This window comes from Eutrigla gurnardus (assembly GCF_963514095.1).
Source record: "Eutrigla gurnardus genome assembly, chromosome: 21".
Taxonomy (NCBI): domain Eukaryota; kingdom Metazoa; phylum Chordata; class Actinopteri; order Perciformes; family Triglidae; genus Eutrigla; species Eutrigla gurnardus.
In genome coordinates, this window is record NC_139932.1 from 9,373,899 (window position 1) to 9,434,846 (window position 60,948).

At 42.4% G+C, this 60,948-nt stretch overlaps 2 protein-coding genes across 2 annotated transcripts; both read right to left on the bottom strand.

Annotated features, from left to right (window-relative positions):
* Nucleotides 1-10,877: 10,877 nt before the first annotated feature.
* On the bottom strand, nt 10,878-49,421 carry apaf1 (apoptotic peptidase activating factor 1). The gene is given in 28 exon segments (XM_084039288.1): nt 10,878-12,535; nt 30,584-30,671; nt 30,673-30,728; nt 32,682-32,807; nt 34,463-34,588; nt 34,691-34,822; nt 36,421-36,546; nt 40,166-40,291; nt 40,445-40,564; nt 41,185-41,310; nt 41,549-41,677; nt 42,599-42,745; nt 42,835-42,960; nt 43,320-43,460; nt 43,573-43,698; nt 43,902-44,028; nt 44,268-44,452; nt 44,726-44,839; nt 44,974-45,105; nt 45,195-45,362; nt 45,466-45,704; nt 45,946-46,077; nt 46,225-46,337; nt 46,811-47,000; nt 47,194-47,391; nt 47,593-47,782; nt 48,547-48,739; nt 49,278-49,421. Coding segments are annotated over 27 exon segments (3,774 nt in total). The 5' UTR covers nt 48,691-48,739; nt 49,278-49,421; the 3' UTR covers nt 10,878-12,388.
* A 1,679-nt stretch (nt 49,422-51,100) lies between these two features.
* Nucleotides 51,101-59,564, bottom strand: tcp11l2 (t-complex 11, testis-specific-like 2). Its single transcript, XM_084039289.1, has 10 exons — nt 59,414-59,564; nt 57,265-57,445; nt 56,829-56,961; nt 55,871-55,991; nt 55,409-55,632; nt 55,184-55,320; nt 54,866-55,050; nt 53,370-53,551; nt 52,756-52,928; nt 51,101-52,632 (listed from the first exon to the last, which is right to left on the bottom strand). The coding sequence occupies exons 2-10, from the start codon at nt 57,431-57,433 to the stop codon at nt 52,370-52,372; spliced, it is 1,587 nt and encodes a 528-aa protein (XP_083895415.1). The 5' UTR covers nt 57,434-57,445; nt 59,414-59,564; the 3' UTR covers nt 51,101-52,369.
* Nucleotides 59,565-60,948: the final 1,384 nt, after the last annotated feature.

The following is a 60,948-nucleotide window of genomic DNA, read 5'->3' on the forward strand; positions in this document are numbered from 1 at the left end:
AGTGCTGCGTTTGTTAAACGACTTGCAGAACACAAATCACTTCTTTTTTTTTTTGCACCTGGCAGAAGTGGTGCAGCAGCACTCAGATTATCATAACGTACTGAAATTGTCCGACGTGGAACTGACTCACTGGAAAGTGGGTGATAGAGTAATAAACTGCCTCTGCAAAAGATTTGAACACAGTGATAAACAGCCTGCTGGGCTTGGCTGGCGATGATGAGCCACCTGATAAAGCTGGACACAGTGAGGAGAGTTGGCCAAATAATAAAACTATCTCTCTTATACGCCACAGCACGTAGACATTCACAGTAGACTCTGGCAGACTTTATCTCTGTGGGGTACAAAGAAAACACTCCGGGCCAAACAATCCTGCACCGCTCTCCAAAAGTTACACTCGCAAACCCACCGGATCAGTCCGGAAATCACTGTGCATCATGTCGGTTCCTGTTTTGGAAACAATAACATTTTCTGTCACTCATACTGAAAAACAAAAAAATGCTACACTGCATTTTTAATGACTTTTTTCAACATCCTGTACTGTGAATATTTTGTTACGTTATACTATTGCTGTTTTGAATATACTATGACTTTTTTGATATGATGATTTTTTGTCTGTTTTTGTAATATAATATGATAGCTTTGACTTTTTTTTGACATACATTACTATGATTTTTATTACTATGACATACTGTGACTTTGTCCTTCTGTTATACAAACCTTTTTACACACACTATATTATGACTTTATATTATTTATTGCCTATTAAGGCAGTTTTTTCTCGCCACTGTTGCTGTAACGCTTGCCCCTGGGTTTTGTTGGGACTTTGAAATTGTGTTGATTCTTGACATTTTGAGTGTATTCTAGTGTCCTTAGATGACTTCTGTTGTGATTTGACACTATAAATAAAATTGAATTGAATGACTTTGACATACTATGACTTTAAAAAAAAATACTTTTTATGACATACAATACTATGATTTTTATGACTGGAAAAAAATACTATACAGTGACTTTTTTCAACATACAACAATAATATTTCAACATGCTATAGTATGAATTTTTATTTATTGCCTGGCCTCTTTTTTTGACGCACCATGAACTTCTGACTATTTTCAACAAACTACTGTGACTTTCTTTATTACTTTTTATGACATATTACACTACTACTTTTTTCACATTATACTATGGCTGTTTTTGCCCACTGCACTATGATTTTTTTTGACTTTCTACAAAATTAATACTATTTATTTTCAGGTCTATATAATACAGTGACCACTGAGTTTACATTGACAGACTGATAGGAAACGATCATTTCATAACTGAAATGAACTTGAATGTGAATCTGTGAATTGTTGCCGTCCCTCTCTCCCATGGCTCCAACTGTGGGTGCAGCTACATGACTCTGGGGTTTACATCAACAACCACCACTCTCGGCCTGCATTCAAAGATGGAACAAAGGATGTTGGAGATTTAAGATAACCTCAGATGTGCATCAAAGAATTTGCAAAATTGTAAAGAAAGTCAGCATCAAACATGATGTAAATCTGTGTTGTTTGCTTGGAGGATAAGCATGAAGGTTAAATGCTACGGCAACATTAGATTTGACAGCACAGCAAAAGTCTCAGAGGAAATATTTAACATAACGGCAATGTGCTTCATTTTGTGCAGCTGATGCAGAGCGAAAACGTTTAAGGTAAGGTGACATTAAAGCGTGTGGTAGAGCTGCACGATGATCAACCATGAAGAACACGAAAACCACAACTGGCAGGACTGCGATAAGAGCCGACGCGCTCTCACAAACATCCTGGTCGGCAAATCTGGGCTGAGTTTGACGTCCGCGCCCGAAACACCTAAAGCTGAGACGACGTTGCGGGCTCATAGCAAGTCTTCTCCCAGCAGTCAAACCAACGTGACGGCGTCGAAGCCAAGCCGTCACTTAAAGCTGATTATGTCACCTTTCCAGCATACATGACTCAGCAAAGCAGAGATCCCAAACTCATCTTTCATTCAAAGAATTAAGAAAAACATGAGGCGTTAATACCACGGGAGGAGGATCAAACTGCACTAATAAATATGGTGATATAAACCACTATTTTTATCTTTAATTCCAATGTGGAGCTGCAAGGGAGAAGAGTATCCATTTCATTTTTACCGATCTATTACTTTGTTGTGTACAGGGTGGAGAGAGAGTGGTATTGATCATCATCTAACATGGAAATAAGTTTATTTCCCAAAAATGCTGGACCATTCCTTTAAGACATCGTGAAATCAAGACAGGATATAAAATCATGGAAAAGAACATTGCCAGTACAATCCATCCAAAGGTCAGACAGGCCACACATTAAGCTCCAGTATCCATAGCAGTCCCAGTTCCAGTGTCTAGTCAAACTCATTGACACAGTATGACGCTCTATTTAATAAGCAGGCTTCTTGATCAAATTTTCTTGAATAGGTGGAGAGGAGGTCGTCTGAATGTAGTCATTAGGCCAAATCAAGACATCCGTCGTGATGATTGGTTCAATCTCATGACTAGAGGGAAAACCCATCTGACTTCCATCCCATCCTAATCGTCAAGTCAAAACCAGCATGAAGACTAGCTTCTCCGTGCATGTTGCTGTTTTTAGCAACGCCGCAAATGAGTGAACAAATGTTTTCCAAAGAAGCGCATGAAAGATAAGCAGATAATCTGCTCGAACACACAGAAGCTTCCTGAGGCTAACCAGACTACAGCCCTGCTCCAGTGACTCCACTCCAGATCTGCCTGCCTTCATTTCGGCTCAGCGGCAGCAGCACTAATTGTTTGGGACAACCCATGTTTAATGCTAAATGGTGCGAGAGAGCCGGCACAAGTGAATACAATAAACTGCTTACAAAACCATGTTTGTTCCTCGGTCACAGTGAAAGGGAGCAGAAACAATCTTAAGGACCAGTGAAATTATGTTTATGACAAACGATATACAATCTGATGTTTCTCATTACATGTCTTATCATTTTCTGACTGATGGTCTTTATTTCTCTAATTATGTAACTTTAAATTTGCTTCTTTTGAATTTTGTTTATCCTACATGATGTAAACGGGGCTTAAACCACAATACTTTTTGGTAGCCTAGCAACCAAAATGATTTTTTATTAAAAAAAGGTCCAGTATATAAAAACTGACATTTCTGGTCTGCAACTAAGGATTATTTCCATTAATGTTTGGTCTATAAAACATCAGAAAACAGAGAAAACAATATCTCTGTACTATTTTTAACCAAATCAAATGCTTCCATTAAATATAAGTGGGTTTTGCAGGAAAATAAATGCATATATTCTTCTGAATAGAGCTCTAAAACTCGGGTATCATATCAGAATTACTACCAGCCTTTGATGCGAGCGATTATACACCAATGTTTGATTCCAAAATAACTCACTGATGTATCTCATATGTAACAATAAACCCTATAAAAGGTCACTCGATAAATATAGCCGACTAGACACTAGAAGCAGCACCAACACTGTTGTTACCATAAATATAAAATGGTATTGTGAGGTGCAGACAGACTCTTTAGCCCTGCAATATGTGATCAAATTGAAACGAGAGCACAAATCTGCCCCGCAACCAAACAACCTCAAGCAGCAGCATCTCTAAAGCCGTAGATCAAATAAAAAAAGACTCTGGTCTACAACGCCACCAAGAGACAAAACAAGCTCTGATGAACATTTGGGAGGGTTTACTTTAATGGATGCAGCGTTTCACCTTGAACATCCAAGTTTACAGCGTATTTGAGTTCAAACCAGAACGTGTTTCTCCATCCATAAGAAATGATCATGAAAGCTGCCAGTGTGCCCACAGTCAGTGGAGTCACTCCAAGAGGAGTCCCTTGAGGCGCCGTGAACAGAAGCTTGGCTCTATTGATTCAGTCTTCCTAAATAATTAGAATTAAATGTCCCATGACAATAAAAGCAAGGTTTCATTCCAAAAGGGAAAAGTCCATCGTTTGTACAGGACAGGCCAAGTCCTTGCCTACATGAGAGATCTGGTCTTCAGAGCCAGGACCATGTTACATCCCGTACAATCTGTACATTTTATTGAGATCAACCCACAAGTCCCTTTTATTCCTCAAACTATTTGTTTTTGCAAATTCTGTCTTGTCAAACTGAATGAATTCTTTGTTTTTCAAGTATATATCATATTGTGCCATCTATAAATTAATGCTGAGAAAAAGAATAAAGAGCTTTGTTCATGCAGCCTCAGTAATATGATGAAGCACAGATGCCGAACAGCGTTTGTCAATATGTAAGAGGATTATATTTTGCTGCCAAACGATCAATCACATCATTTTGAAGCAAACCTGGAGCTCAGAAAATCATAAGACAGTGATTGATACTTTTTACAGCACTGACTAATTTATGCAAAGTGCCAGTCAGTTAAAGTAACACAGAACTAGATGTTTATCAACATAAGGAATAAAATACACAAGAATACACTGAAAGACAAGAATGATTTTATAGAGCCAAAGTCAAACAATTAGTCAATAAATGTTTTTTTTACTATTGTTGAATCTTTGAGTCCTTTTTTTTTCTAGCAAAAATACAAAACTTTCCTCTTTTCTGCATCACAATTGTGAGGATTTCTTCATCTTCTATTCTAATAAACTGAATACATTTTGCGTTTTGGACTGTTGATTGGACGAAACAACATCCCTGAAGACTTCATCGTAGGATTAGTAAAATATGATGGATGTTTTTGTCATTTTACAAACCAAATTATTAAATGAGAATAAATGATTGTGCAAGTAACAATAACTTGCAGCCCTAAATCTCGGAAATAACATTTTTGGCACTTAAAATACCTTATGTATAGGGGAATATTATATAATATTATAAAACTAAGTATGCAAGCTATGTTATTTTAATGACTTTAAAACCTGAAGTATGCAGGAATACAGTATGTGGCAAAACACGTGTCCTTTTAAGACGTAGAATTAGCATGAATAACATTTTGGAATGACACTGCTAATATCTGCTGTGTGTTTGAGGTGACCTTTATATGACCTTCATGTCACTTCTTCATCCTTTGAGATTCTTCCAATAATACCTCCAGCATTTGCAGACTGCTTTAGATGTCTTCATCCATCCCACCAAAGCTCTTTATGTGATAACTATAAGATCGGGTTGATTTTATATTTAAGTGCAGTTTTGTTCAGCTCTCCTTAAGAAGACACATGCTGTAAAACATTAGTTGCATCATGGGACTTTTATCACTGCACAATATGCATATCCCATAGCCATAATGCTGGTAAGATAAAACTCCACATCCCTCCACTCAGCCTTAAGAGGCTTTTAAAACAGCTGCTGAACTTTATATGGCCTTCGCTTTAACTCCCGTCACAAACCTTGTCCACGGGTACAAAACCAGATGAAAGCTTAAAGCTCTGCCTGGTGTCGTCTGTGTGTGCGTGTGCATGTATTTGGGGTTTATCTGTGGAGAGCAGCACCTTGCATCATACTAAAAAACTGCTGCTGTGAAGGTTTGGCTGAATCTAGCCTCATAATTCTTGTATACATCTGAGCTGAAGTACGTGGATGAGTGACAGAGACCATGTGATTGAAGAGGCAGCGGCGATACAACGGGGACAAATGAGTTGTCAAGCAAGACAGTTTGATTGTCTGCCTCAAAAGGCATGTTGTATAATGTGTGACTGCAGGCTGGCCAAGACGTTCCCAGAAACTGCTTCGTCAGCAGAAGCGCTCCCTGCAAACAGCCGGTAGCAAAAACATCATCAACGTGCTGGAGGGAGTGCTCTTGGGCAAGACAACAGACCTTATTTTGGAAAAAGGTCTACTTACGGGTCTACTACTACTCACCCAACACTCACAGCAAACTACTGGCTTTAATGGGTCTGAAAATAAAAGACGTAATAAAATAAGATACACATTAGAAGAAATAGATTGAAAACTACAACTATTTTCATTATTGATGAATTGTTTAGCCTATAAAATGTAAAAAATTGTCAAATAAATGTCCAAGGCGACATCTTTTAATTGCTTGTTTTGTCCAACCAACACTCCAAAGCCTAAAGCTAATACGTTTACTATTAATTCAGAGTAAGAAAAGCACCAAATAAGCTGTGGTGTGTCAGTGAGGGTGCTACTGGACCGGCTGGGCGAGCTACTGGACGAGGTGAGACACAGGTGACCACAGCATCTGCTCTTCCTGGGCCTCATTCCATTTCAATTTCCACTTTAATTTGCTCTCTCGCATTCTGGCTAGCAATAACTCACATTTATGCGGCTCTGTGCGACGTAGACATGGCTGCTCAAAACCATCTGGGCAGGTGGGCGAGGAAAAGGTGAAGCAGCTAAGGAGAAATGGGAAGTGGCCCGACGTGGAATGACTTTTGGCTCTCAGCCCTCTGGCTCCACGAGGGAAAGCAATAAAGGTGGTCTGCAGCTGAGCCAACAGCTGACAGGAACAGGAACCAATGTTTGGCCAAGGTCAGGGGAACACACACACACACAAACACACACACGCGTATCCACATGGGGTGAGAATGCAACAGCAAAACAGGGTCAAAAGACACAGGGGAATGATAATGCGGCGACCCAATACTCGAGGGTGTCAGAGAGCAGACGGACAACACTTGTTCATGTGTGAGTGTGTGTTGCGTTGTGTTACAGTGCTGGCAAATGAGAGAGCCCTGTAATCAGTGTAGCTGCTATTGTTGGCAGCCGTCACCGGGCCTGGTGGCAGGTAGACATCATAGTCAGCACTACACACAAACACACACACACACACGCACACACACACACGGTAGATAAGGCCTGTGCCTGGTTCATTCATCCTGCTACACCGTGTGCCTTATCCTTTGTAGGCCAATGTATGAATAATTATCACCTCAAAATCACAATATGCACATTCTTATACAAATTATTGTGGAAACAATAAGTTCCATCCATCCATCGTAGAGCCTAAATTATAAATCTGCCAGGGAAATAAATTGGCTGGTATTAGCTTAGTGCAGATATATCTGCATGGGACGAGAACTAAAAAGAAAGTGCAGTACAGAAATACCAAAGACACTTATGCAGTAATTTAGACAGATTATCTCCAACACACTACATTGTTTTTCCACCAGACAGAATGACGACGTTCCCACTACCAGGCCAAACTTCTTCTATAACCAAACATTTTTTAAATTATGTCCAAAAGTGAATAACGTCCAATATATCATTATTAGTGATTAGTCAATTAATTGGTAGAATCAAGAGAAAAAAAGTGCAAAACTGACAAAAAAGAATCCATATGTGTGTGGAGTTTTTTTATAAGCTGGCTACCTGAAAATCTGCATGCCCAATCGCACGTCGCAGAGCCATGAGTTTGAGAAATAGCATGCAGTAAAAAATTAATGAGAGGAAAGAGGGGGAGCAGAGAAAATAAAAACAAAGTAAGTCGGAAGGCAGACGGAAAGCCGGAGGGGAGCTTAGTTCTTTTGAAACAGACGCTTTTTTAAAATCTCCTGGGAGTCCACGTGCGACTGCAGACCTCTGGGAAACTACGAAGGTTTAAAATCGCATTAGCCTACACACCTAAACCGCTAAATCAGGCTAATTAGGGAAGTAGGCCTCTGAACTTTACATTTGGAACGGATTTTTAAAGCAGACACTGTTATCCAACGTGCGATCTACAATCTGATTATCCAAAACAATTTCCTGATAAATTAAATCAACACAGTCTCAACGTCCCTGATTTGCCTTCACTCTAAGGCACAACATTCATTCAGAAATCAAACAATATCGTGGAACACTTTTTTTTTTTTTTTGCAGATATTAAACATTTTACTGCCACTCATGAAATGCAGCTGCAGAATATTTCTTTCATAGGGCAGACAAGATTCAGGACTTCAGAGGACAAAACCTGATGAATTATTGCTTACCGTATGACCGACATCAGAAAGTGTGGAAGGGAAATCCCGGCCCAGCTGCAACGAGAGGGGAAGGTGGTGTCAGTAATGTGTAGACACACAGACATCCAGATAGCTGTAATTACTTCAGCAGCAGACAAAGATTAATTAAGCAGTAGAGAGCAGAATTAATGAGGAGAGCACACACCTCAGCCAGACTTTAAAAAGTTCACACCGTTCCCCTGGAGACTGCAGAGAGTGTAAAGTGCATGTGTCGACGGAGATGCAGGAAAAAAAGGAAGCAACTTTCTTCGTTTTTTCCAGTTAAACACAGAGTAGATGTTACACAAATACACAGGAAGAGGAAGGGTTTTTTTAAACTTACATAGCCAGATGAATACGCTGTTTCAAACCAGATACCTGATATGCAATGTTTCATTTACACTCAAAGGTGAAGGGAATGCAGCTAATTGTCTGAAGCAGTGCACACAGGTGTAACTGAGAAAATTCATGCTCATTCTTTCCTCACATAGGCCCGTTGCTAACTGCGTGCTACAATCAGGCAGCTAAGCTTCCGTCCCTCTAACGCAAATGGGAATAATCGTTGCAGCTGGAACATGACTAAAACCTCCTCTAAATCATCTGTGTTTCATGCAGCGTTCATCCAATCCACCGCCGATGCAAAAAAAGAAGCCTAAATGTGGCACAATGTGTCCTTTCTTCTGTTAAAGCCACTTTCAAATATCCAGCTCAGACATCACTAAGAATATACTACCCGATATATGGGCTTGTGCAGCATCGAAAACAGGCCGCCTTTACATCACCCTCTAAATGAGAGGATATAAATAGAAAGCACTGAAGTCTAACTGACAGCTGGCAGCATTGCATTAGCATGTCATATGGCCGCTCTAAGTCTTGCACCATGATTGGAACGGTTCCCAAATCTGACTGGCAGCCATGACGCTCTGCAGCGCCCAGAATGTCTAAAGACCCCAAGACAAATGGTTTCAAGTTTACTGTCAGAGGATAAGTAGGTAATGCTGTCCTGTTTTGGCCAGATAACAAGGCCTCTTGTTGTGTGCCGGAGCTTGTCGTTATTCTAAATCTATATAAAGGACAGATTTACCACAAGAATTCAGAGCTGGTCCTTAAGATGAAAAACAGGTGGTGAGATCATGACGGCCAGATTTTTCCCAGGGCTGTTGAACGAAGGCTGGGACCGTCTTGAGCTATGAGGAGGGTTACGGAAGAAGGTGTGATATACAGGGACACTTTCCACCATCCTCATGTTCTACAACGTGTGCCAGGGGGAGAGATTTTACAGCGCATGTGTAGAAAAATATCTTGGTAGTTGAGTTTTGGAGTAACCTGAATCTTCATAAACGCTCCCGTAGCAAGCACCGATACTCCACGACACCAGTCCCTCTAGAATGTGGTAAGCGACGGTCATGCTCACCTTCCACGTCAGCCCTCCACACACACACACATAAATCTAATTAATTAGGCACTGATTCAGGCATGAGGTTTATCAATCACCACGGTAACGCATAACTCAGCTGAGAATTGGATCCCAGCCCTCACCCAGGGATACAAGTTTACTCAAGTCAGGTGATGGATGAGATGACAGGCAGACGTTCACAACATGCATCAGCTACATTGCCTGAGTAAATGTGAACACCCAATGTCATCACTGGACTGCAGTCCGTCTAGCAGCCTGTCTGTAAATATGTGTGTGTGTGTGTGTGTGTGTGTGTGTGTGTGTGTGTGTGTGTGTGTGAGAGGAATAAAAGCTGCACCTGCTGTGTCTAATTTCAAGAGGGAAGTTATATATTCAGCAGCAGTTTAAACCAGCAGTGGCAGCTCCAGGATATTTTGACTGTGGTGGCTTAGTTATTTGAAGAAGGCAAAATAAATGTGTGTAGCACAATAACAGCTATTTATTAAATCCCAGAGATCAAGTAAATACAGATATGTAACAGGGCAAACTGGAGAAAGGAGCGACTTGCCTGCATCAACTGCTTAAATCAAGCAAAAAGTACTGGTAACTCATAGTTTTTCAGAAAATACACTAATACTAATTGGATTGACACCAATACTACTTTTAAGAGCTACCTAGCTTATTTGTTTTTCTCCAACTACCAAAAAAAGTTGCTAAGTAAGTAACAGAGCAGAGCTGCCTTACCTTAAAATCAGGTGCCGTTTCTGGTCTTCCTCTGGGAAGAAGCTCCAACACATCATGTCGCAAACATCCAGGGTACCGTTCATAGTGGGTTATGGTAGGTCATTCATTCGGCCACGGTTTGGAGAAGCAGCGCTCTCAGGTTTGGGGCAAAGCAGCAACCGTCGTTAACAGGGTTAGCTTAGCTAGCATCAACGCGAGCATCATAATAGCAGTAATTAAAAGAGCTGTCTCGCTGTTTTCTTTCCCCGAGTTGTCAGATTTCACAATTTTCTCGACATTAGCTGTAGATAATGTTTTAATCACTTGCTTCTTGTATTTCTTCCAAGAAATTAACGAGATTAGTTTGAGCTAGCCCGCCATTCAAATTCAACCGGAACAAACGCTTTGTTCATTACGCAGTGTTTGTGTCACAGCGCCCCCGTGTGGCGGGGGGCGATACTACATCATAGCGCAATAACATAAAGTGCTTCTTTTGAGAAAAAAGGCTGATGCAGACAGTTTAACTGGAAAGTTTAATGTTCAGCATAAAACTTTGGGACAGAAAAAAAATCAATCTCTATTGATATACAGTATTTTGATATTTAATAGTGTAAAACATGAAGACATTATTTATCCTTCAGGTTATTAAATAGACTTCCCCTCAGTCTGGAGTTTTAAGACCAACGTCACGTCAGGAACTAAAACACTGGAGGAGACAGGAAATGCAGGACTGGATTATACAGTCAGATATAATCATCATCAAAACTAAATGAATATACTGTAAATTTGACAGGTAACAAAATCGACACACACACACACACACACACAGCTGAATCATCATTATAGCCTTTTTATTTCATTTGAATCATTTATAAATAACCCTCACAATTGCAACACAACATATGACAGTATCAATACATCCTGAGCAGACATCAATATTTAAGCAATTTTGATAGACAGAGACCTCCTCAGTGGAAGGAAATCTGTTGATTGAATGTATGTCGATCAGGGCGAGCACAATGTGAAAACAGCATTGTTCAGAAATATAAAAAAGGCATCCGTATCCATTTATTGTCCTTATGTGCTCATTACTCTTACTCTACCAGGAACCTGTATCATCACTGCAGTGAAGTGGTTTGGTATATTAGAGCATGTGAAAGGACACTAGCGAGAGAGAATAAACGCTCATCTGTATAGTCAAATGGAAGTAAGGATCCTCGTTTTATGTCTGAACAAACATTTTCCAAGAGTTGGAAAATAATTGGTATAAAATTAAAATGCACGCAGATAATAAAGCACAAAAAGTGCCTTTTAACAGTAGCAAGTAGAAATTTGATTATAAATTATAAATCAAACGCTGCATCTTCCTGATTTAAGGTCAAAAGTACAAATAGTTTGGATGCTTTCAAAAGATTTTGGATTTCAAATGCTTTAAAAACTCATTTACCTATCAATTTTTAATGCCTTAAAAAAGTGCACCAGAAGTTCCATCTATGCTGGTGGATGAAGCAGGTAAAAACCCCATGTACACAAAACACACATACCCTTGAGTACCCACAGTATTCACATTCAGACTAAGGCTGCAGTGTAAATTAAAGACCCCACACTGTTCATAGTATCGACCGCGTTCAGACCCGACGCACAGGAATAACCCTCATATGTAAAATCAACGTTTCAAAACATCACAGCATAGACGAGTCAAAAGCACCAAATGACTTCTAACGGATCAGCGGGCATGCTCGATAGCTCATATCACATGCGATTTAATTCAGCACTAACGCAACATGAATTAACATTTATTATTCACATTTTATGCAAGGATCACATTTCTTTCGCCTGATATTATTAACCTCTATTAGGCATTAATGGTTCAAAAGATCTGCTTGAGGAGAACTGATCGTCACAAACGCTGGACTTTGCCTTTTAATGCACCTGTCCTTGTTTTTCCAGGATATCCTGCTCCGTTTATCTACAACAAAATGATGTGTGTTGACTGTCCTCCTGTGTAAAAAGGGACTAGGCCAGAAATCTTAATACTCTTTGAGTGGTCATGGACCATCTATAATCCCAACAGCTGATCATCGATGACGTAGTTTTTCCTTTTCAAGCTAGTGTAAACTGGTAAAGTCAAGTCAGCGTAGAAACTGAATCTCTGTATTGCTCTATTGTAATGCTTAAGAAATGTAAATGTTGTATCTGAGTAGTGTGTAGGTTCTGGGATGCCAAAACGCTTTACAAGTAGGTTGTGCAAGAAAAATATAGCGCTTGGTTAGATTGTGGCGTTTTTTTTCCCCTCTCTCTTGTTTTTGATCTTTTTTTTTGGAGGAGTGTCGGCAACATCTCACACCACCCTCTGCAGGATGTAGAGGATGCCGATGCTGTCAATGGTGACGAAGGTGGAGAAGTCGGGGGAGACGTGGATCCGCTTCAACGCCGTTCCCCTCGGAAAGAAGGTCTGCAGGGCCTCGCCTTTCTCCACATCCCACCACTGGACAACAGACGGAGAAAGAAAGACAGAGAGACTATTGGAATGCTTCCAGCTCTTACAGAGTATCTGGGGTGGAAAAATAACCCAAGATAGGAGAAGAAAGTGCAAATTTGTATGCGGTGCTCAGCTAAAAATAAAGACTGGAAACATGCGAGGAACAGCCAGCTTAACTCAGTCCAAAAGGTAACAAAATCCAACTAGAATTAACACATTATAACTTGTTTGGTTAATTCAGAAAAAAAGCATAAAAACAAATAGTGGTGGTTTTATGTGGAGTCGTGCGCTGGACTAGTTTTTGGCACGGTGACGAAAACATGCATCATATAACATGTCAATTAGTGAACATTAGAGGAGCTGGTAGCTGGATTTTGTTCCTAAAATACTAGACTAACACGCTACTGGCTGTAGTTTCATATTCACTGCACAGATATGACAAGGGGATCAAAGTGAGTACGTTTCCCAAAATACAGAGCTATTCTTTTTATCACATTTATCCATTTGGGCACACAATATCTCAAAACCTGAATTTTTAACCTGTTTTTGGAGCTTGATAAATGTAAGAAATAGTTTTTTTCTATACAAATGACGCTTCAGGAAGCTTCTCACACTGTAAGCCTTTTTGTCCCAAGCAGCTGCCATGTTGACTTGAAGGAGCACAAACGACAGAACTGGGGTGCAGTCGAATAGTCTTTTTTGCTTAGGAAGGTTCCTAACTGAAGAAGTGACCCGGAAGTAAACAAGTGGCCGCCATGATAAGAGCTGTTCGAATTCTCTAAATGCATAGGAAAGGAGCTCCAATGCTTCCTTTCAGAGCTCCTTTAGCATAGGATGCAACGGACCTTCCTATGCCATAGGAAAGGAGATTACGCCGACCCACAATTCTTTGCGAGAGCAACATTTAAAGTGCCGCACACCTCGGCCGTTCATGAAAACAAACGATAGGTGCATTTACATATTTAACAATGACTTTCATGCAGACAGAGTAATTGGAATAGTGATGATAAATGTGTGGACAGTGATAATAATTTAATGTTTTTTTTTTATTTATTTCAATCATGTTACAAATGTTTGACAAAAACGAAACTAAAACCACAAATGAAAAGTAAATAAAACAACGGTCAAACAGAAAGGTGGAGCTGCTGGACCTGAAGCCGGTCAGTGAACCAGCTGTTTATAAAACCAACATGTGGAGAAGTGGAAGATGCGCTTTTTGTAGTCCATTATTGTAGTTTCTCCAGCGCAGACGCACGTCAATCGCCGGTGCCGATCATCAGCTGTCAATCATCAGCGGCCGCGATATAATGACGTAGCTTAGTGAAAGTCCGGTCGGATTCTCTGAACACCGCGGTCGACTATTCCTAAGTCCTTTTGAGTTCTCCTATCGCCTTTCCTTAACCCCGTGACGTTTTCCCCAGAGGTCAAGGAATAGGAGATAGGAATAGGAGTTAGGACCTTATTTTTTGACTATTCGACTGCACCCCTGCTCTCAGACGAATTGCATTAAAACAAGCAAGAAATCCGAACTTTGATTTCTTATCGCACCGGATACTGCTTATCCCCGGTCTCTGATTTGTCTCCAAGATGCATCAACCAGATGCATGCCTTGTTTTTTTTTGTTGGCTACAATAAATAAAACATACTATCACAATGTGTGATCTAGTTGAGGGCGTTAAAACGCTCTCTGGGACAAGTAAATTAGATTTTGATTTATTGCCCGTTGCAGAGGTACAGGACAGTAGAGGTACATTGGAAATCTTGTGCGCATCTCTCGGAATCAGCCAAGTAATAAAGAAGCGTAGAAAAGGTATACACTATTCACAAAGCACATGCCATATGCAAATAAACACACACTATGAATGTAAATAATGGCAAAAGTTCTGCAGTCTGCACACAACTTTATCCAAATCACAACTCGAGACAAAGTCAGAAAGAGAGACACTGACTACGAGTTTTGTTGCTGCCAAGGAGACCATGATGAATTTAATAGTATTATATTACCAGACTCAAACACATACACACACACACACACACACACACACACACACACACACACACACACACACACACACACACACACACACACACACACACACACACACACACACACACACACACACACACACTCACACACACACTCTCTCTGAGGCTCCCTCAAACACACATACATACACACACATAACCCCCACCAGCTTTCCTGAGTGATTCCGTTTAATCTCGGTTTAAAGCTGACATTTTCCATTGAAGCTCCATCTCTGGGATGAATCATCAAAGGCACATCAAGTCAATCATTTTGAGCCTGTGTGTGTGTGTGTGTGTGTGTGTACATTCAACTTTGACAATAAACATGATGACTCAAAATTGTCCCTCTTCAATCTAAATAAGAGACGACACAAATTCAATCAATCGGCTGAAGTTTCAGTGTTGTGGTCGTCTGTTTTTGTTCGGAAGCTTCAGTGGCTCTGCGAGAGTGTGTGTGTGTGTGTGTGTTTGTGTGTTTGTGTGTGTGTGTGTGCGATAGAGTGAGGGGGGGGGAAGAAAGCAGGCCAACTTCTCAGTCTCCTGACAGACAGGCGGACCGACAGAAAAGATGACGGCAACAGATGTCTAGCTTACAGAACAATCCCAACACACACACACACACACACACACACACACACGGAGGCCATTAATCACGCAAAAAACTTCCACCTCATTAAAAAGTAGCTCATTTGCATATTTCAGATATGGCATCGAAACACGGTGAATGCCTCAGGTTTTCTTCGTTCCTCTCCCCAGATTGCCAGTCCATAGGTCTGCTGCAGTGTGTGTGTGTGTGTGTGTGTGTGTGTGTGTGTGTGTGTGTACACTGAAAAATAGCCAAGCATATTTCTGCTGCTGCAGGGGGTTGGCCAGACTCTCTCACACACACACACACACACACACACACACACACACACACACACACACACACACACACACACACACACACACACACACACACACACACACACACACACACACACACACACACACACACACACACACACACACACACACACACACACACACACACACACACACACACACACACACACACACACAGGCATCATTGATCATTCAACTAATCGCTATTGAGAACTTGTTAAAAAAGAAAGTAGACAGAGAAATTTTCCCTAACATTAAATGGAAGGAAATAAAACGCTGACCTGGAATAAATGGTAATGTATTCGTACATGAACAAGACTGTTATTTCCTACAGACTTCCTGCCGTTTCGGCGTGTTACTTATGCAGTCTCTAACATCTGTTTCTTTGCTTTACTCTTTCTAAAAATAACTGGTCCAGGCTCACTAGGGTAAAGATGGTTTTTGCTGGTGTTGGACCAGCTTTACATGGAACAGAGCACGGGTCAAGTCTGAGCTGTAAATGTAAGTGCAGGCCAGGAGCTGGGTCATAGTTAAGTGATTCCTGGTTCGACATCTTTACACAGGTCAGAGCCAACCATGAACCCGAATGGATGTTTTGTTTAAAAAAAGGCCTGAGATGACCGAGGCCTGCCGACCCACACGTATTAATAATTCACCGTGCAAACAGGAATCCTGCTTTCTCTCCTCATACATGTGTCCTTCTCTGGCCCTTCACTAGAATCACCCAGGAATCAGGCAGGAAAACAGCAAGGGATGAAAATCACTATAAATATAAGTGCGATTAGAGGCTGCTTCACTGAATTTTATATAAATCGTATCGGTTTACATTAATGCATACAGCACCGTAATGCGGCTTAAAAGCGAACATTTAGTCAAACTAATTAATGTCGTGTTTCTACATGGTTCATAGATATAAACAGACACTGAATCACGGGGCTAAACATAATTAATCATTGTTTTGTGAGCTATTTCGACAACACCCTCTGAAGATTACTGGACTCACTGCATGAGGTCTTTGATACACAGAGGGAGAAACAGATGGAAAACAACTGCATAGTGATGATATGCAGCAGCAACGGCTGCAGCATCTCGGATTTTGACGTAGACTTTTTCCACATTGTAAAGATTCAAAACGTCTTTTTGTTTCACATTCCTCCATTAATGTGGATGATTTTACTTCATGCAATGTAAGCTGGTGTTTGCAGATTTCTTGCTGTATTTTCAGGCTAGGAGGGGCGTCTCAAATGTATTTTTACACAGATATGTGTTCCAGGTATGTTCGATAAGAGGCAATTGCTAACAATATGAAAAAGACAAAAATCTCATCTCATTCGGCGCAAAGAACCTTTCAAGGTCACACAGATTCCTACAGCGTTGTTTCAAACTCTATTTTAATCTTAACTCATGTATGTTTTTGTTGACCTAAAAAAAGGCTGGTTTGAAGGTTGTTAACACGGAACATCAAAGGCAGCAACATATACACTTTTTCTGGTGAAGTCATTAAATATAGATTGAATGTGGATTGTTGTGTCGAGATGAAGAGAGAGGGGGAGACGCGTGGCCGGCTGAAGAAAGCAAGACGAGATAAAAAGGTGAGATCGATAGAGAGGTGGAGGGTAGAACGAGGATAGAACCAGAGCAGGTATCAGAGGAGGGAGGGAGAGAGAGAGACGTTTGCTTTAAAGTGTAACGGCGTCTTAATGGAAGGAAAAATGGCTGCCGGCTGGCGAGAGGGCTGACAGCCAAGACAAAGAAATACCAGTCGGATGCCTGCATGTATAAATACAGAAATAAACAGCCAAACAGACAGACTGAGACGAGGGAGAGAACGAGTAGAGGAACAACAACACTGAATACCAGGACAAACAAAAGCAACAGACGAATGATGAAACCCAGTGACAAAACAGAAAATAAAAAAAGTGGGGGGAGGGAAAAAACGAGCTACGACTCCAACCGGGTCTAGAAAAAGGATTAACAGAGCGATGCATGGAGGGAAAAGAATAAATGTTTAAAACCCATCAGTTGTCTCGGCGGTGGGATGGAGGGAAATGTGTGGACAGGAAGTGTGAAAAAGGATGTTAGCTGCAGAGCGACTATGAGGGGGGGAGAAAGGCCGTAAAATCACCATGTTGAATCATTTACACCAAAGGACGGTGACGAGACGAGTATTTCTGTATGAGAGGGAGACGCAGGGATAAAGAAACTGTGAGATTTCTTTGGTTCAAGATGAAGAAAAAGCAGAGATGAGTGAAAACGAACGTGCGCGTGGGAGAGATACGATAGAAGGCGTGCGAACGCAGAAAGGTGCAAACTCAGATTAAAGATGTAAAAATGCTGGAAACGGAAAAAGACATTCATCACGACTAACGGCGACACATAGTATGAGTCTCTCTCGGCACGTTTTGTTCTCTCTGGCTCTTATCCTCGGAGCAGATAGCCGATGTGCTGATAGCGACACCATCGCTGTGGGACCAGTGATTTATGGGGGAGCTTTAAATGTTAAATGACTAGACGGTACGTGTGCGTTTCTGTTGTGGTGTTGAGAGGACGATGTGTGTGTTTGTGCGATTGTCTTGGGTTTTGCTTCATGGTTGAAGGGAAATATCTCTCAAACATCAAGAAGAGAAGTGAATGCATTAGCATTTTCATTTAAATTACAATCTAATTTCCGTCACGCAAATATTATCATGGAGATTATTCCGTATATAACAGCCTGCATTGTTGAATTCCTTTATTGAATTCACACCAGTCCCAGATGAAAACATGGTGAACAGGGTTGAGACATAATTAAACTATGCAGTGGAATTATTATTACTGTTTTATTAAAAATAAACGATCATTTGATCACTTTTTTGTTCTACATTAACGAAGAGTTTGGTGCAATAACAACAACATAAAGGGCACTATACAACCGACAGCAAAGAGAAAAGAAAACAATTAACAGGGGATCTCTAAATATAATACACAAGCAGACGTGTAAAAAAAGATAAAAGAGACAAAACAAAAACACTAAAATAGCAGCCTAAATCCCCACGGTAACATGACAGAGATGTATCATGTGACAAGGCGTCTATTTGTGAGAGGAGAAGCTGTGGTTGTATTGTATGTTTCGGATATTCAGTATTCAAAAAATATTAGCAGTATAATGAATACTGATGTTGGGAAAGAGTAAGAAGAGACCAGCAGTAGGGGACGGAGAGTAAACGTAATGACAGAACCCTCTGGTCACTGAACCCTTATCTGTAAAGCCACACCATTCAGCGTGCTCAGATAAGCTGCCTCTCACATACACGCGGGTTCAAACCTCACATCTGGGGAAGCCGGGAACGCGAGTAACCCCCCGCTTCATTTCAGCTCAACAGCGGCAGGAGCACTAAATCTGCTCCGACAGGCCCTCGCCACCGCTCTGGCGGCGCTAAATAGGTCTGCTTATTCAGGTTATCGGAGGGAGAGTCGGCCCCGCTTACAGAATGGAAATACCTGTCCATGTGTGTTCCTGCGAGGGCCGGACAGACGCCATAGGTGTGAGTAGCGTTTATTCAGAAGGGGAGGAGGGAAGTAATTCATCTTCCGCTTACATAAATAGCCCCGATACAGAGTGCAGCGGGAATAGGTACAGTTTCTACACTTTATCAAGAAAAATCACTCAGGCACACAATGCAGGGAGACAGGAGGGGATACCAGCTGGAGTAGATCTGGGCGATTTTCTGAGGCCACCTCTATTTCAGAAAGAAAAAGTGGGGATTTAGTGTTTGTGTGTGTGTGACCAGGCCAAGAGTCTTGCAGAGAGGGAAACAGTGCGACACTGAGGTTGAATTATTCATCCAAGGTTCTATCCACTGAAATATTGATGCTCGGATAATCCCCTACACATCGCTCCTTCTTTCTTTATTTCCACCGGCAAACACTTAATCATCACAGAAGTGACAAGATTTATATATATATATATATATATATATATATATATATATATATATATAGGGAAAAGGAAAACTGAAATTGAAGAGAAACAGAGATTGTGCGTCCTTGGATTAGAGAGCTCGTTATTAAATCTCTTTATTTTTCCTCCTCTCGCACACCTTACGGCACTCAGAGGAAGAGATCCATAAAAAGAAAGTAATAGAGAGAGAACAAGATACATCAAAAGAGAACGGGAAACGAGAAAAAGTGAGCTGGTGGGGAAACGAGGAGCTTGCGAAAAAAAAAAGATGAGAATGTAAAAAAAGATAATGCGAGGAAGAAACACAAGAAATGATACAGGGAAAGGAGACAAACAGTGATGAGCTCTTTCTCACTGGATCAGTACTGACGACTGAATTATTTTGTCCTATTTTAATGGAATAGCGGCACACATTTATACTTTTATACTATGCAGGTCCCGCTCCCTTCAAGTTTTCCATTAATGCAACTTTTGCCACCAACACCCAAGGATTAGTTTGACATTTTAGGTAAACGGGTTATTGGCTTTCTTGCCGAGAATTACATGAGAATAGGCAACACAATCCACCTAGCACCTCGAACACACTAATTAACACATTATCTCTCGCTCGTTCTATCGGCACAAAACACAAGGTTTCCGACTTTTTCCAGGCAATCAAATCAACGACTCTGGTGAGAAAACAGCAGAATAAGTGTGCAAAAAGAATAAGAGAATTAAAGGCAAAGGAGTTTGTGACTAAGAGTGTAAAAGCAAGTCGGGGAAAGAGAGAGCTGGAGGGACGAGAACGTCAGCCTGAGTGTGTGCATCCACACATTTTTACAAAGCATACATCCCCACCAGCTCCTCCATCACCCATCTCCACGCTGCCTCATTGTGTCTCGGTGTGATGTGTGCACACAAAGGGCCCTTCTTTTCCAGCCAGAGAGACAATTAACCCTGGCTTAATGAGCAACGCAGGGGAAACAACTGCCTTCTAGAGACAGATAAATATTTCACCAGCCTGTGTTTATACCCCGAGCCTGACAACAAGAGCACAGAAACCAGGGCATATTTGTTCCAAACTTAACTCTTTCAAAGTTCTTCACTCCCGATTTGTCTCACGCGGAAGTTGACGACTACAAAGTCAAGGACCTCACATCCAATCTGTGTGCATTTTGACCACACGAGGGAAGGAACGTGTGTTCAAGAGACGTCTCGGAAACGAGCGGAAGACAAAACGACGGGAGGAAATTGGAACAATAAGATTCTGAGGGAGAAGATAAATGCACTTTCAGGAGCTGTTCTGCATCTTGCGAGTGTGTGTAGGTATTTTTAGAGGCAGGTCTTGCCGCTAAGCTGGAGCAGCACTGCGGGGTGCTTACTTCTAAAACAGCGTGACAAGGAGAAAAAAAGCGCCGAATGAAATCAAAAGTGCGAACGCTGCCTGAACCGACGCGGTGGCCCGTTTGCACCGCCTCATTTACATGCGCGTCCCCTCAGAAGCGGCAGTCATCAAAATGTGTTGTTTCCATCTGTGGAGCAATTCTGAAGGAGGTGGGGGAGTGCAGATATCAAGGAGAAGGAGGTGGGTGTGCAAATATCAGCTAACTAGCCCGTTAACCAACATATAGCAGCGATAACACCCATGAGGGGGATCTTTATGTTGCTGCGCAAAAGTTTAAAAGAACTGCCGGGGGATCAGATGAAAGGTTAATGAACCCTATTTGGGAATTCAGTCATTGCCGTTGCAAGTAATGTGTTCGGAAAGTTTTCTTCAAAGCGATGCTGAAACATTAAAAGAACAACAAGAAGAGAAGACAAGAAAGTCAGCCAACTCCCTGATCGCCACAAGAACTGACGCAACTATTAATAAAGTAAATCAATGGACTATTTATGAACCGCCCTGTGTTCGGGGTTCTCTATTTGACATTCAGAGACGTTGATAAGGCAGGAAACAACTATTTGCGGTGTAAAGATAAAGTGGGGTAAACTGCTGCTGCTGTTAGCTCTGTTAGCTGCTAGCTTTGCCACGGCCATGTTGATAGGTATGCGTACAAATTCGCAGTTAGCACCTTTAAGGCCAGTTCTGTACAATGAATGGAGAACTGTAGTCTGTGGGTCCTGGTCAAGTTTACAGTATAGCCGGCTGCCATGACTTTCCTCAAACCACTTGGATGTGAATGTATGCGTTGTTACAAGCTTGTGCCGGTGGCTTTGACATATAGTTTGAGCAGTAGAAGTGAAATGTTGAGGTAAATCTGGAGTGTAAAAGTGACATTTCTTACTTCATAAAATTGTACATGGGTGTAGTTGAATATGGTCTGTGTAAGCAGGAGTTTTACTCCAAGGGGGGAAAGGGGTCCTTCTCTCTGAATATATTTGAACACTGTAGCTGTTTAGCTGTTTAACTGCAGTGAGGTAGTACTGCCAAACTAAATTCATACACTTTTTTGTTGCCCTTACACGTCGTACTGTGGATTTAAAAGATTATTCTATTTTGACAGAAGTTGCTGTTCCTCTTCCTAATATTTCATCCACTCTTTTTTTTTACCTGTTAGAGGGTTTTGGGGGGAGTTTTTCACTATTTATATCGAAGGGGTGGAGTAACTATTGGGTCGAGGTAACCTTGTTTAAAAAAAACAAACAAAAAAACAGATGGCAAAGTGTCTTATTTGTCTGGTTTAAAACATGAACTACAGCGACTGATGTCTGTTCAATCTTCATTGTTCTGATGCTACATCACAAAACAAACAGCCCGCTTTGTTGCCAGTTCCAACCAAAAAAATCTTGCATATGCATAAAGTTATATTGCTGACTTGTGGAACAGGATGGAGGCAACATAACTCCAGCGTGAGAAAGACAAATGAATACTTGGACTGACTGATGTTGAGCCTCGAGAGAAAGCAGCGGGGTCTTTGCCAGCGCGGGAGAGCGGAGACACATTTACTTATGGCTTCGTCAATCTCATTATACAAGAATCTTGACTGCTCGATACCCCATTCATCCCTCAGAGAGGCGATCGCTGTCCCGTTCTCTCAGTCCCTGTACTGCTCGCTGCTGTGCAACTGTTTCTTAATCTTTGACAGATTCTCCGTCCATCAAACGTCTCTTCGGGGAAGGTCAGCCAACCCTTCGCTCCTGCATCTCATCACGTCTCGCTGCCCTTCCCCGCTTTGCTCTACTCTGGCTTAGAGTGACGACTGGCTGCAACAGTTCATCACCCGCTGGGCCGTCGTCAGGCTCAGAGAGAGACAGGCTGAGACCTGATGGGTGATGTCACGGCTCTAAAGTCGCGACAGAGAGACGCAGGCTGAAGGCAAATAATAGGTCATCTATTTAAATAAAGATGGGGTTAGGACGCTCAAGGTAAAATGTGATTATCGTTGAATCAGTGGTGTAGGTCTGTTTGCAGGAGTGCTGATTGTGGTGCGAGGAAAAGATGTTGCATGGGAGATTTAAAGTCGATCGAGTTGCCTCCAACTAGGGCAATCAAGCTGCACCTTCTGTGCGGGGATCGCAAAAATTCCTCTGACGAAGCGGAAGCAAGAAACTCATCAACACTCTCCGTATCGCCAAAAAAGCCAACAAAATCTGCACAGACTATGACCAAACATGAGCAAACATACCATCTCAGCTACCTCTACCTTTACTTCAATAAAGAATTGGTTAGTGAACTCAAAAACATCAGAAATCAGTGGTGTAGGTGTGTGTTTGCTTGGGTGCCGAGTGTGTGGATGAACCCAATGATAGTGGGGCGATCAACACCTCCAGGTACCTGCTACATTAAAGGGACAAACACACACGTAAACCAACTGGGGGGGGGGGGGGCGTCACAGCGACAGAAATCTCCGACGTACTGTACAAAGTAAGCATCGTTTTAAAAACAGCATCACAGGAAGAACCGCAGCGCACATGTGTGGAAAATCTGAATAGCTTGGGAGCGTTAGTTTCCGGCGAGGGAGGGTGGCTTCAACCAAGAGTGGACAGGCAAAGAAAAATGACAGCAACACGAGAAAAAAAAAACACAAGAAAAAAACAAATGTAGGTGTGAAACGGAGAGATAAAGTTAGAGGAGAACACAGAGGGATGATGTCTGGTGGGAACTCGGAGACAGAAGGAAGGTGAGATAAGGTGACATCGCGTCCCTTCTCCTCCCGTCGCAGGCTCGGCTGATAAGTGATGTCTGACAACACTGGTGGCAGGAGAGAACTGTCATCTAAAACACTCCCATCCATCTGGGGAGAAGCGCTTTGGAGATGTGTGCGTGTGCTACGGATGTCAGTGTGGGAACATGAAAGCGAATAAGAAAAAGCAACCGTGCGACGCCTCTGTTCCAGTTAAGAGTCGACATGTTCTTTTATGTTGTTGAACACCATCTATGAACCTGCAGCTCAGGTTCTTTTTTTAATCTTGTGATTTACTAGCGTGCACATCACGTGTGCGCTACAAGCACGCTGCTGTCACAGCACATTGCTGCCAACTGTAAAAAGGGAAGAAAAAGAAGTGTATGGTGCATAGAAACTCTATGATGTCCTTCAGATTCATACTGTAAGATTTTATTCCCACCCAGCTGAAAACAGCAGGCTCTTTTCTGAAAATGCTCGGTGCTTCGGAGACAAATCGCGTTTTTAGCTGGTTGCTATGATACGGAATATGTGCGGAAGTAAAAAGGACTAAGCAGAATTACGCTATTTGCTCTTTCCCCTTGCTCTGGAGGAAGCACGTAGGAAGGGAGGCTGACAGATGGGCCAAGAAACATCTCGGCGAGTAAGTTCAATTTAATCTCATTTAATCAAATAATTGATTTTGCCATTCATTTTGGGGTGCTATTGGGCCGTTGATGGCAGTTACTCCCCAATAAACACAGCAAAAGTATCATCCTAGAACATCGTTTGAGAGTCTCCACAGGCAACACGTAGAAGACACCAGGATGCAGTTACAGGCCTATGACTGCTGAGAGGTCGATCAGCTCGTCATAGGTCGCACCAGCTGACACCGCCGGAAGAACACATTTGACACCGCATTAATGCTTTGAAACGAGGTGTGAGCTCCCCCTGGGGGTCACATCTCAGCACGCGGTGCTGGTATGAAAGGCATATTATTATATTTCCATAGCGACAGTCCTTGGAGGACGGCAGGTACAGCGAGTTCACACATTTCCCCTGACTAATATGTTTCTTTCTCTCATCACTGACGGAGGTGACACATTCAACAGCCAAGGAGTTGCTGTAACATCAGCAGTTTATTACCAAACCAGGTAGACTGGGGACTTTTACAGTGCTAGCACCTTAAAAACTAAATGTAGTTCTCACCATCACCATGCTCCCACACATATACACAGTTACAGAAATCTCACACCCTGAGAGCTGCCCGGTATAGATAGATTTTGCTCTCCCAACATTGTAGACTTAAAAAAAAAAAAAAAGAATCAAGGCATGACTGTTGCATCGGTGAGTCCAATCAAAGTGAAACAGGGGGATTCGCTGAACAAATTAGGATGCTGATGAGACGGCGCCTCAGCCTGGCTTTTGACAACTAGTGCCCAGAGATATCGATCCAGGCAGAATAAGGACAAGCCTTCTGTTCGCTCAGGAGAGACACTTTTGAATCTGAGAGACTGTTCATAATGTATAAGTAGGCACGGTTAGAAAGATCGATGTCCATATCTACAGTATATATATCTGATTGCAACGTGGCGACCTGGTGTGAATAACTCTAGTCCTCCAGGTGTGTTTGGAGTCGGGATGAGCTTTTTCACACCAGCCGCCTCGCTCCTGGATGATGGCACTGTGACAGATTGTCTCATCGCTGTTGGGAGAGTGTGTTTGGGCTGTCTGTGTGTGCGCTTCAAGGCCAGGTGTGAGACAGGTACAGGGTTTTCCTGGCAAGACCCGGAGCAGAAGGAGGGAAGAGGGGTCGGATAGGAGTCAGTGCAGGATGTAAGAGCCTTTGTCAGAGGGCTGGACCACACCGCTTCATCACACACACACACACACACACACACACACACACACACTTATCTTACAACCAAATGCACCACTACAAAGCTGCGTTTGTATTATTTAAAGTGTAAAATCTGTGATAAGATAAAGAGACGTTTAATTAAACACTCTACACAGGTACCTACACGCAACAGGGGATTGGACAAGCACATATACCCCCCACACAATATCCTGCTGCTTTTAATTACATCACACCATTCGCCCGACCAAACAGAGAGGGAGGGAGTGATAAAACAGTGAGAACAAGAGAGGCGGGGATGAACATTTTGTTTTTTTTAAAAAAGGGGCTAGAGAGATGATTAAGGCAGGACTACTGACAGAGACGAGTAAAAAAAAAAAAAAAAGCCACAGGGACAAACAAGAAGACATCACATCCACACGGGGAGCCAAAGAGACAAATAGAACGAGGCAAACAATAAGGACTCCTCACGCTACCAACATCGCGTTGCATCACACTGACCAATCAAGTAAGGGAGAACCATGGGAGACATCACCCGCTGTCACTTCCCCTGCTCTTATGCAACCAATAACAACATCATCCTGTTGGGCGGCGGCAGCAGCAGCAACACACTGAGTCATCACGCAGAAGGGCTTCTGATGTTTAGAGCTGTGATCAGAGAAGATCGGAGAAGTGAAAATCTCCACTGAATAACACGGAGAGAAGAGAAAGACGCCTTCGTTGCCCTGTTCTGCTCATTCTATCGATTTTTCCTGCAGTTCTCTTTAAGAATAACGTCACAGCAAAGAGCACTGGTGCATACTTCACATATGCTATAGTTAGTATTTGTCTTGCAGAAGACATAATGCCTCTTCTCTGTGGTGTGCATTTCAGGAAAAGGAGACTATTTCAGTGGATCTAGATTACAATCAATGAAATACTCATTGTAGGAATTACACAAGGGATGGTTAAATGGCTGTTTTTACGTGAACACATAATCTAAATTAACCTTATCTTGCTGGTATTTACAAACAGCCCCAAAACAGATTTGCCACAGTCTATAAACTCTAGTTTGTTTTTTTCTTCAAAAACAATTCACTGGAGCTCAGAGCTATAGGTTATTGTTCATTTGTGCCGTCTAATAAAGGTAGGACTGAATCCTCCGTCTCCCGTTAGTAGAAAATCTTAACTCTCAAATACACAATGAAACCTTTAGAACATTTACTATTTAATAGCTGTATACATTTTTGTTTTATTGTTTGTTTTATTAACAATAGTAAGATCCTGCATAAGCATCAGTTACATCAGAACTGGAGAATATTTTTCATTGAAAGAAGAGCAAATAATGGCACAGACGGCTTTTTTTAAATGCAAAAGTAGTTTTTCACACTTCTCCCTAAAATTACGATATCGCTGTTGCAATATCGCACGACCGTCATCATTTTTGCTGAACGTGATATTACTAGTTGTGTTTACATGTGAATGAAACCAACATTTTATCCAACATGACATCAGAATAAACAGAAGGGTTTCCCCAAGTCGAATATCTGAATTTTCTTAAGAATTTAAAGTTAATTGCTCTTTGAAAGGGTGTTTTTGCATTTTTGTCATGCTATTACAGTATATTATCATTATTTCAGTGGCATAAAATAACAGTAACATTGTTTGACGCAATTATTTCTGGAAAAATATATGATCCAACAAAAGTATATCATGATAGAAAAAAAAAGGTTACTGTAAGTCGGGGCAAAATATTGAATTAATTCAAGTCTTGGGAGCTGAAGTGCAGCAATTTGAACTCATTTGGTACATCTGTGTTTTTCTTCAGTTATTATGCTATGTACACTCTGCTATTACAGTGGCAGGAATATAAAGAAAGCACGCAGCAGCTTTGTTCACATAATAAAGATGTTGCGTTCATGTTTTATCTTCATTTTCAACATGATATATTACATTTTTATCAAATCATGTGGTAAAATGGAATTCTAATCACTAGTTTCTACTTTCTCAGAAGAAGAAAAAGAAGTTTGTACCACCGAAGCAAAGCCATTTGTTCAGAGCTATTCTAATGCTCAAGCCAAATTTCAATATCAATCAGTCTACATCTATGATCCAAACGCACATTTAATACAATCCCACTGATCCTCCATAATGAAAACTCTCCCTCACACCAGCTGAGGATGAACACAAAGCAAATACCCTTATGAAGACATTCAGATGGTTGCCAAGGCTTTTCCCAAAACTGACAGAAAAATAATTAACGCTCCATAATTTATTTAGACGTCGGGAGATCTTTTTCTTGGGCACATTGGTGCTTGATATTTATGTGGAAATCCCATTTTCATGGAAACATGGAACAGCTATTTCTTATTTTTTTATATATAATGTCTGTTTTAAGGGTTATGGTTCTGTGTCTGATGCAAAAACCGGCGAGCATGGAGACACACCTTGGCGATAATCATTAAAACAGACAGACACTTAGATTATTATCATGCTTCCTCATCTGCAGGCTATATTATCTGTCATTGGAGATACACACTCTGTCATGGTGATTACCTTACAGACAGGATGGCCTCTCATAGCTGTCCGGCCGACACACAGTACGATTAATCAATCAAAGCTCGGGGGGGACGGGGGTTTCCACCCCCTCAAAGACAGGCATGATAATCCATCACTGCTCCTCACATCCACATGCTGATCCATCAAGTCAACACGGCTTGCTGACGAGGGAGCAGAAGAAAACAGAGTAATGGAGCGATTCCCAGAATAATTATGACTGTCGTGATGAAAACGAAGCCGGTGAGCGCTACATTAGTGTATCAAGCAAAGCTGTCTGTGACGTTTACTACTATATAAACAGATCAATGGGTATATTAGTGGGCTTCAATGGCTGTAACAGTTTAAAGGGTAAGAAGGGGAACAAATCTACACTATGAAAAGCACTGCAAGGGTCGCAAATAGCAAAGAAACACCAAATGTACCAATTTTACTTCAGACTAATCATTGGAAAGAATACTTAATATATATATAAATATATATATATATATATATAAATATATATATATATATATATATATATATATATATATATATATATATAAATATCTAATATATAAACTTTGGTCAGGCTTGCATTTCCCCCCTGCTTGCAGTCTAATCGCCTTTAATCTTAATCATATTTAGCGTAGAGATCTCTCAGCAGGACAGCAAATATGCACATTTCCCAAAATGTAGAAAGATTGCTTTAAACTTGAGCTCAGCAAAAATATTGATTTCATTTATGTATTTACATAATCATGGACATTTATTATGACAACATTTTGGGACATCCTGTAATCCAGCCAAGAGCAGCCCCTGTTATCTACCTCCTGAGTCGGCTTGTGTGCTTCACAATCGATTCAAGCAGCACCTTACGCTCTCTGTTGCAAGAAAGGCAGTAAATTCAGACCTCCAACCCTCTACTCTCACATGTGATGTCACGCTACGGCCCCTGGTGCTCTTTCCAGCACCTCATCTTTCTTTTTAATAGCCTACTGAGGGCTTTTTGCTCTGCCCTTTAAACTGCGTGTGCTTTGTGCATCTCGAGGAAAAATTATGCGTTTTGTGTAGCTGGGAGTTCTCTGACAATCTGAGTCCGAACACTATAAAAATACATAAAAGGAAACGGTATTAAGTCAAAGATAGACACGAGGCTCTCATTAAGTTTGAGCTCATTTCCAGGCGTTACGATCTTGCCAACAGGACTCTGCTGTAGACGAGATTAGGACGCTCATTTGGCCATCTGTCTATAAAAAGCCTGCGCGGCAGGAGCAACCGCTGCCTTCCACAGCAACATCTCTGTCGACCCACACAGGCAGGTACAAACAAAGGCGCGCGTGCACACGTCCGCGCACGCAACACGACCCCACACACAGCATCGGGAGTAATCGGAGATATAAAGCCTCATCGATCAGAACTGCTCTCCCTCGAGGATTACATCATTGCCCAGCAAATAGCCAATCAGAGCACAGCTGAGACTGCCCGCTCTGTGACCCCATCTCCTGTAAAAGTGAAGGCAATAAGCAAGAGCTGCACACACACACACACACACACACACACACACACACACACACACACACACACACACACACACACACACACACACACACACACACACACACACACACACACACACACACACACACACACACACACACACACACACACACACACACACACACACACACACACACACACACACACACACACACACACACACACACACACACACACACACACACACACACACACACACACACACACACACACACACACACACACTACTCCGGTCACGTCACAAAAAAGGCATTGATATCACTCCCTCGGGTATCAGGTGCTTTATGTAAACCTGCTCCTTTAATGCAACAGAGGTGCATGTTGGGGCATTTCTCTATTGTTTTTACTGAGGTGCATCTCAACCAACAACTCTCTCACACAAACAAGGACGTATTATTGAAAAAACAACAAAAAGGAGAGTGAATTATGCTGCATAACTTTGCGGACTTCGTGTGTACAGTTCATACTGAAGTTTAGGCGTGGGCAGGACGAGGAACGAGCATTTAGGTGCCAACTGTGTCTGTTGCATAATGCATTTTGTTACATTCTGATACAGTAGATACATTGCAGTCATGTATTTAGAGGTCAATCTGCACTGCAACACAAAAACACTACTTCAACTTCATTATTTAATACTTGCATGCCTGCCTGGCTAAGCAAGCCTTATGAACAATTTGAACTTGACCATTCGCACTGTTTTACTTTTCACATTTATATATTAATGTATTTTATATGTTGTATATGCTACTCAGGATAAATTAAGTAAGTATTTAGGTATCTATCTATTCATCCATTCATCTTGCAATTAATTAAAATTTCTAACAGTGCAACCTGGTAGTAGGTTTAATATGCATACTGTGAAACTGGAACACTGGTTTGAACCTGGCTAAGGACTTATTTGTCAAAGGAAGGCAAATTTCTGCCCAAATAATCTCTAGAAAAAAGGTGATTATAAACCACATCATTGCTACTCAAATCCTGCTGGAGGCATTTGTTGCATATTATTCCCCATCTCTCTCTCTGCTCATAATATTCTGTCATCGCTCTCCTGTTGATTCTCTAATGAAGGCATAAAATCCCAAATAATGTACATCTAATGTCATTTTGAAAACCCTCCACTTCCCAGCGAGTCCGTACGACCGACGTGGATTTTGAGTAACCGTCCGAGGACTCGGTGTGTGCTGACATACCTTGATGTAGCCGCCAGTTGAGACCAGGAGAGAGTCGTCTGGGGAGAAGTGCAGGTCGGTCACCCAGCCTCCGTGGAGCGAGTCCATGACGTTTACCATCGCGGGAACAAATCTTCAGCAAAGAGCCGTCCTTGACGCTCCAGAGCTGTGATGGACAGCCGTAAATTATACACAAATCATGGAGGAAATATCACAATATACAACAAAGAAAACCAACTATGCAAATTAAAACACTCAAGACCCCATCAACAGATAAAAAAAAACTGCATATTTAACATTATTACTGAATATTATTTTGGTTTTATGCTAGCTTGTGTTGGCATTTACATATCTGGCTGCCTGTGCTGTGAAAAACAAGCTACTGGCACAAATAAATAAATAAATTCCACAAAGTCGACTAACTTTCAGTTACTTATTGTGGCCTGAATCAGAATCTCAGAATCTGTTATCATCACATGACCCAAGTATGGAATTTTGGACAGGTGGTCATATATGAGGTGAGCTCATAACCTCCCTTCTTTCCTCCAGGATGGTCTCTGGCATCAAATGTGACTAAAACCCCTCCTTAGGTCACATGATAACGACTAAACATCATCAGTGTGTGAAGGTCAGAATAGTTTTTTTTCCCATCAGACTTCTAGTATTTCTAAAGGTCAACCTTCAAGCTCTATGAAATGGACAATGAAGAGAATTTCCACGGGTAGAAAGTGCAAATCGAAATGAGAAATTACCCATGAGGCACCTCACATACAATGAAACGACGGTTGTGCGGCACGTCATGCCGATTGCAGCTGTTATGCAACTGTTCACATGCCATGTCCATTTGACAGTGACACATCACACATACAGCTATATTTAACACTTGGCATGCTTTTTTTGCGCGGAATGACTCACATTTGTTTCCATAGAAACAGGGGTGAGATTTCAGTGTGGTTTATGTAATTGGATCTGATGTATTCGTCCATTTCTAGATAATGGAGCAGTTCAGCTCAGAGGCCACCAGAGGGCATTAACCCCTTGTTGACTGAAAGGCTGAGCAAATCTTCCGCTCCGCCTTTAGCACAGACAAACTTTTCATTTACTGTGTGTGTGTGTGTGTGTGTGTGTGTGTGTGTGTGTGTGTGTGTGTGTGTGTGTGTGTGTGTGTGTACAAGCGCTGCAGATTCCGAAGCCTTGGGGAGCCAATTTGGCAGCCCGAGTCCTCTCCTTCACCTCCCACTGTCAGACATCTCCTCCTCTTCCTGCTCCCTTCATCCCAACTTCCTCACACAACCTGCGCCTCCTCCAGCGTAACGCTCCCCCCACCGAAGGAGGAACCCTGCCTCCTTTCTTTCCTCTCATCTCTTCTCCGTGCGCTGCAGCAATCGCGGTGTTTTAGTAAAGCACTTTATCTAAATGAGTGATGAGATTTACTGTAATTACGGGTGATCTCTGGTATAAGTGTTGACTGCAGTAATTGCGTTTTTTTGTATGTTACAATTAGATGGTTTCATACGAGCCGAGTGGACGCACTGATTCCAGTGTCTTGAGGCAGGAGGCTCAGTGGGAAGTCTGTCCTCACCTCATCCGCAGCCTCTGTACTTTCTTCCAAATTACCTCCATCAACACCTCTGCTCTTCTCTTAACTACCTCATTTACCTCATAACGGTTATAAGGATTAAACGCTGCTTCCCATTTTCTTCAATTCATGAGCTTGATTTCCAACAATGCAACAGCAGAACATGCCTAATGAGCCTGAATTCCTACATCAGCAACCGATAGTAAGGAATACAAAAGGTTAAAGGCAGAATGAGTAGGAGTTGTCGGTTGTGGTTCTAGCTTTGCTATATCTGCATATTTTTAGTGCTGTGTCTGCCATTTTAGCAGCTTACACTTGGACGGATGCTTAAGATCTGGCACCTGGTTGATTTTTAGGTTGATGCCCAGAATCATCCTGAAATTAGCGAAATAAGAAAATATAGGCAGAGGTCAGGGTCTCTGCAGATACAGATGCTGCTACATATTCCAGTGGGGCATAAGTGCTGATTGAGAGGGACTATTTTTGAGAATTCCTGCTCCTTCTACCTTTCAGAAAAGGCTAAATGTTTTGGATACGCACCCGAATCTCTCCGTTGTCATCTCCTGTCGCGAGGCGCCGACTGTCCCAGGAGAACCGGCAGCTCCGGACACAGTCTTGGTGGCCGGTCAGTGTGTGGACACACTGCCAGGACTCACAGTGCCACAACTAGGAGCAGAAAGCAACGCATCAAGAGGACTGAAAAGCAAACATATGGGCTGAAAATGACATTAAAAAAGTAAATTAAAAAAAAAAGATACATTTACTTTTCACATTGTAATAGAACTGAGGTGAGTAACCCCCCCCCCTGGCTGGCTGTTTCTGTAACACAGGGCAGCTAAACGGGATGAACTCCTCTTGGAGTGTGACATACTGTAGATTAAATGTAATTATAAATATCAACACAGCAGCAGAAACCTGGGAGTAACAAGCAAAAAAAAAAAAAACAAGATGTTTCATTTCTGCGGCTCAAACCAGTCATCACCCGTTAATAGGTCTCATGGAGAGACACAGGAGTTAATAATCTAATGTTGTTTCAGCGCTGCAGCGGGATGACGAAACCGCTAATGAGTGATCTGGCTTTTCTTTTCGCTCAACTCCGTTTGGATTTCCTTTTCTGTCCCTCATCCATTGTTCTCTTTCCATTCCTCCCCTCCTTCTCTCCCTCCCTCTGTGTCGCTGCCTTACCCCGGTCACATCCTGCAGCCGCACAGAAAATAACACAGCTCATAATTAGACGCTTCTTTTGGCAGCTGGGCTAACTATGTCGGCACACACAGTCCAATTCATGTGAAGGTCAGCAGAAGAAGAAAGAAAAAGAGGGAGAGAGAGGTGGAGAGAAAGGAATGAGCACAACAGAGAACTCAACAAAGACCATCATGGCTGAGCCTTTTGGTTTGACCTCTAGATAGATGGAGACTGGGGACTTCATGTTTGTGTGTGGAGCTACCAAAGCCCCTACTCGACTATGTGACTGGCTGCTAACCAGCCCCACAACACACACACCTCAATTATCATCTTTGCCAAATCCATAAAACACACATTCTGCCTCACGACCATCCATTGACAGGAGCCAGGTTGGCTGCCAACCCCGGTGGCTGTTCTCTCCAGTAAGTGTCCACCGAATCCAAATTCCCGTGTGAAAGTCGGTGGCAGTGGCTCGACATCAACTGCTTTAACAAATGCCTGAGAGAGTGGCTTTGTATTGTTTCTAATACTGGACATGCAGGAACAGAAGTTGTCATCCGCGGTTGAATATTGGACGGAGAAGTATAATTCTAACGGGGGGAACCGCCGCCGCTTTCATGAGCCAAGGAAATGAACGACACTGAGAGGGAGCCAGAGTCAAAGAGCATGCGGTCTCGGCACAGTTCAGCACACACTGTGGAGCTCCTTTCTCTGTAGCTGATGAGTCGGACCAGCAACGATATTAGAACTGCTTGGGGAAAGGTTAAAAAACACACCTCCAGCCCACTGAGTCTGTCAAAGTCACGCTAAAGTCAAGCGCAGCGGTGTTGGTAACCTGGCAGCAACTACATCCAGACATGAAGGTGGGTTTTGTTTCCAGGCTAAATGATCACTGGACGTGGGTGTAAGAGGACAGACTGACCTGCAGCCAGCTCACCAGGCCCCGGGGCCCATCTGCTGCACACTAATCTCTAAGGTCCCTTGCCCGCAGCAACGCGTCCATGTGTATGTGCTGTAAGTAATGAGTTCAGAAGGAGGTTTCGAGGGAAGACGCGGATGTGTAATAGGTCACGTTGTTACTGGCAGCACAAACAGCCATGCCTCATCCCATGAGGACGCGCGTGTAAGTGTTGAACCTTAGCGGTCTTGTCAGCAGAAGTGGTGGCGAAGAGGCGTCCGTCTGGCGAGACGTGGCAGGACAGGATGGCTCCCGAATGATCCTTGATGTCCTGCAGCTTCTCTCCGCTTTCTATGTCCCACATCTAATAGTGAGCCCCCCCAAAAAAAAAAAAGCAAGATATCATTTTGTGTATTTGATTTCATGCTGCTGTTAAATGTATCGTGAGCCTACGTGTGAGCTTCACCTTGACGGTGTCGTCGTAGGACCCGGACATGAGTCTGACGTCATCGGCCGAGGTGGAGAGCAGTGAGAAGCATCTGACCTGTCTCTTGTGACCCTGGAGCACTTTACACTCCCCGGACTGCCACCTCCACACCTGCAGGGGGAAACGGAGAACGGGAATCTTTTAGCAACTGATGCTTTTTACTTCTAGGATCCACTCATACAGACTAGAGAGAGGAAACGAGGAAATGAGCTGGATCAGCTGTTCACAGCTGTAGAGACTTTTGATGGATTTGTGTCTGAACACATTTGCACTGTTCTAATACTAATACAGAGACACAGTTCTCACTGACAGAGCAGCATTGTTTTCTCCCCTTAGTCTGTTACCTGTTTAACAACTTGCACTCTTGTATTTCTGCTGGCAGAATGCCTTTTAATTATTTCTTTGGAATTTTGCGCCTGTATGTATTGATATTCTGACTGTGAATTCAACATTTAATAACCCAGAATATGATTATAGTGCCTTCTGAACACTGCAAATTATTTATTTCGTATAAAATGTTTCGGGGGAAATTGAAATCAAAGTTGCCGTCAGGAATTATCAGCCAGTTGTGACTGAAAAGAGATAAATGATGTAAAACGCGTTTCTTGCTGACAGACTCGACCGTCTCTGACTTTAATTATATCTGTAATAAAAGTTAATGGCAGATCATGACAAGAGGCATATTTCTAATAATAATAAAGTTATTTGTTGTCATTTTGTTGTTAAAACTCCTGCACATCTGTTTGCAGAGTGCTTGTTTTATGACAGGCAGGTAAATGAGCTCAAAGACGGGTGCAGGACAGGCAGGATCATCCAGATTGTCCTGTCAATTGCGCCCTCGTGTACAACGTTGCACCTTTTCTCCATCTGAATAGAATCTGTCATCGGCCCAAAGGTTAGAATCCATCACTAGCCAACGTCCGTGTCATTAAATCACTTTACATTCACTCTGCGTCTGCATTAACATCTAAATACACACTTCCATTTCCTAGCGAGCACATGTCAAACAGCCTGAATTTGAATAGCTTCTGAATGAGCGGCGGACGGTCCGAGAATAGCGATGGCGTCGGCGGGCCGCCGCATGAATACGGAACAAGGTGCTGCGTTGTCAGAGGGGGGAAAGAAGTGCTGCAGTGGATGGTCTGTCAGCAAAAAGAAAAGATGAAGGAGGAGGAGGAGGAGATGAGAGGAAAGGGGAAATGAGCGACGGAGCATGAACGGTGGGGGTTGACAGACCGTAACGGCCCTGAAAATCCACATGCACGCTCGCACATAAACACAGACAGCTGCACACGGCCAACGCAAGAGATAAAGAGCTATCGAGGACGGCATAGCTGAAGGCAAAGACAGGGAGAAAGGAAGGACGGGAGACAAAAGAGGGGGATGAAGAATGGAGAGGCAGACAGAGGAGCTGGTAGAGTGTAACAGGTGGGGCAAAGTGAAAACACCACAGAGACGTGAAACACTGAGGATGAGTTACTCAGCAGAGTAAGCAGTTTTACTCAAGGTGAGGAATGGGGATGGGGGGAGAAGAAGAATCGATAGCAGAGAAGATAGATGGGAGCAGGTTGGAGGAGGAGGGGAAAGATCACGCCATGAATTAGGCAAGAAATGGTGGTGAGGACGAGGGAAAGGAATGATGAATGGGAGCAAACAGAGCAGAAAGAGGGGAAGGGAGCCACTGGGGGGAGGAGAGGAGTTTAGTCTACCCTTATGGTGGAGTCCTCGGAGGATGTGATAAGTGTCTGGCCGTTCTGGGTGAACCGGCAGTGCAGCACCGTCTTGGTGTGTCCCAGCAGAGTGGCGAGGAGCTTCCCGGAGGGCACCTCCAACACCTGGAAGGAAGAAACAAACCGTAGCACCATATGTATCCAAATAAACAGCAGCAAGAGTATGCAGCCGTGCTAGGGGCCCTGTGATACTTTAATAGGCGCAGTGTTTGAATGCATGAACAGATGATGGTGCTTAAAGTCAAATTTCATGGATGCATCAAATAGTTGTTGAAAATTTCCACTCAAAAAACACAAATACAAAATCCATCGAATATGCATATACTTGTGCGTAAAGTAAAAAGAAATGGAAGAAATCAGTGTTGAGATTATCCATGTGAGCTTCAAATGATAGCCATGTTTTCCAACGTAAACTCGGTGAGGAAAAAAAAGTGCCCCAGAAAGTTTACTGAAAAATCCTGATACTCAAACGTCACACGTTGAGGGAGAGGAGCTGCTGCTGGCTCGATGGTGATAAGCGCATCAAAACGAAAGTAGGGGTGCGAGTCCATTCAGTCCGGTCAAGGCCACGGAGATAGGTTCTGATAGCCCTTAAATCTGGTTTTGAGAGAGATTTGGTGAATGCCCTCTAGAAAGGTTGACTGGATGATTGCGAACACTGACGGATGAGTGATCGCTCAGTTCAGAGGCAGCCCGAGGCAAAGGCAGTACGGGCGAGTGTTGGGGCTCCATCCATCCAAACGGGCGGCCCAATTAAGGGGAGAAAAACGAATTCAGAACAGTATAGTATATAGTATAGTATAACTAAGTAATAGTATTACTATAACTGCTATTTACTGAAGCCATTTTATCACAAGTAAATCAAAATATTACAAAACAAAAAAAAACACACAACCCAACTACATAATAGGCTGCAAGCAGCACCAGCTAAAATCTTGCCTTAGGCACCAAACGGTTCCGAGCCGGACCGAAATCTCTCGACAACTAATTGGATGGATTGCCATCAAATCTTTGAGATTTTTGACATTCATCAGTTAACCCCTGGGATGACTTTGTTTATCCCTTAAAAGGCATTTTGTCACAAACCTGTTAGACATCAGCATGATAGCATTATCATTGAGAAGCTGTTAGCATGCTGATTTTAGCGTTTGGCTCAAAACCCCTCTGTGCCTCAGTAAAACACTGATGAAGGATCTAGTGTTGTTAATGTGTTAGCTTCTCGCTAACAGCAATAAAACATGTCATGACAAATATCAGACATGGATAACGCTCTGTTAACAGAAGTTCATTCCACCACTAAAATAAATGTATTCTAATTATCAAGGACAAAGAATGCTAATTAAGGTATAAAATCTTTTGCAGCACTTCAATCAAAGACTTCCATTTTTCTAATTAACTTGCAGATAAATCTATCCAGTGATGAAAAAAAAAATGTTTTTAAAACCCCCTCAAATTAAGCCCTTGCAACAGCTGAGTCTCCAACTGTGTGAATGTCACGACAATAAATCAGTGAAAGTCATTCAAAAACAATCAGTCAACATGCTGTAAAAAGCTGATAAAAGCACAGGAATCTCATGTGAAAATGCTAAAAATGAAAGGAGTCCAGCAAGGTACCTGTAAAGTAAAACAGAGAGACCCAGCGCGCCTGGGATTTTACCAGCTACTAAAATATTTACATCTCAGGAGGAGAGGGTTGAAATGTCTGCCTCGGGGCACGCCGGCCATGTTTGTCGAGCTCCACGAACTGAGACCTAAGTTTCAAAGCCTGAGAGGGAACTCTTTGACGAGCTTTACACATGCGGCTCAAGGATTTCTGGAGTCAGCAAAATGCCTGCGGGTGTTTGGTAAGAAAAATAAACACATATAAAAGCAGGCTAATATAGAGAGGCAGGGAGGGAAACAGTTGTTTTAAATACCACTAGCAAGGGAGTTAACAAGTCGCTTAAAAGAATGAGATGGTCAGTGTTTAAACCGGGCCTGAACGATGAGACGGAGACAGCAACACTGCATACTTGCTGTACTTGTGTGTGTTATTTTGATTCTGAGACACACACACACACACTACTCTTTCCCTGTCCTACCTGCACGCTGCCATCACGGAGCCCTACAGCCAGAATCAACCCCCTGAAGGAGATCAACAGTCGTCGGATCCTGCAGCCGACTGTCCTCAGTACCTGACTAACTGTGAGCCTCGCTGCCTGACACACACACACACACACACACACACACACACACAAAGAATCACAGTCACTTTGCGTTTCCCATCTTAAATTAAGTCGGATACTCTTCACATTAGCAGAGCAAAGTCAGACTGACACTGAAGTTGATGCATTACTTCTTATTTTTCCTTTTCGAGGGGAAAAATGGAATGAATGCCTTCCACTGCAGTGGTCACTGGCACCACGAATACCTCGGGCTAACACCGGGGCTCCCTCTGGTGGAGACTCCATGACAGTCAAAACGCACTTAATTGTATCCAAGTCTGTTGGAGGTCAGTAAAAAATACACAAACTATTTTTGAACAATGCTTTAAAAGGATTTGATCAATTGCACAATTCATTTTGCATCGACTCAATCGATTAAAAATGCAACAAAACATGTATTTATATAATTTGAAAAAATCTGGATGGATCACACAATTAATGATGACGCTAATACGGTTCCAGAGACTTTTTTTTGTGATGCCTTACTTAAATATAAAATATAACATGGCGATAAATGCGGAGCCTCAACTACTGCAGCAAGTCACTCAGATCACATCTGTTCTGCTTGAAGTTCTTGTGTCCGCTTATCCTTTCCTCTCATATCTCTGGGGCCAGGAGGAGCGCTGTAATTCAAATTATCAAGGCCTGTATTCAATAAGTCTGTAGGACCTTTTAATTAATTAGAGTTGCTCTCTGCTGTAGGACGCTGGCCTGGCCGCAGCACAGATTACCCAGGGGACTGTGTGCATATGTGTGTGTTTTAATGCACGATGGGAACTTTCTGGGATGTCCTCTAGAGTTGCAATGTGTGCGTACGTGCACACGGCAAAAAAACACACACACCTGCCACAACGCAGACTAGGACCTCATCCTCTGCCTGCAAACAACAATTTATCACCAGGAAGAGCGAGCGGTGGAGCGGAGAGAGCAGAGGGACGAGCGGAACAAAGGGAGGAAGGGAGATAAACAAAACAAAAGAGGTATGTGACAGAGATGGTGAAATATGAAAGCAGGGAGCGGGAGCGAAAGAGCGTTGAGAATACAAATCACAGGTAGAAGGGAAGGCAGAACAGCGAGGAGGGGGAGGGTGGGCGAGATGAAAGAGGTGCTTTGAGGAGACTTGACATACAGCTGACGGGACGGATCTCATGACTCAGCATACGTGGTGTGAAACACAGCTGCTACAGCCACGTATGGAATGGAGACATACACACAAATTATCACCCATGCTTCTGTCTGGACATGTTTTACTAAAGCAGTAGCTCCAAATTTGAGGAAATGCATGTTTTTTTCTCGCAAATAGCAATCAACTGAATACCCCTCCGCTCACCCCTCCCTTTCCAAGCGTGTCAGTGAACTACGGTGGCCTTCAGGTGACGTAAATGCACAAAGGGCACTCTCCAGCACCAGCTTTTGGTCCGTCTGTTCTGAGCTACTGTGGCATGGCGGCGCAACAAGGATACATTTCTACTGCCGTCCCCACACAGTATGTATCGTAGGTCTACAGGTGTTTTATCTACCTGTACGGTGCCGTCTTCCTGGCCGAGGGCCACAGCAGAGGGCTGTCTGCACATGCACGTGCACCGGATCCTGGAGGACATCTCCTCCGACTGGAACAGCACTGATCCTGTCCTGCCGTCACGCACCTGACACACACACACACACACACACACACATTATTTTCTATGACGACCTGATAAAAGACACTTCGTTGCACAGTAAGACTTATCTGAACAATTCAGCTTTAATGAGTCTTTCACTCGTTCAGTCAGTCACGCTTTGCTTCCCCTCCTGCTCACCTGCAGTCTGTTGCAGTTGTCTGCAGCTGACACGATGATTTCTTCACCACTGAAGAGGACGTCAGAGTCTCTTTTCAGGCAGACAGCCGAGGAGGTGTGCACCTTCTTGGTCTCCCACAACTACGAGAAACACAGGATAGGAAACAGGCTTGGGTATAACATAATGTCCTAGATTATTGCTGTGTAACCTGCGTTTAAGCCGAGGACTTCATCTTTGGTGAGAAAAACCCGGCATCAAATTGGATTACATGGTTGCTCACGATGTTGCTTGTTAATCTTTGAAGTTGCATCGCTTTGCTGCAGACACAAACTGGGAATAACCTGTCTGTGGCGATAAATAAGTAATCAGCATCCGTCTCATACGGTTTTGTTTGGCACTTCAAAATGAATCTCCAAATTTGGCCTGACGGCTCAAAAACACACACTGATAATGGAACGCCTCCGGCTTCATCCTGGATGAACTCACACAGGGTCTGGTGGAGTTTTAACATTTACATTTACATGCCCCAGTAGCTCTTTATGATTTATATTGTGGCCATGTTCAATTCTTTCATTCATACAAAATAAACTAAACAGCTGGCAGGGGGGGGAGAAAAAGAGCCCAATTAGTCGACCTGATATGTCCAGTGTTAGCACAGGCTTTGATTTAACAAGCAGTAATTAAAACAATGCTGACAATATCTCCACAGGCAACGTAGACTCACAGTCCATCACACACACACACACTGAGTCAGTCTCACCCTGACTGTCTGGTCGTCGGAGCAGGAGAGCAGCTGGGAGCCGTCAGTGGAAAACTGGACCCGGCTGACCCAACTCAGGTGGCCGCTGCAGTCAGCCATCTTCTTATTGTCCTCCAAGTCCCACAGCTGGAAGACACACACAAACTACTGGATGCTGATTCACAGTATATCATTGTTTTAAGACACTCTCAGAACCATAAGTGTAGAAAACGGTTCAGAAGGGCATTAAATGGGTGAGAAAGAGCAGAAAATATACATGAAAAAACTGAACGTTAACATGTTTTTTACAACATTAAAACATTAAAAAAAAAGAGCTACTAATGCTTTGAACATTTGAACGTGTGTGTTCAAGTGTGTGTTATACCTCCACAGCGTAGTTGGAGAACGCGATGGCCAGCAGGTTACTGGTAGGACAGGCGTGACAGTATTGCACCGTGCTCAGGCGATTCGTCCTGATCTCCAACAACATGTCCGACGTCGCCACGTCAAACACCTGAGGAACAGTTACGTAAAGACTCAGAGTCAGTCTGGGAACAATATGGCTTCCTTCCCACTTCAGGCATAAAAAGCCGCAATCAATTTGACTATTTTAACAACAATAAACTTTGACACATTTGTCACCCTTCAAAAAACAACAACGGAAAACATGAAGCAAACACCCTGACTACACCCACTTTGCTTAAATATGCAGTTTCACCACTTTTTACTTATGCAATAAAATTTGGGTTCAGGCACATTTTAAATAGTCTCATAAGAGCTGGACCAGTACTATTATAATAATTATTTGTTCACTAATTTTTTAAAGATAGAACATAAAACAAACGTATTGTCATAGCTCCCTAGTGGACACATCCCTGGGATTTGTGTACTGCAATGTATCTGCTGATATGACACATACATAGTATGCATTGTACATATTGGGTTGCAATACAATGAAAAGAAATACCTAGCAACATTAAAGACTTGTGTTCCTTCTCCTAAAGTCGAAGGAACGAGCTCAGACGCTGGGTTGTCTCCCAGAATACAAACTAATGTAGACGTAGAGACACTGACAGACTGATTGGAGGACAAGACTGACTGATTTTGGAAAAGCTCAGGAGGGGCGGATGCTCACATTAACAACCAGAGCACACACTCTTTAGACTCTCTGGAAGACAAAGTGACAAACAGCCTCTCTTTCCTGTCTCCTTCAATGACATGCCATCAAGTGCAGTGAGGACGAAGTGAACCCCCTGTGGTGTTGGACTTTTATCTGTGCAGCCGAGACATGCAAGACAAGCTGGGTGCACACATCCAAACCATTCACACCCTCTTTATCACACATTCGGTGCTTCCCACACGACAACAACAAGCCACAGCAGACAGTAGCCTGCAGCTGCACTTCATTTAAACATGAATATGATCTAATGCTCACCAGAGCAGCGTTCCTCGCTGCACATACGATGCGTTTGCCGTCAGCCGTCCAGGTGCTGCATTTGACGAGGACCTCTTCGTCGCTCTCTGCGAACATGTCCCTCACGCTGATCGTCTTCCACTCATTGGCAGATGACGTCTCAAATAGCTGCGGGCATACAGGTACTTAGTTACTCGCCCCAAATACTTCGCTTCTTAGGACGTCTTTACAGGGGGATCTAGATTCATGGCGGTCACCTTAACTGTACCGTCGTTGGAGGAAGTGGACACATAGGTGTCGTCGGGGGAGAAGCAGCAGTGGTTGACGGGCTCACAGTGGCCAAACATGGTGTTCTGGGAGCATGGTTTGTTGAGGTTCCACAGCTGCGGAAACAGAGAGAAATACAGTGAGAAAGAGACTTTCTTTATATGGTTACTTTTACTATGGCCTTGACAGTGAAACCAAGTACAGAAACGTGCTGCAAATACAGAGAACACGACACAAACACAACCAAACACAGAAGCCCTGCAATTAGGGCACGTGTGTTTTGGTTGCGTTTTCTCACTCGCAGCATTTTCTTCCTTAAATTTGGTGCACGTTGCTCATGTTTTGCGTATATGTAATGTATAATAAAAAATAGATGCTGAGAAAGAAGGAAAACAGAGCAAACAAAGAAGGGGTGGTAATAAGAAAGCCAAAAAAAAAACCGAATGAAATTTAAATTGAAGTCTCAATCGCACACCTTGACATTGGAGAATTTGTCGTTGGAGCAGGTGGCAAGCAGGAGGCGGCGTGTCGTGTTGGTGAACTGACAGTGGTTGACCTGCTCTTCATGCTCCACCTCGAAGACCCTTAACTGCATGGCTCGCTCCACGTTCCACACCTGCAACACAAGACACGCCGTTTCAAGAATTCGAGGGTGAAAACGCCGGATTTTACTTGTGTGCTGCTGCAAGTTTGGTCACCGTGGGGGGAGCGGACACTTAACTGCTTACCTTGACTTTCCTGTCACTGGAGCAGGTTGCTAGGAGACGGTCATCGGGGGAGAAGGCACAGCAGAGCACCTCGTCATCGTCGGCCTGGATCTCTGTGAGCTTCTCACCTGAGGTGCTTTTAAACACCTGAGCATGACGGTTACACAACAACATATGTATTCAGTGAAAGTACTGCACCACCCATTGGGAACTTATATAACATCATCTCGCAATAAAAATGTATCGCCCTGCATATTTTCCAGTATTTGGTCTCCATGGGAACTATTTTCCATAGTTTTAATCACACACAAACCTCAACATAAACACCTACTTATAACAGGCGTTGGTACCTTGAGTGTCTTGCTGGCTCCACAGGAGGCGATCTTGGTTCCATCGTGGGAGAAGCAGGCGGAGTAGATGGAGCCCTGGTGGGGCTGGATCACCAGTCGGGACAGATTCTCTACACTGCTCTTATTCCTGTGCAAAAAAAAACACAAATATCAGTCCAACCTGGATCACACAGCCCATGATAAACTAGGTTGAATATAAAGCTAATATCCAGGTTATTGTTCTGTTTACCAGAACCATTTTGCACTGAATGAATCAAAATAAAATACTAATTTTGAATGAATGTCTCTCCCTAGATCATCTGTTGCCATTGCCTACAAAATCAACACATCAGAACAGCATAGTCCAATATTTGCTTGCTCGCGTACAGCCAGTCAAAGTAGAGTTTCCCCCTGCTGGCCCGGTCCTGTGCCTGCAGCAGGGCCTGTCTGTAGACTTCGGAGGTATGCGGCTGAGACAGAGCGAGCTGCACCACGTCGGGGAAAGGACGCTGCTCCAGCTGGTGGCCGTTCAGAGAGAGGAACTCCTGGAATTGACTGCGCACTTCACTGTTCTGGGGTGACAGAAAATAAATCCAATGCATGTGTTACACCAGTAAGAAACTCATCAGGGCACAAATGTTCTTCACATAGCACCCTAAACGGAGGAGATTAAACTGCAACTTGTACAAACAAATACTGATGAAATGTTTAAAGTCACAATTAACTGTTGCCATTCCCTTCTCACTGTGTATGCCTTGCTAAACATGTGTTTTAAATGAGACACCAATATATCTCAAAAACAACTAAGGGGGTAAAAGCTCAGTAAAGCTTTGTTGCCTGCTTACCTCCTTGTCCAGAATGGGTCCGTACTCCACATAGTCATTGATGAGGTGAGCTGGACCCATTATCTGAGCCTTGATGCTGACCCAGTCCAGAGAAAACAGGAGCGAGTAGAGCTCCTGTACAGGGAAAGAGGGAGAAATACAGGCAAAATTATTCATAAATTGTCACACTTGGATTTAGTAACTGTTAAGCATTTAATCGGGCAAGGCTACAAAAAGAATATGCTTTTGATTTGTTTTGTTTGTGTTACCTGGGAGAGGTTGGCTTTGGCCATGTGGTAGGTCAGAAATCTGATCCAGTAGAGACACTCCTCATCTCCTGAGGTGGGAGGAACATCTCTGTAGTACTGCTGGTACTGATGCACAACCTTGCTGTGGAGGCTCTGAATCACGCACACAAACATATAGTTCAATTATGGCCTCTACTGTCCACTTTACAAAAAGGCTCTTGTAAGGTTGCATCCAAAGTCACCTCGAGCTGGGTGCGATTCTGCTCCACCAGGAAGTCCAGCTGGAGGTCATGGAGGTAGTACAGGTAGGGTTTACTGTGACTGTCCACAAACAGCAGTGACTTGCTGACAAACTCATCGAGAATGTCCTCCACCTCCTCCGGCTCCAGGTCCCACAGAATAGACAGCACCTGGAAGAAGGAAGACATGCTTGTTTTTTTTCTCTTTTGAAAGCATTTGTGACGACAAAGCTGTAGTTAATGAAAATGATCAGTGTTTGTTGTGTAACCGAACCTTTGCAGGGACTTTGATGTCCTTCTCGAGCACAGTAAGGTCCTTGTAGAGCTCTTGATGTTCCTCAGGTAGGACTTCAATGCTCGCTGCCATGGCTTGGTCGAGGGCGTCGTAGTCGTATGAAGATGACTTTCTTATCCGCTTGAACTGCTTCTGCTGCAACTGGCGGAGGTAGTAACGCCAACGGTCGGGTTTCTCTTTAAGGAGAGCCCCGATCAGAGACACCACCAGAGGGGAACCTGGGATGGTGGCACAGAGAAGCAGGAACGTGTGTTAAAAGGAACAATATGGGGGCAAAGAGCCGGCATAGGCAAAGGCTTAGCATCTATTTATCTCCAATATTAGTAAATGCAGAATTAAATTCTTTATTTCTTTATAAACCTATGAGAAACATGAAAACATGTTATAAATAGTGTAACAATATCTGTAACTAATTATGGAATTATGGATTGAATGAATCTAATCTTTCAGTTTACAGACCTTTGCACTCTTTGACAATGCTACGAGCTTCTTCAGGAAGTCCCTGGATTTTTGTTTTTGTGTACAGAGCCAGAATCTCCAGTCCCTTGTTTTCATCCAGACCACTCTCCACTTCCACCTCATATTTGGTACCTACAAAATAAAAGCACAGTACATACATTTTTTGTAGGCACAACAGTCTTTCAAGGGTAAATAAAAAATAACGGCAGTAGGTTTGATTGATTCAAGTTTGCATGTGTATAGTGTTCATAGTAAAAAAAAAAAAAATAGGGCACCCACCACTAACGGAGTCAGTAAGGCTTCGGTTCCTGGTGGTCAAAAGTATCCGACATTGGATATCAAACGCCTTTAGCACTGTACTGTCCCAGATGTCATCTAGAATCAGCAGAGATCTGAAGCCCAAACAGAAACAGACAAGTGATCAGAGACACCAAAACTAGGAAACGGTGTTTGCCACGCAATAAAATGAGGGGAGAATGTATTTCATCTTTTACATTTAATAACCAAATTTACCGTCATATCCTTTATGCGTTCGGTTCAATAAATAACTATATAATATTGAAATCTACCTTTTTAAGTCAGTCGTGTCAGCATATCAACCATGGTTGTCATGGTTTTATCAGTTTTAAATTTTAACATTATGGTATGCATATTTATGCAGTTTATTGCTGGCTATTTATCTTCCTAAGATCACAGTTTATTCATATTTCTGAATACATTTTATCATTTCAACAACTTGTGCAAAAAAACAACTGGAAATTATTTTACACACTTGTGGAATTTGCAAAGGCCCATTTTCCTTGCATTGCAGTGGAATGTGAACAACAGTAATATCCATCTAAAAAGCATCTGAACATACAGTTACCTTGGATATCTGCGCAGCATGAGGAAGCGCAGGCGCTCCTTGGCCTCGTCCAGAGAGTTTGGGGGTCGGTGGAGGGACTGAGAATCCAGGCTCTGCTCCAGACGGAAACACAATGACTGGATCTTCACCAGCAAGTCTGGCTTTTCCAGCTGGCCGATGGACAGCCAGTGGATCCCTCCAGGAAAGCACTCTGCAGATGGTGGATGAGGAGAGGGAGGGAAAAAATGTGTCCGAGAGGCAAGAAGTCACCAATGAACTGATAGGCAATGTAACATTATTGACAATGAAAATCCGTCCAGTTACTATAGTTTTTATGTTGTTTCTTTCCATAGGTTAAAAATAAAGTATGCTGATAGCAAGTGTAGCAGTCAAAGATTATTCACCTTCGATGAGACTGTGGTGTCTGGCAGCTTCGGCAGCTAGGACAGATTTGCCCGAGCCAGCCATGCCGAAGACAGTGACCCAGCCAGGCTCCTTCTGCAGCTGGTAGAGTTTCTCCCTGATCCGGTTCAAAAGCTCCGGCCTGCTGACAAACACCACGGGCCTCTGTGGCACGCCGCCTTCACTGAGCACTGTCTGGACTGTTAAAGGGATTGACATACAAGACCTTAATAAAAAGCATGAAGAGCAGCGTGGGCAGCCTGACGACACACTTTTTATCTCATGATGTATTAAACTACTGTAGAAGCCCAACGTGTCAAAGAAAAATGGCGACTTTTTTCCCTCTAACACAACCTTGATTCTCTCCACTAGTGAAAACACCCACAGCTCCCCTTTCTCACCATAAGGTGTGTAGCCATCAGAAGAGCTCCTATGTGCATCAGGTAACATGCGCGGTAGGTCATCATGAAGCATTCGGGCTAAATCATAGTATTCCTCCTTGACCATGGCATTGTAGAATGAGATGTAGGCACGGCTGTCCTTCCTCAGCAGCAACTCCAGCAGCGCCGCGGCCTGATCTCTCCTGGTGGGCTGGTCAGAGAGACACGTCAGAGATGAGATGTGCACTTCATAATTTAACCATTTTACATGCGGCTATTTTGAAGATTCTCAAATGAGCTATTGAAAAACAGCAAGAAGACAAAATCAAGTTTTAAAGGTGTATCTACGTTTTCAACACAATGTACACTATAACAATGTATAAAAAGATCCGAAACCTAACATGTTATACAATACAAAACAAGAAATTATATTATATTCCCAAAGTCATACAAGCCAGTGATAGTCACAGACAATAAATACACACAGTTACAGTCAGGCGTAGGAGGTGCAAAGGTCAGAGCCACATAATCAAGACAACATGATTCGTGGTGCTAGATTCAGAGGCTGGGCAATGAAAATACAAGATTTTTCAACACAAATATGGGCTATGCTGCTAGTTCCTGAAAGACTGCAAGAGCAGCAAGTTAATAGGAAGGTAAGGGGAGTTTTGTCCAGAGCATCTTGAATTCCCGGACATAAAACGGGACACAGGGAGACAAAGTGGGAAGACAGAGACAGAGCAAATAAGGCTGATGACTCACTACGTGGATAACGACAAAGTCGAAGAGGAAGAAAGGACCTAAGGGCCAGATTGCATACAATAAATACGATTATTATTATTATTACAATAAACAATTCAATCTTGACAAGTCAATTTTGAGAGGATGCAGGACCAAAAAGCAGCAAAAAAAAAAAAAACATTGGTTACAAATTAATAATAATTTCCCATCCAATTTCCTGGAGTATAGGCTCACCTGGCTCTTGATCCTCTCCTCCTCGTCCACAGTCAGTACACCATCACTGATCATGTGGTCCATCAGGAAGGAGGGCTTGATGTCCTGCTCCAGTCTGTGGCGAAAGCGCAGCAGACAGCTCCGCGCCCCTTCCTCCAACGCCATCTCTGCACAACGCGCCAACCATGCAGGATCCTGCTGCACTGCAAGTTATCTAAGGGATTACATGGAGGTAGCGATGAAGTTAGTGATAAACATACAATGCATGTCCAACAATAACATTATAGCCATGTTACACCATTTAATTACAAAATCATATACAGTAATATACTTCCACAACAGCCTATACTCTTCTGGGAAGGTTTTTCACAATATAAATAATAAATAGATTCATCAATTGTCAAGAATAACTAAATGATAATGAAAATACTTGTTTGTTGCATTCATGTGTTAAAAAACAGCAGCAAAATAGACAAAAGTATGCGGATACTTTTATACATATAGTGTGTAAAACTGCGGACACGGAAGATACTAAAAGTGAAACTACAAGAGCTTATCAGCTGTTCACGGAGGCCTTACCACCAAAAAATATACACTATAAGGTGGCATTTAAACAGTCTCCGTAACATTATGTTCTGAAGTTATACAGACAATGACACAATCTGCTCATTTCAATACTTGTCTAGACAAGTTCACTCACTCTGAGCTACTGGCAAATGAAACAAAGAAAGTGACAACTAGAAGATACTCACGGATATCCTCTTTTCTTTGTTGCGGAAGGTCTTCGCTGAACTGTATATGAGTAGTAAGTCACGTTCTAAAGAATCCAATGAGTGAAAAGACCGTTTATTTCCTCTGTTAACGCTGTACTACACGCCCAATTTTGAAAGAAGAGAGCTTCCTGATTCCCAACAAAAACAACCAACCCGGTGTGAAGCAGCCAATTGCGTGCCGAGATGTGAACCACGTGACGGGTGAGGTCATGCATTGCACGAGTTTGTAACTGGGCAAACTGATGCTGCTTTCACGGACTGTTCTCCTGTTCGGAAATAAGTACATTCGCTCATTTATGTCGTCTTCGCATTACATTAGCCATTCATTCAGCTTTAATTCGTTTACCCAAACAATTGTTTTCTTCTTAATTCGTGACACGATCTCAATTCTTTTTGTCATCCATTTTTTTACATCTCTTGGTATTCCAAATAGTGTTAATTTTGTATGCAAGCTCGAGTTTCGTGATATTCGAACCGCATTTAAGGTAGCATTACTGCCTAGTGACAGCAAGAGATGAGAGGATGTTGTTTATTCCACAGTACAGTGATGCATTGATAATGCAATTAGAAGTAGCCATAAATAGATTGACTTATCCCCGTGTTTAAAAGTTTATTATTGTTCAGTCTTTGAAACATGTACATAATAAGAAACATCTTTCCGCAATACACCATTATAACCAATTATTTTGTGATCTGTGTAGTATATCATTTTAAAATACTATGTAATACATTTTCTGTTTGTTACTTTTTCTCAATCTTTTCTCCACTATCTGTGGATCAAAATCCCACCACTGTATCCCCATTTAGAGATACAATTTGTTACCTGAAATTCATTTGGTCCATGTATTCATCAGTGAGGATGTAAATCTCAAATGTTTTTTTTTTCCAGGTTGATGTTCATAACTCGCCTCCTAACATCAACTGCTGTATCTGATCAAAAATAACTCATGATCATTTCTAAAATTCAAGTTTGAGTTATCCCCTCTAAAGACAAATAATCCATCTGCCTTATTGTTCTAATATTTTATTGTTACATACCTGCATATAGCTCACGTGTGTGTCTATTTTATTCTATACATTTCATAATTCAATAACCTTAGAACTAGTAAAGGCAAGTTAAGGTGAAGTATTTTTTAAGTGATTAAAAATCATGGGTAAAAAACTCATTATGAATGTGCCTACACTGCAATTGTATGACTTTTAGCCATTTCAAATGTTAAGAACCCTCCTTTGTTCACCATAGGAGGTCATAGAGTTTGTTGATCTTTTGACCTTAATGCACATTCAATAGAATTTATATTGTACAGTCCTACGCAATACTGAGCCAACAATTCTGTCTTGCAACACACAAATATAATTTGTAAGAGAACTTCAAATCTGTCCTCAAATGAATGGAGATGTGGTAAATTTTCTTTTTATAGTTTTATTATATTAACTGTGGTACACGTTTTCATGTAAACATTTGTAAGTAAAAGTACATAACATTGCGTTTCTTTGTGCATCATGGGTCCACTGGAAACACAAAATTGCTTTGAGTTCTACACCTTTTATTTCACCACAAGTTCTAATAGCCAACAAAACAATACTGTAACAACTGCAGTACCTCAAAATGTGATAAACAGAGGGACTAGATCAACGGAACCACTATTCCACTGGTAGAGAATAAGTAAAAGTATAGAACATACGTGTGACAACAAAGGACTCAAAATGATTTAACCCCAAAACAAAGCTACAAAATCCCAGTCTTTTTTATATCTACTTCAATATAATAATAATAATAATAATAATAATAATAATAATAATAATAATAATAATAATAATAATAATAATAATAATAATACAGAAAGTGTAGTTCTCTGGCTGATATAAAAGGTCAAGGGAGAACCATCAAAAGGACCATGTCCATGGGGAAAGGGCTATCTCCTGTGCATTAATATGTTCAAAGGCCATAACTAATGATAATTATACTATATAGTTACCATATCATTTAACAGTGATAAATAACTTGTTATACATAAGGAATCTGATCTTCTACTCTGCTACTTTTCTAAATATAGAATAGTCTTCCTCTTCGCTTCATTAAAGGAATACTTCACCGGTAGAAACATGAATCTGTTTTGAAAGTGGGTCATATATGTAGTCGAAATGTAAACTACATTTTGAATTTGGTGCCTTCTTGCCGAGAAAAGGCAGACAGTGACTTCCTGGCGCATGTGGATGGAAGACAACATCTCCCACAATGCACAGCTCCGCAGGCCACTCCCACGGTCCGACTGATGGCGGCCAGTAGATTTTGGAGAGAGGCAGAGCAATATTTTTATTATTGAAGGTCCGGTCCGGGTCCGCTCACACCATGAGTCTGATGTGAGGTCCCACCACTGATCTGTAACAGGTCTGTAGCCTCAGTGGGTCCCCTATAGGGGGTTGAAAACATGAGGAACTGGTCTTGTAGTCGTACCCCCTCTAACCAAAGCAGCCTCTGATGACGCAAAATGACGATATTTGCGTCATCGGAGGCTCTTTTTCAGAATAGAAATACGGAGTTCTCCCGTCTCTGGGGAAATGAGGGAATGATGCACGACCTTTCGTTTCTAACGATACAAAGCTCAATGCAAATGGGTGAAGTATTCCTTTAAGATGACTGTATGCTTTAGACATACTGCAGTTTCACTCTTCTCCCCCCGTGAACCCCCTCCACAACAGCAGGAGACTGATTACAGACACATTTACCATGAAGGGATCACAATTAGGTTCAGAAATGGATCGGTGTAACACTAGATTTCTGGTTTGAAGCTGAACATTTTCACAGGAGGGCATATTTTAGAGCATTCGTCACAAAGGATGCAGGTCACATTAAATGTTTCCCTACGCACCTACGCTGCAGTCAGCACCTTTCACTTCTAAATGTAGCGATAAAAACTACATTTAAAATACGCAGACGTTAACTCCAACTACTGGAGTACACTGGCCCGAGCGAAGCAGTTGCACTGCCTAGCTGTTGTAGTACCCCCTTAGCTTTAGCCATGTCTAGTAGCTTAGACTTCTTTGAATGCTCAAGTCAAAGTTTTATTTTAATCGGAGGTTACAGAGGCGCGAGCGATGTCCTGAGGAGGGTTTGCTGCTGGTGGGCGGCTGCTGAACAGCAGCTTCCTGATGATATCTGCGTAGAAAGGTCCATAGACAGCCTTGTTGTAGTTAACCAGGGAGATGAACTTTGCTCCTATCAACGCGAGTTCAGGCTTGATTGGCGCCAAGCCCGCTGGTACCTGTTCAAGTTTGACCTGCGGGTTAGGATCATTGAGGAGTGCCATAAAGTACTGCTGCACACGATCCTCTGCATGGAAACAAAGAGAAAAGGAAACAACAGGTTAGAATACAGCAAATAAACCTATTTGAGTAAAAGGGAAAACAATTTTACACATCCACAGCAATCTCACTCCTGCTCACTCTATCTTACCAACGAGGGTGCGGATGGGATTGTCCTTCTCAGTGATGTTGCGGATCTGGCCTGTGAGGGTGGCCTGAAGCGTTGGGCTCAGAGCAGGGTAACTCCTCTCTGTTAGAGACTTGTTGAGCTCACAGCAGATCTGAGCACTGGCGCCCTCTAGTGCCTCCTCCAGGTTAAAGCCCCTAAAGTAGACGGTGAAAAGCTTGTGATTATCTGTCGTATTTTTGAATACAGATTGTGGATTTTAAGGGATAGTTGAGATGTTTGGAAGTGGGGTTGAATGAGGTTCTCACACAGTATCAGTGTGCTACCTACAGTAGATGACAGTAGGCAATGGAGTACCAGCAAAGCAATGTACTGCTGTGGCTGTGGGCAGCAATAAAACTTATTTTAGACACCTCAAAGAAAAAAAAATCAATATCAGTTTAAGCGTACGCTATCTTTTGAATATTTTTTATGGCAGCCCTTTGCAACAGGGAATTGATTTATTTATTATTTTTATTCCATCTACTGTAGGTATAATACAATGAATATACCTACTTACCTACCTCATTTTACCCCACTCCAAAACTCTCACTCTATCCCTTTAAGATGGGCAAAAAGAAGAAGAAAACTTCACTGACGGGCTGTGCATCCCATCCAGCAGCACACTAATCATCCTCTTTAGGCGGTCAGACAAGGAGGGCAGACCCTGGATAGCCCCACCAATGGTGCTGTAGATAATGAGCAGAACCTCATTCACTGCCTGACACTGCTGGAGCTGCCACTGGATCTCCTGCAGACGTGTCTCATCAGTCATCCAGGTCTATAGAAGAAGAGAATTAAGAATTAGTTCGACATTTTGTGAAATTTGTACCACTGTCATGTCTGTGTGTGTCTGTGTGTGTGTGTGTGTGTGTGTGTGTGTTAGACTTGTAGTCAAGACCGCCTAAACCGAGACCAAGACACTACCAAGACCAGACAGTATCAAGACCAAGACACTACCAAGACCAAGACCAAGACAGACCAAGTCAAGACCAAGACCAGTTCAGCTCGAGACCGAGACCGAGACCGAGACCAAAAAAAAAAGTTGTTTTTGCCATTTTGCATGAGTTGTAGAACATAAGCACCATATTGGGTTCAGCTGCTTAGTATATGAGAAATGTATTATTTCAACTACAGGCACAATAATACAGTGACAGTACATGTCTTGTGTGTGAACTCACTATAAATGTTTTCATCAATTGACTAAAAATCTAATATGTGTAGCAATTGCATGACCACACCGTACTACACTATTTGAGGATTGACTCTTGAGTGCTGTTAAGGACTGACATGACTATAGTCCTAAAGTCATCTAACAAAATAACAAGCCCCCAACACCACCCTGCACCTTAAAAAAAAAAGTCTAATGAATTGGAAATATGTCACCAATTTAAATTGTCCTTAATTTGTAGATAAAATGTTAATTCTAAATATTATTATATTATAATATCAGCATCACTGAAATGGCATAGGCCATTGCCCACTGGCAAACAATCTCTTTATGGTCTGTAAAACCGAACCTGATGACTGACGAATTCGCCGACATTTTGCGTCCTCCTTCATAGATCTTGACCGTGCTTCAGAGGCTTCAGAGGGGGGAGGGGGGAGGAGGAGGGAGGGGAAGCGTGAGAGGACAAGCGCCGCCGTCTGTGTCACAAAATGTATGTGATTGGTACTTGAAGGGGGCGTATAATGATAGCTGTATTTAAAAAAAAAACTGTCCTTGCCTGCCTGGATAGGTTACATTCCCTTCGAGACCGCGCTGCCAGTCCGAGACATTGCGAGACCGAGAGACCCGAGACCGAGACAAGACCGAGACCAAAGACTGTCGAGGCCGTGACAAGACCAAGACCACGAAAAAGCGGTCTTGAGACCGGTCTCGAGACCAAGACCGGTCTCGAGAACTACAAGTCTAGTGTGTGTGTGTGTGTGTGTGTGTGTGTGTGGAACTGAGAGAAGATTAGCTTAGTTTAAAATTAGTTTAAAACTCTCCATCAAATCAAATAAAAATATTTCAATATCTATATCTTGCAAATAATGAAACCAGATATACAAAATGTAATAGAATCCTTCACACGTTTCTTAACACACTTACCTCAGGCAGTGGGCTCTTATTGCAGTCCCATGTAAGGATGCGGAGGAAGGCCGTGTTTAGGATCTGAAAGGGCCCTGGCAACGGCTGCTGACCTTTCCCTGGACCATCGGCCTTCTCTTTGGGGATGGAGGTCATCAGCTCCTCCAGTGTGGACTTCATCCACGAGGTGGTATGCTCCAAAGCACCTGAAGAAGTTTATCACCTTCAATACCAGTCGAGGAGTTTGTAATATCTGAATTAACGTGAGGATATTTCCTATATATTTAGAAACATACAGTATTAAAAGCTATAGAGAAAGTAGTGTCCTTGTTCACTCACGTGGTGTTTTGTCCAGGATGCTCTGAAACGTTGCCCTCTCATATTCGACACTCTGCCTCTGCAGCACGGGCCTCAGATTATCGATTGTAAAGTTGATCATGTCAACCTTCACAAGGTCCAGCACACGGAAGATCTCCCTGTAAAAATAAAAGCCACCGTGACTGTGATTACAACTGACTTGCTTCATATAAAACGGCTACATACAAGTATTTTACGTGCTGATACCTGAACAGTGTCACTATGTCATCTGGGCTTTCGCGGAGCTTCTTGATGTCCTCGTCCCTAGCTGGCGCACACAGCTTGCCCATGGTGGTGATGATGTAAGAGGCAAGGCCCTGGATGTCAACAGCATTGTTGTCAGCCTGCTGACGAATCAGGTCCATGTCCAGCACCTCCATAATCTGAGTCCGCATCCGATTGGCACCCGGATTAAGGAATGACAGTAATATCTGTCCAAAGAGGATAATGATAATAAGCCTTGTTTACGACCTAATTATTATTGTTATTTTTCTACATCTACCAGTCACAAAGGAGGCGGCGGAGTTAAAGAGAAGCAGATAAAAAAGGACCTTTAAAATTCAAGAGGACCGTTACCTGGATCACGCTGCAAATAAATGTCAAATCAGAGCAATACAGTCATTCCTGCAGATCCCGTGAAACTGTAAACATCCCAGTGTGTGTGCTGACCTCTCTGATCTCCTCCAATAATCTGATGGCTTGCCCATACTCAGGTGGGTCGTCGTTCAGCTCGGACGCCAGGATGTCCCAGAAGGCCTTGTGGACATTATCTCTAACTATTTTCCATAAACTAAAAAAAAAGAAATGGATGATTTAGTTTCGCTGAGTACGTAATCTGTCAGGAAAAAATGTCCATTTATGAATGGATGGTGCACAAAGTACTAAATAACTGATGTCATCTTTGTAAAAAAAAAATACTCCTTTTGTTTAATTGGTGCCAGTATTTTATCTGCTGCGGTGCGGTACATGAATTTCTCCTGTCCTCTCATCTCTCTTTGTCCCTGTCCTCTCCACTGAGCCCAATAAGAGACATCACTTCTCATCTGTCTAATTAAAATGCATTCGTCTGGACATAAAAATAACATCATTTCATTTATTACATAAAAATTCACAACTATTAACATCATCTATTTTGAGTAATTTCACATCTCGTCTTTGACTGAAGTGACTGAAGACTTTAATTCAGTTTTACTTTACTTTGAAGTAGCTAAATAACCTTTACAGGGAGCGTAACAATGGCTGTATAAATATGTACATCCCTGTTGGTTTATTTAAACATGTGACTGTGGTGTGCAACATCTTGGTGATGCAGTTTATCTGGTTTTGTTTGAGACTGTCATGATTTTTTTTTAATCTGTTCTGCACACCTCACATTTGCATTTGGTGATAAAAGTTATGTCAAGACTGTGAACGTTTATATTTTTATACTAAACATACAATGACCAACAGCCAGAAGCAACAGCAAGTATAAATATTGTAAAATTTGACGTTCGTAATCAAAACTTGTGTATTCCAGTGCACTTAGTTTAACTTTTTTCTAAAGCCCTGACCTGACAAACTGATGTTTAAGTTGATTGATAATCCACTAACACGATCAGGATGTGAACGATATTTTTCCAGAGCATACCTGTCCTGAGGTAGGCTGTCTGGTTCCAGATGGAAGCCGTGGTTTGAAATGATCTCATGAGCAAGGCTGAGATTGGACAGCTCTCTGGCAGAGTCCATGACTTCATCCAGGGTTACGGTTTTGGGTGGGCTCGCTGTGGGAACCAAATGTTAAAAAGATTTTGTAAATAGACGAATGACAGAGTTTGAACAAAAAAGTGGGAGCATAAACTCGACAGTTGAAGTTGCATGATGACATCAGTGAGGCTCTGAAACCTAAGCTGCATGAATATGTCTTCTTGGAATTGCTTTGTTTAATCACAGTGCTTTCCTTAATTAGGTTTTTTTAAGCCCAGAGTCGTTTTAACACCATGGACACAAAAATGAAAACAGTGAGACATGGGTTGTCTGGTGATCTTATACAGACACGAGACAAAGGAGTGAGGCGGCAAACTCACAGGATGGTGTGCAATGTTTGCTGGAGCCGTCGCTAGTGAAGCTCTCCCGGGAAAAGTCCATGTGGCTGGTCGACGTGATGCTGTCACAGCGCTCTGACGAAGACTCCACATCACTGCCTTGGTCCTCACCGCTGGATGCGGAGGCAGGTCGCTCGTTATTTAGAGGCATCTTTGGTTGTAGCTGCACATAAGGAAGTTGGTTACAACGATTATTGACGATAATTTCATGTACCAAGGCTACATCCTCACTGCAGCGCCCCCTGGTTCAAATCCGACCTTTCTGCATGTCATCCCAATCCCCCCCCACCCTTCACTCTCATGCTGTCCTATCTCAATAAAAAGCGAAAAGGTAGAAAAAAAATCAAGTCGGCAGGTCACAAGCTAATGGGTATCTTACTACTTACACAGAAACACCAGTTACACAATTTACAATTTAAGTGGAAAATATATATGTATTAAGTACCATACCTCTGCGGCTGCACGTATGAAACAGATGCTGTTGTTAAGGCAAACAAATAAAAACAAAAACACTGTCACTCAAAACAGCTGGGGGCTGCAGAATCAAGAATTCAGAAAACCTGTATCGCTCATGCAGGTCGTCGTTGTGAAAAGCCAACCGGTCCGGTTTAAACAAAAGCTCGTATGCCTCGAGCACTAAAGCAACACTTTGTCCGTTCAGGCCTATCAGTCGTGTCTCCAGGGAAACATGGAACAACAGAGGGCTTCTCAATCGCCTAAACGATCCTGTTACACTTGTCCCCGTGTTGTCTGTCATCCAAAAAAATAAATAAAAACAAACTTACCATAACAAAGAAAGGTAATGTTTGTAAGAAGAATATGCTCTAAAGTCAGTGACGTCAGAAAATCACAATCAAACTTTAAGTCCCATGGAATTGTGCACGTTCTCATGACTAGTACAAACACAAACAAGTCACACCACGTCGCTAAATAACATTAAAAAAACACTAAAATGTATCTTGATTACTGGAACACCTTTAATGAAGTAGGCCTCAGCCTCTCTTATATTATCTGTGCTTGCAGGGGTGACCTGTGGGTGTTTCTTCCTGTCCCTGGTCTCGGCTATCTGCTGCCAAAAATGAATGCACACTCCCCTTGCTGCTCTTTTGGTTTAAAGATAGCTCGAGGGGGTGAGGGTGGGTGCGGGGAGCGTGTGACTTCCATGCACCCCTGCTGCATTCATGACATCATCTGCTAGACTTGACAGCTAGGTTACAGCGAAGCAGCAGGCAAAATTTTCCAGAGATTATCTAGAGCAATGGGAGCAGTACAGTCCAGAAAAACTGATTACGGATTAGATCTACTCCGTCATCTGCGGCTTCATTAAAATAAATCCTCTTAAAAAGTAGTCCCCGGGAATACTTGGCAAAATAAAATGCATTATGCAAAAATAAATAAAGATAACACCTAAATATTCGACATGTGAATAATAATGAAAAACAATTAGAATGTTAATGTTAATGTAGTTATTGTTGTCTGCAAGATCTAATCTGTTAATATCCGTATGTAAATCGGCCAGGTGTTTTTGGATAAATGCAATATGAGTCATATAGGCTCCATATAAGAGTGAACTCCTGCAGGAACAAAGAGTCTTCAAGGATTCTGCTGCAGTATAATGTAAACAAAGCGATGGATCAGGGAGGCTGGACCAACTACACGGGGACTCTCCTTATTGGCTGCAGCTCCCTGTCTCTCATCCCTACATGGAAAGTCTTTGGTTATATTGCAATGCACGTGGGTAAAAAAAAGAAAAGAAAAAAAAATATCCACACACGCGTATGAAGTGGGTACACGTGATCCGAGCAGCAGAGACCATAACAACAACGCACATTGAATGCAAGATGTAATGCACTACTGCTGTTGAGGCGACACGGCAGGGTTTACACGGAAGTCTGTGTTTACAACACAACACGACAAACCATGAAATTGGTCACTTTCACATAGCAACGTTAGCTACACTTTGACATTAGCGATATTATCGCGTTATTACCTTCGACGACTGTACCCCAGGTTTCCGCTCCACAACAAAGCCCAAACTCAAAGCCAAAGTAATGCACGCACAGCAGAACCAGACGAGAGCTTCACAGTTTCAAATAGAGTCAAATGGGCTGAACAAATAAGCTACGTTTACCTCATTCGAGTGTCCTAAAAGGGAGAGTGGTTCCCAAAAATAGTCGAACTCTTAAAAGGAAGCTTCGACGCCGCCCTTTAACGCTCGTCTCTCTCTCTGTTTAAAGGTCTTGTTGTCAGTTGCGGGGACAAATGGGCGAAACCATTCATGCATAGGGGCGATCAAAAGCCAGGCAAACACAAACGGGAGGTTTATGACTGACTTCAAGTGTGTCGATGTGTCGAAAAACGAGTTTGAAATAGTATGCGCGAAACTAAATTTACACTTTTAGCCCGAGAAAAGCAATTGGGTGCATTATTCAAAATCGTGTCGCCCTTAGAAGAAATGGTACGCTCCACTCCGTTCGACATGGGACGTACGATGTGCGTTTCCGTTGACGAATCTCTTCAGGCTCGTTCGAGATGAACTGCGCCTCGCCTGGAAAGTAGACGAGAGCAGGCGGAGCAGCAGGAGGCGGGGCCTAAAAGCTTGCGCTCCAGTCGGACAGTTTCCATCGGCCAAGAAGATTTGACAGGAAGTCTTAGTAAAAGTTACATCCTGTTAGACGCGATCTGGAGAAGTTTGCGACCACAGTCGCATTCATTCATATTTGTTCAAATATATCTGTGGTCATATACCGTATACAAATATAAAGTATAAAATAATGCCAATTCAAATTAGTTATGTATATATATATTATGTATGTATATGGTATAGTAGTGTATTTGCTGTTGAAGTAGTATACATAGTGCATATAAAGTTTGACAGTTATAGGCAAGGCAAGGCAACTTTATTTGTATAGCACATTTCATACACAAGGCTCAAAGTGCTTCACATTATAAAAATGTCATACAATAAAGTGAAAAAATAAAATAGAAGGATTAAAAGAAAATTTAAAAAAAATTATACTCTACTAAATGTGTATCTGGGTTTTTTTTTTTTAATATGTCTGCCTCTTAAAGCACACCGTAGGGTAATTGCTCACTTTGATAAGGTCTATATAAATAACCTATTTTATTGTCGTTATTAGGGCCCGAGTGCCGACAACGTCGGGCTGTGAAGCCCTATTGTTATTTGAATGTTTATTATTCTCACGCCAATTTAACTCGCGTTTTGGAGGCCTCAACATAAAAAAAGAAAATTGAAAAGAATTGGTGTGTGCGTATAAATTACAGGAAATTGCGATATGGCAGCGGTTTCGCATTCGGCCAGAAAAAAGTTGCTTGCTACCGCCACCCATGGGCGTCGCTAGACACCTTTTACTGGGTCAAGTGCCCCAGTATTGATCTGCCGTGCCCCAGTAAAATCTCCCGTTCGAGTTTTAACGAGCTACTATATTTGGCAGTGGATTCATTTATATTGATAATAACGGTAAAAGAATGGATTTTCTTTTTCATCCACAATCTCAAACCAACGCAGTTTAGCCCAAAATACAAGCTGAGGCGCGCACCTTGTGGTCGGCTCCGGCGCGCACATTACGTCCGTGCACGGAAGTGTGCATGTCGTAGCCGGTGCACCGCTGTTTTTTGTGCTTTTAGTAATAGGGGGCCTGTGCC

What these genes read in the sequence shown, in the direction of transcription:
- tcp11l2 (XM_084039289.1), bottom strand. Translation starts at nt 57,433, where the DNA reads ATGCCTCTAAATAACGAGCGACCTGCCTCCGCATCCAGCGGTGAGGAC. An exon ending in CAAACATTGCACACCATCCT is followed by an intron (nt 56,962 to 57,264) that starts GTGAGTTTGCCG and finishes TGGTTCCCACAG; the next exon opens with CGAGCCCACCCAAAACCGTA. An exon ending in TATTGGAGGAGATCAGAGAG is followed by an intron (nt 55,633 to 55,870) that starts GTCAGCACACAC and finishes CTCTTTGGACAG; the next exon opens with ATATTACTGTCATTCCTTAA.